Source organism: Lynx rufus, unplaced genomic scaffold (genome assembly GCF_022079265.1).
Source record: "Lynx rufus isolate CCGP_SWC_20201006 ecotype Redwood Valley unplaced genomic scaffold, mLynRuf1.p SCAF_18, whole genome shotgun sequence".
Lineage (NCBI taxonomy): Eukaryota > Metazoa > Chordata > Mammalia > Carnivora > Felidae > Lynx > Lynx rufus.
This window is the reverse complement of record NW_025814832.1, coordinates 23,710,527-23,776,672: the sequence shown is the minus strand read 5'-3', so window position 1 is coordinate 23,776,672 and position 66,146 is coordinate 23,710,527. Positions and strand designations below refer to the sequence as shown.

At 48.6% G+C, this 66,146-nt stretch overlaps 1 protein-coding gene across 7 annotated transcripts; it reads left to right on the top strand.

Annotated features, from left to right (window-relative positions):
• The first annotated feature begins 21,391 nt into the window (after positions 1-21,391).
• Positions 21,392-49,447, top strand: CALCOCO2 (calcium binding and coiled-coil domain 2). 7 transcript variants are annotated; one of them, XM_047081100.1, is made up of 15 exons: positions 21,392-21,453; positions 30,077-30,266; positions 35,011-35,113; positions 35,273-35,406; positions 37,346-37,471; positions 40,024-40,112; positions 40,456-40,525; positions 41,471-41,593; positions 41,875-41,964; positions 43,192-43,350; positions 43,661-43,723; positions 44,524-44,619; positions 46,670-46,805; positions 47,862-47,890; positions 48,422-49,447. In XM_047081100.1, exons 2-15 carry the CDS (start codon positions 30,087-30,089, stop codon positions 48,596-48,598), a joined length of 1,575 nt encoding a protein of 524 aa, XP_046937056.1. In that variant the 5' UTR covers positions 21,392-21,453; positions 30,077-30,086; the 3' UTR covers positions 48,599-49,447. The 7 variants fall into 7 exon arrangements, 5 of the variants coding, with proteins under 5 accessions (XP_046937056.1, XP_046937058.1, XP_046937055.1 ...); XM_047081099.1 differs by lacking the exon at positions 21,392-21,453 and adding an exon at positions 22,632-22,695; XM_047081101.1 differs by lacking the exon at positions 21,392-21,453 and adding an exon at positions 22,635-22,695 and having other exon boundaries at positions 43,192-43,260.
• Positions 49,448-66,146: the final 16,699 nt, after the last annotated feature.

Sequence of the window (66,146 nt, the reverse complement as noted above, 5' to 3'; positions counted from 1 at the left end):
CTCTGTCCCTGTTAGCATTTGGAACTGGGAGCTCACTCCAATGCAAACACAAAAAAAAAGGCCTGGAAAGGAAGAAGTGCCTACAAGTGACCAGGAAAGACAGGACCAGGCTGAAACTTATTCAAACTCGGAATTATATAATGACAAAAACACTTCTCTATAGTCCAATGTGGGTCTGTAGGCTGCCAGTCTCTAACTTCTGCTCTAACAAGGACCAACCCCTGCCTTTTCTACAGATTCCCAAAGAACCCTACATCAGAACTACAGAGAACTGAAGTATGGCACCACCATGGTCAAAACCCACGTTTTCTTGGAGTGAGATTCCCTTCCTCGAATAGTTAATTGAGCTGGGTGAAGGAAACGTGAGGATTTGGAGACACCCCCTTTTCAGCCCCAAGAAGACACAAGTGACCCTTCCCAACTCTTTGGGGGCAATCCACTGGGTCCTCATTGTGGATCCCTCGAATGCAGGCGCTCACCGCTCTCGTATCGGCAGGTGGAGAGATTGATCACCAATCATCTGGAAAAGAGAAGAAGGAAAGCAGCAAGACAGAGACAGACACACTTGCCAGGACACGTAGCCGCACCCAGAAGCATCCCACCCCAGGCGGGTCCAAGCCTACTCAGTCGCACCCAGCCTGGTTTGACTACACCCCTACTGAAGACACGAATCCAAAGGATTGCAGAGAGGCAGAAAAAACACGGGCGCTACCATTACTCAGCCCACGAGGTCGAAATTCGGCATTGTGGTTGTAACGAATTCTTCTTTGGCTTCCTACGAACCTTGCCTCCTCAATCCTTTGACTCCAGCGGCCCATCAGGAGCAGGAAGTAAAAATCTTTTCGGCCAAATTACTTCATGGTCGCCCACCTCTTGCCTCCCCCCCTCCCCCGCCCCCACTAACGGAAGTTGTGAGTTAGAAAGTGGACAAGCTGTCACACATCAGTGAGTCTGAGGACTGATCCATTTTCCCCAAAAGAGGCGAAGCGTGACAGAATATTAAATGGGAACTAGAACACAGAAGCCACAGTCGGATCCCAGAAATCGGCATCAGTCTTGTTATTTTTAAAATGTACTGGGGCACCCGGGGGGCTCAGTCGGTTAAGTGTCCAACTTCAGCTCAGGTCATGATCTCGCGGTTTGTGGGTTCGAGCCCCGACAGCTCAGAGCCTGGAGCCTGCTTCCGATTCTGTGTCTCCCTCTGTCTCTGCCTCTCTCCCACTCGTGCTCTGTCTCTCCCTCTCTCTCAAAAATAAATACACCTTAAAATTTTCTTTAAATGTACCAAGTTCCCAAGGCAATAAGCACTTCCTTAACACAAGGAAACTGTCTCTCTCCGCACAATTAAAAAAAAAAAAAAAAAAAAGAAGGCATGCTAAACAACAATTAGAATGAAGATTGGGACAAAGTGTGGTTAAGATTACAAACACCATCGTTTGGTTCTATGAAACAGGTCGTCAAGTGGATCCTTTCCATCTGAACCAAAAGGGGTGTGATTTTGACAGCCTCTTTTACCCTCTCATTAGCGGCCAAGGCCCCCTTCCCTCCGGGTCCCCTCTGCTCCCAACAACACGGACCCCCATTCCCCATCTTTTGGTCCTAACCTTTTTTTCTTCCTCTTCTTGCCTTGCTGCGGGGCATTCTGAAGCCTCTCTTGTACCCCAGCGTTCTCGCTCATGAAAACCAGGGTGACGATTTCTTTCGACTCTTCTGGGGAGCTGTCCTCCTGCTCTTCTGAGTCTGCCCCTTCCTCGCCCTCCAAAGGCAGGCACTGGAGCATCTCCCCAGCCTGGGAGGAGGCTGGGGGCAAATCCCGGCCCACCCTGGAGAGAGGGCAGAAGGAGCGGCAGTTACTTGAATCCACCTGCAGGGGGACCCCCTCCCTTGCTCATGCGGGTGGGAGACCCACTCGGAGACCAGGGGACAGATTGCAGTTTATAAAATGCCACCCCACCTCCACGGTGGGTGCCAGCTCGGGGAGAGAGCCGATTCCACCTTTTGCCACTGACTCTGACCTTGGGGACTCGCTCAGCCAATCCTGGCTTTGGTTTTGCCCTCCTGGGATTTTTCAGGAGTAGGCTGAGAAGCTATGCATGGCACCTGGTAAACAATCTTATTAAAGTGAGCGAGTGCCTGGAGACAGCCTCGGAACCAAGGCCTAAGCCTTCCTAGCTGAGGGAGTTAGTCCCAGTGGGTGTAGATGAGGCGCTCTGAGGAGGTCCGTTAACTGGCTCCCCACGACGCTGAACGTCCCACGCCCAACCTGCTGCCTGACCATGAATGCAAAGGGAGCGGAGCACAGGGTCAATTTGTAGCTGACTGAGCACATACCAAGCTCAGGGCCAGAGGGAGCCCTTCCGAGATCCCAACCACAGAAAAGGCTACAGTGTCTCGCGCCCCCTGCGATTCAACGTAAAAACAAGACCAAACGGTAAAATATCACTAAGGAAGTCCAGCAGAGTTCTTGTCCCTCCTCCTATCCCCATGATGACTTCTTTGTTGTTTGCTGGGAATTTCAATATTTTTTAATTTTTTTTTAAATTATTTATTTTTGGGAGAGAGAGAGAGAGAGACACGGAGACAGAGCACAAGCAGGGGAGGGTCAGAGAGAGAGGGAGACACAGAATCTGAAGCAGCTCCAGGCTCTGAGCTGTCGGCACAGAGCCCGACGCAGGGCTCGAACTCACGAACTGCGAGATCATGACTTGGGCCGAAGTCGGACACTTAACTGACTGAGCTACCTAGGTGCCCCAAGGTTTTCAAATGATTTTTAATGCCTTTGTTTCAATAATCCTTAGGAATGTGCTTAGTTTGCTTGGGGTGACCCAGAACAGCCCAGATCCAATGAACTGATTCATCACCTTCACCTCCAAGATTTCTATGACCATAAAGCCAGTCTTCTGGGGCCCTTCCCCTCTTTAAAGAAAGTTTAGAAAAGGACACGGTAAGGTATATATCTGGAGCCAGGATTACTAGGTTAATATAGAAATTAGCTTCTAGTTTTATTTTATCTATCTATCTATCTATCTATCTATCATCTATCTACCTATCTATCTATCTTGCCATGTTGTTTCCCAGAGGGACTCCCAACAATTTGGCCTACCTCCAGCAATATACCATAACAGCTGTCTCACCAACTCACATAATCTCATGGGAATCACTTTCCCTCCATACCCAAACTTGCTAATTCTAGACAATTTTTTGTACCTGTCGCCACATTTTTAACATTACTGCATCCTTCCGTGTCTCTCTGCCCCTTTCCCACACCAAAATTGGGGAGTAGAGGGCTCTAACTTGGAGGCTACGTATGAATAACTCAGTAATAAAGCCGCCCTCCTGGGTGGCTCCGTCGGTTGAGTGTCGGACTTCGGCTCAAGTCATGATCTCGCGGTTTGTGGGTTCGAGCCCCGCGTCGGGCTCTGTGCTGATGGCTCAGAGCCTGGGGCCTGCTTCCGATTCTGTGTCTCCCTCTCTCTCTGCCTCTCCCCCACCCGTGCTCTGTCTCTCCCTCTCTCTCAAAAATAAATAAACGTTAAAAATTTTAAAAAAAAGCCTCCCTTATATGTGTGTACTTCTTTAGTGTTTTCAGAGAATTATCACACCCACCATCACACTGAAAGCTCACAGCCGTCGCCAAGAGGAAGGGCAGAATTATTAAGTCAGCCAGGGACTGCCCCTGGTTTCTCTCTTGCCGAAGGGGGGCTGTCACTTATTCCCAAGCCCAGTTATGGTGATACCTGAAAAGGGGAGACAGAGTTGTACTCGGCACAACCACCCGACGAAACCTGGGCCTTGTGAGCCCGTGTTGCCCAGTGGACAGGCACATTCTTGGCAAAGTCCAAGAGGACCGAGGTACGTGAAATATTGACCTGGGGCTGCTCCCTTGATTTCAGATAAACGGCCCTTTCCGCTCCCCTAGCCCTCTGCAACGGCTTCTGTTTACCAAGCCGTGGAGGAGTGGCTCCGTTTACCCAAAGGTTAATGTTAACTCGAGGAGACAAAACTGACCCTGAACGTGGCCTCTGGAGTCGCGAGTTGTCTCTGCTGTCTTTCGAGTCCTTGCCCAAGTGGTAAGAACAAGTCATGGCTGCTGCTGTCTGCCTGCCTCAAAGAGAAAAACACAACAACAACAACAAGATCAAATTCTGTTTACTCTTGTCCCAGAGGGCCTCAGGCACATGGACCAGGAAACCGAACCCTTGCACTTCTCAGGGAACTGATCGCCACCGCATTGGTTCCCACCTGCCTTTCCCCTGTATTCTAGGCTATCTATGACCCGAGAGCCAGTTGAATGGTGCTTGAGTCAGGTGCAAGGTGGCGGAGAGCAGTCGATGCCCCATGTGTCTATTTTTGCTTTGCCTTTGGTCTCCCAGCTTCCTCCTCCCCCAGCCCTCTCGTCCTGTTTCTTCCCCGAGGCTAAATCCCGCTGACTTCTCTCAAAGGTTCCTGATAGAGAATACGGTGCTCAAAGTTTGCCAGGGGGAGGAAGGGGGGGGCGGGGGGGGGGGTGCCTGGGGTCACATGCTGAATCCACCTGCAGAAATGTTTACTTGGCCCACCACAGTGTGTAGTTGTTATAGTTTTAAATAGAAGTAGGGGCGCCTGGGTGGCTCAATCGGTTAGGCGTCCGACTTCAACTCAGGTCACAATCTCGCGGTCCGTGAGTTCGAGCCCCGCGTCGGGCTCTGGGCTGATGGCTCAGAGCCTGGAGCCTGCTTCGGATTCTGTGTCTCCCTCTCTCTCTGCCCCTCCCCCGTTCATGCTCTGTCTCTCTGTGTCTCAAAAATAAATAAACGTTAAAAAAAAAATTTAAATAGAAGTCGTTGCTGGGGTGCCTGGTGACTCAGCCAGTTAGGCGTCCGGCTCTTGGTGTGTCGGCTCAGGTCCTGACGTCATGGTTCATGAACCCGACCGTGGCACCGGGCTCTGCCCTAACAACCTGACAGAGCGGAGCCTGCTTGGGATTCTCTCTCCCTCTCTCTCTCTCTCTGCCCCTCCCCTGCAGGCGCGCATGCGCGCGCTCTCAAAACAAATAAGTAAAACTTAGCAAGAACGGATACATAAAGGAGTTGCCAATACGTAGGAAATGTGGATTTCTCCGAAAAATCCAGATTTCTGTCGCTTTTGGAAAAGTAGGTCCCCAGTGCTTCATGCCAGAAATCTGCCAGAGCCAAATAATGCCTCCCTCATTAGCTATTTTTCAACCTGCCCCAGTCCCGTCCCTGTGGTCTCCGTGACACCAGAGTCACAAAACAGCTGTGCCTGTGCTGTTATTTTTCTCACAGTAGCATGAAGAGAGAGGAAACATTTTCGTACGTCCAGATCATTTCTCTCCGGGCCGCAAGCCGGGCGCCCTTGACATCTGGATTTGCCTGCCCTCTTCTGACATCTCTCTGGCCAAGCAGCTGTGAGTTAGAACAGAAGCTGCTTCCTCCAGAGAGTCTCAGGTCTTACTGGACTCTACCAGTCTCCTCTTACCCAGTGCCAGCAGCCAGTCCCTTCTCTCCCGCCCAACAATTCGGGTGTCAAAAGTAGTCTTGCAGTCTTGTGGAACTAGAGAAGGAGAGGCAGCAAATTCGAAGGACGGGGCTAAGGAGAATAGAAAAGGGTGAAGGGGGGCTCCCGGCATCCCGAGATATACGTACATCCTGGCGTGAAGGCCGCTGCAGTGAGAGACGTGACTTTAAGTCACCTGCTAAGAGAAGTCGCTGAGAACTCAGATTCTGGAGCCTGTCTGCCTGGATTGAAATCCCGGCTCTGCCACGTTCTAGTCGCGTGACCTCGGGCAACGTATTTCATTGCCCCTGCTGCCTTAGTTTCCCCATCTGTAAAATGGTTTGCCCCAGCCAGTTACGGAAATTAAAAGGAGTGAATACAATACAAAGTGCTTAGGACAGTGCCAGGCGCAGAGTAAGTGCTCATTAAAGGCTACCTGTCAGCACCAGCTATGTGGCCCTGGACTGTGACCTCCCTGATGGAAAAGACAGTGTCTGTGAATGCTCAGCTCCTACTACCGGGTCTGGCAGATACCAGAGGGTTATAAGCTTCCCGAATGATCAGACTGGAAGAATGAATAGATTCACGGACCCATTTAGCTTACCGTTTGTTTTCCTCATCTATATAATAGAAGCGCTGTTGTGAGCATTAGATAAATAGCAATTTTTCAAGCACTGGCCTTGGGTTGAAGAGGGCACTTACAACACTTCGTGTCACTCATGTGTAACCGTAGCTACTTTTACAACCTACTTACCACGTAACTAAGCATTTACATTGTACTGAAGCATTTTATATCCATGTGTACTGTCTCAGCAGACCATCAGGTCATAGATATTCTCTTGCCTCCATTACAGATGAGAAGATTGAGGCACAGAGGGGCAAAGGCAGGAGACATAGCTGGGGTTCCACAGCCTATCTCTCTTCTACACGCCGCACGCCGCCTTTCCCTCTCAGCTGATCACTCATAAACGGTGTGACCGGAAAGTGAAGCGACTGGTCTCCCAGCTCCCAGAAGCGGTTTTGGTGACCTCAGTCCCTTAACAATCAGTCGTTCCCATTTTCCTTAAAGCCAACTGCTTCCAAATTCCCACCTCCATTAAGGGCCTGGATCTCCCCAGATTTGCCATAACCTGGGAACAAGTCTACTGTTTCGAGTTTGTATTTATTTTCTCTGTTTCCTGCCCTTCTCGTCACCAAAGTCCACGTTGTACGTGGGCTCTTATTTGGGCTGTAATTAGAACTTTTTTTTTTTTTTAAGTAGGCCTCACACCCAGCGCAGAGCCCGACACAGGGCTTGAACTCGTGACGCTGAGATCAAGACCTGAGCTGAGATCAAGAGCCAGATGCTTCACCAAAAAAATAAAATAAAATAAAATAAAATAAAATAAAATAAAATAAGCAGCTCTTCCCGTCCATGGGTCCTGTCCCCATGCTTTAATAAAATCACCTTTTTTTTTAGGGACGCCTGGGTGGCTCAGTCGGTTAAGCGTCCGACTTCAGCTCAGGTCACCATCTCACGGTCCGTGAGTTCAAGCCCCGCGTCGGGCTCTGGGCTGATGATGGCCCAGAGCCTGGAGCCTGCTTCTGATTCTGTGTCTCCCTCTCTCTCTGACCCTCCCCCGTTCATGCTCTGCCTCTCTCTGTCTCAAAAATAAATAAACATTAAAAAAAAATTAAAAAAAAAATCACCTTGCACCAAAAAAAAAAAAAAAAAAAAGAGTCAGACACTTCTCTCGACAATAGCCAAAGTATGGAAAGAGCCCAAATGTGCATTGGCAGATGAATGGATAAAGAAGATGTGGTATATATAGACAATGGAGTATTGCTCAGCAATCAAAAAGAATGAAATCTCGCCATTTGCAACTGTGTGGATGGAACTGGAGGTCGTGAGGCTAAGCGAAATCAGTCAGTCAGAGAAAGACAAATATCATATGACTTCACTCGTATGAGGAATTTAAGATACCAAACAGATGAATATAATGGAAGGGAAGCAAAAATAATATAAAAAGAGGGAGGGAGACAAAACGGAAGAGACTCATAAATATGGTGAACAAACAGAGGTTTGTGGAGAGGTTGTGGGAGGGGAGATGGGCTAAATGGATAAGGGGCATTAAGGAATCTACTCCTGAAATCATTGTTGCATCATATGCTAACTAACTTGGATGTAAATTAATTAAATAAATAAGCAAAAAAAAAAAAAAAAAGAGTCAGACGCTTAACAGACTGAGCCACCCAGGCACCCCTGGAACACTTTCTCAGCTCTTACTGAATTCCTCAATATTACAGCTGGGAGGGACCATGAGAATACCTAGTTGAAACTGTTTGCTTTTTAGAAGTTTTGAAATGCCCCTGCCAGCTAGAGGAGGGGACTTGCACAAAGCCAGAGAGCGAGTCAGAAGGGCCAGGACCAAAGCCCTGGCTACTGAACCCTCTGCTCATCTTTCCATTACGCAGGTGAATGGACAGGCAATGCGGACTAAGCGCTTTGGAGAACGTTTAAGGCAACTGACTTGTGCTAACGTAGCAAACAGAGTAAATACCATCTTCGGTTTTACATAATGACGCAAGAAACATTTAGTTCACCTTTCCAAAGAGGACAGTTAAGACCATTTACAAACAGTGATGTTTCCTCTCGTTTTAGTGTGGGGTTTGATCTTGGAGAAGCTTCCACGCCAGGCAAAGCCGACCAAATCTGGCTAGACAGCATGAAAATGCCCTTCATTGGCCACCAGGGGGAGGGAATGAGCCCTGGGATGGCTTCATGCAAACACATTGCAGATTATTTGGAAAAATCTCACAGCAAGGGAGCGTTTCCACTTCTGAAAGACTATACGTGCTGACTCCTCTTCTTCCCCCTAGAGGTGCACGGAAAATATCTAGCACTTTCTTTGGCAAGGCGGAATTAATACGGGTGTCAATACATTGGAGAAAAGAATTATTTGGTGGTTACGAACAGATCATGGAGCATGTTTAAAGTTGTAACTAAGTTTTTTCATCCCGACCTTCAGAGCCTGGACTTTTCTTTCAGTCTGTAGAATTACATATAGCACTGAAGGGCCATCCTACTGTGTCTGCCGGATGACTACCTTCTCTTCTCCCAAATAATATGTTTTCCCGCACCTCCTCCCTTTTACAACTTTGGGTCCTCATTCCTCTACCAGAAGCATCCCTCTGAAGGCTTCCAGTGGCTAGCTCTTGGAAAAGGTTCAAAGTAGATTGGGGAAGATGGGGAGGTTAGATCTCTGGATCTTGCTTTCAGCTTTGCCTCTTTGATTTTGTATGTCATAAGAAGCCAGGTAATATCGCCTCCCTCATTCCCTTTTTTTTTTTTTTTTTTTTTTTTAGTGTCATTGACACACAATGTTACATTGCTTTCAGGTTCACCTTCATTCCCTATCTTTTATTCCCTATCTTTTCTGTGATTACCGGACCACAGAAGATAAAAACTTCACATCTAGAAAAGTGCTTTGGGGTGCCTGGGTGGCGCAGTCAGTTAAGTATCCAAGTTCAGCTCAGGTCATGATCTCACGGTTTGTGGGTTCGAGCCCCGCGTCCAACTCTGTGCTGACAGCTGAGAGCCTGGAGCCTGCTTTGGATTCTGTGTCTCCCTCTCTCTCTGCCCTTCCCCCACTCACACTCTCTCTCTCAAAGATAAATAAATATATATTTTAAAAAGAAAAGTGCGGGCCGCCTGGGTGGCTGAGTCAGTTGAGCGCCTATTTCAGCTCAGATCATGATCTCATGGTTTGTGAGTTTGAGACCCTCCTCGGGCTCTGTGCTGACAGCTCAGAGCCTGGAGCCTGCTTCGGATTCTGTGTCTCCCTCTCTCTCTGCCCCTCTCCTGCTTGTGCTCTGTCTCTCTCTTTCTCAAAAATAAAATAAACATTAAAAACAATTTTTAAGTGCTTTGAGCTTTGATGCAGGCAGAATAAATTGAGATGCTTTTTATGAACTTTTGCCTTCTCATTCTAGCCACCCTTGGAATTTCAGCCCAGGGACTAAATGGGTTCTTAGTAAGATGTGGATTAACAAGGGAGGGATGGGGGCACTCAACTGCGTAAGGGCTGTGCCAGTAAGAAGTGCTGAGAGTGACCAGCCATATTCTCTGGAAACACTCAGAATCTTGCTGACTCAGATTCCATTTTTTGCTCTGCCAGAAACGGAGGGGAAGATGCATTGTTCAGGGCAGGCTCACGCCCAGCCATTTTCTGCACAATACTCTGCAACACCAGCAAAGACAGATAGATCTGGATCCAGATTCCAGCTCTACTTCCTAGTGGGTGACTGTGGGTGAGAAACTGAGTTTCTTTGTACCTCAGTTTCCTCGTGAGGAGAATGAGGAAAATAATATCTATCTTGGGGCATTATTTAAAGACGAAATGAGTAGGGGCGCCTGGGTGGCGCAGTCGGTTAAGCGTCCGACTTCAGCCAGGTCACGATCTCGCGGTCCGGGAGTTCGAGCCCCGCGTCGGGCTCTGGGCTGATGGCTCGGAGCCTGGAGCCTGTTTCCGATTCTGTGTCTCCCTCTCTCTCTCTGCCCCTCCCCCGTTCATGCTCTGTCTCTCTCTGTCCCAAAAATAAATAAACGTTGAAAAAAAAAATTAAAAAAAAGACGAAATGAGTTAACATTTATAATGCTCTTAAAGCAGTGCTTGGCTTAAAATAAAAGCTATGTAAAATGAAAATATAACAGCAGGATTGGTGTATCTATTAAATAACTTACTGAATGAAGAGCCTGGCACATACCGGTGCTTAGTAAAGGTTAGCTCCCTTCCCATCTCATTCCCAAATGTGAGTTACATCTTTCCTAGGGTTCAAATCCCAAAGGAGAACATTCCTCAAGCCTAGAAGAATTCTCCCTCAGGAGGTGAGAAATAGGAACTGGAAAGGGGGGGAGCTGAAAAGGAGGGGTAGGGGCATTTGTTGAGGGCTGTGCTGGCTATCCAAAACAGAAGTGTCTTTCTGGAAGGTTTCTCCAGGCAAAGGAGGAAAGGTGATCAGGAGAAAGGCCCAGCGATGGGGAAGGAGGAGGCAGAGAAAGTTTGGCGATTCCCAGGTATCTCCGGTATCTAAGGGACAGCTCCCTGGGCGGGGTTTGGGAAATCCAGGGCAGGAAGTGAGGGTGCCCCAGCTTCGGGTGAGAAGCGGGGACAGGAGGGGGTATGGAGCTAGAAAAGGAAGAGAGTGAGGGCAAGGTCCTGGCATCGGGGTCTTGAGGATGAGAAAGGGAGCGAGGGTATTTCCGGGGTGAACGCCAGTACGGGGCTGGGAAGAGATGAGCTGCGGCGCCAAGAGGGAGCAGGGACTGGGAGGGCGAGTGGCGTTGGCCATAGAGAGCCACCAGGGAGGACAGAGGGAGTAACCCTGGTGAACTGGGCACCGAGGAGGACTTCGGGAGTATGAAGAACCAGGTTTTCCGTGGGGAGACACTAGGAGGCCGCGATCTAGGGCCAGCATCGGGTTTGGGGGGGCTCTTACCCGCAATTCCTATCTCCCCGTCTTGCCCCCGCTCTGCTGCGCGTATCGCTCGCAGCCACACTTTCGGGCCCCCTCCTCAAAAGACTTAAGGAGACAAGGTCCCATTGGCTGCCCCACAACCCTTAAGCCCAACCCGCGCTCCTCCTAACTTGGGGTGCGCCCAGCCCACATATATTTGCATATAGGGCTTTCCAGGTCTTCGATTGGCCCCAGCGGCAGGCGGCCGTGCCCCCCCCCCCCCATCCAATTAACCGCCCCTTTGCTCTGAGAGGCCAGCGCCCGAGGTCGTCCCGGGAGACGCGGAGGACGCTTGGGCCGCGCTCCTCGCGCTCGGGGCGGCTCCAAGGCTAGCCCTGCACGGGTCCCCGCCCTCCCCCGCCCGCGCCGTCGGGGCGTCGGGGCGTCGTGCGCAGGCGCAGCTGGAGCCTCGGGGCCGAGCGGATCCGAACTGTCTGCCTCGGAAGCTCCAGCTGCCCGGAAGGGGGAGGGGGAGGGGGGGAGGGGGAGGGGAGGGGGAGGGGGGCGAGTGGGGTGCACCGAGGGGGGCGGTCTCGTCCTCTGGCGCTCTGGGGAGGGTGAATAGCCGAAGCCGGGACCAGAGGGGAGCCGCGCAGACAGCATTGGATTGAGACCCAAGTCAAGATCTCAGGCATGTGTAATCACGGGCAGTTGACATCATCTCTCCGGGTTTAGCTTCTCCAACAGTAGAGTAGATACCGCAAACCTGCAAGGAACCGCTCTGGCTTACTGAATCATGACATCTCAGAGAGTGGGGGGGTCGTGGCCCCTCTACCGAACGAGCCCCTGGCCGAGAGAGGCGGCCGCGCAGGGCTCTGGGGTCTGGGCTTCGCGCAGCGACATTCTGACTGTCGTCTGGCAGGCGGGGGAATCAGAGTAATGACTGGATTCACATGATCGTGGTTTCCTTCCGTTTCCGCCTGTGTCAGCCCAGACTCTTGCGGGCCTGCAAAGGGTTGGCGGCCAGTAGAGCTGTTTCTACCTGGGTTCGTTCAGGATTGGGGAAAGACCAAAGGATCGATTTAAAACTCCTGAAGGGGGCGGGGGGGGGGCGGGGGGTCAGTTGGTCGGCTCAGGTCATGACCTCACGGGCGGTGAGTTCGAGCCCCAAATGGGGCTCTCCGCTGTCAGCATGGAGCCCGCCTGGGATTCTCTCTCTCCCTCTTTCTCTCTGCCCCCCCCCCCGCTTGCTCTCTCTCGTGCGCGCTCTCTCTCGACATGAATGAATAAACTTTAAAAAGCACTTTAAAAAAAATAAATAAAATTCCTGAACCACAGTGTTCTTAGGAAACTCCCTTATGGATGGCGCCGGGTGGCCTATATCCATTGTTCTTCATTCCGCAGATTTCCAGATGCTTGAATTGATGTCCCTGAAATGTAGCTGCTCCTGCCGGAAAGGATTGTTCAGTCCCAAGGAGTAAGACTTAGGTAAGACTCTGCAACATTAACTCTCACGCTGAGGATAGAGTTCTCTTCCCTCGGTTGAGGGGAGACAGAGGAGACACAGGCCCTTCCCAGAGAAGCCGTAATCAAAAGGACTAGTGGAAGAGGCAAGATCCTTGCTGATGTGGAGGATATGGAGTTAGTCCCGGAGAGTTTCCGAGAGGATGAAGGTTTTAGCAGATTCATTGGGAACATTGTGTCCAATCCATGTGCCTGAGACTTCGTGCTGGCCTCTGATCCCTTATCTGAATAAAGCAGAGCTTTACACCAGTCCGCTGCCCCTCTCCCTGACACACCCTCTATGTCCCCAGGGAGGCTCTGTTCCTGGACACTTGGACATTCCAAAAATTGTGTAAACAAGTCTCATCAGAAGCCCATTTTGAAGCCCCAGTCACACCCCCAACCCTTCCCCCCCTTATAAAACTGATACATAATAAACCTTTATGCCTAGCTGTTTGTACAGTTACTCAGGACTGAGTGCTCTCATATGCCTGTAAATAAACTGTTAACCTTTTGACCTAAGTTGCTCGAGGAAGTTTTCCTCCCGGCATAGGACCGTGTCCCTTTACCAGCTGATCTGCCCAGGCAGGAGCCTAGAGGCAAAGGCATGGCTTAGCCCCAAGTGGACAATGAAAGCCTGGTTAGTGATGCTTAAATTCACGCCGGAGGGCCTGAGGTGAAACCAGGGGCCCATCTGCTGCTCTTCCAGAAACCTCCCTGCCATCCTATCCTCTACCTCTTCCCTCGGTCCCCCTTCCCTCCAGGTGGCCCTAGGCTATCGCGCCCCTCCCCACCTCCAGGGCCCTGGAGGCCCAGGTGACCTGTCATCAACTGGCCAGGAGCAGATGCTTCCCTAAGACCAACCGTCCCGGCTCTGTTCCCCTCCTCCTTCCGGCCTCTTTCTTTCCCCCAGTGTCCCACCAATCTACTCTGCCAAGCTCAGGCTTTGGTCTGAGGTCCCTCTGGAGTGATATTGTGATGGAAATGAGGGAAAGGATGCGGGAGGGAGAGGCAAAGATTTACAACTTCCAGAGGGTTTCCATTAAAATCCCTGACAACTGGTTATTTACGAGAGGGTTGGCCACAGTGGGAGCTAATAGGCCAGAGCCTGGCACCCCTGTCCTTTCAGGGGTGCTGACAAGGGGGTGAAACAGTAGAAGTGCCCCCACTGTAGAGCAAAGCATCCCCTCCAGGGCCGGAGGGACGGCCAGGAAATCAGAAAGCATCCGTGATTTGTGCCAGGCAAACCCCAAACAGAAAGATCCCTGAGGCAAACACCGAGGGTTTTTCTGGGCCTGGGTGTGAAAGGTTGAAGCAGCGTGTTGAGCCTCCTTCAGTCGTCAGAAAAGTTGGATCGCGTCCCCTCCCCCGAAACTCAAACTCAGAGGCAAAAGTGCGCAAGGGAGAGACTGCAGGCACAGGTATGAAATTTGTTTTCACGGTTTTTTGTTCCCAAGGCACCCACCTGACTAAATAGTAAGACAGTTTCCCCTCAAAATGGTGTCTGCTCTCCAGTTGACACACAGGCTCCTTCTCAGTTTGGGACTCTTCCTCTCAGTAGTTGATGGGGGAACAAAGAAAGTCCTGCTTCTGCCTGTACCAGTCAAAGGAAGTCTTGGTATGGGACACCTGGGGGGCTCAGTCGGTGAAGCGACCGACTTCGGCCCAGGTCATGCATGATCTCACAGTTTGTGAGTTCGAGCCCCGCGTCCGGCTCTGTGCCGACAGCCCAGAGCCTGGAGCCTGCTCCAGATTCTGTCTCCCCCTCCCTCTCTGCCCCTCCCCCGCTCACTCTTTCTCTCAACAGAGCAAAACAAACAAAATAAAAAACTTAAAAAAAAACCACACACACACACACAACCACAAAGCAAGTCTTGGTATCTGTACCAGGGATGATGGCGTCGGGAGTGGAAATGAGACAAAGATTCTTAGAAGACCTTTTTTTTTTCTCAAACCCCAGGTTTTGGTTTTGGTTCTGTTTTGTTTTTTTGCTTTAAGTCTGCAAGGTCTGAGAGTCACAGAATCAGTTCTTTTTCAATCAGAAGAGATCTTACAGGCCACCCGGTATTTCTCTTGTGTTTAGAAGACGAAATTGAAAGGCGCCCGGGGGTGGGGGGGGCTCAGTCCGTTAAGCATCTGACTCTTGGTTTCGGCTCAGGTCACGATCTCATGGTTCATGAGATTGAGCCCCGCGTCGGGCTCTGTGCTGGCAGTGCAGAGCCTGCTTAGGATTCTCTCTCTCCCTTTCTCTGCCCCTCCTCTGCTTGCTCTCTCTCTCAAAATAAATAAAATACACTTAAAAAAAAAAAAAAAGAATTAGAAGAGGAAATCGAGGCCCAGAAAAACGTAGTGGGACTTACAAGCAGTTATGGTCACACAGAATCTTTGCTTTTTATTTATTTTTTAATTAAAAAAATTGTTTTTAATGTGTATTTATTTTTGAGACACACACACACACACACACACACACACACACACACAGAGCATGAGCAAGGGAGGGGCAGCGAGAGAGGGGGACACAGAATCCGAAGCAGGCTCCAGGCTCCGAGGCGTCAGCACAGAGCCTGACGCGGGGCTCAAACTCACGGACCAGGAGAACGTGACCTGACACTTAACCGACTTAATTTAAATTATGTTTATATTATATTTAACCGACCTACTTAAATTATGGTAGAATCACTTATTACAACAAAAAGGAAACCAATAATCATATGGTTTATAGCAATATAAAACGGTGTTTGGGGGCGCCTGGGTGGCTCAGTCGGTTGAACATCTGACTTCAGCTCGGATCATGATCTCTCACGGCTTGTGAGTTCGAGCCCCACGTTGGGCTCTGTGCTGACAGCTCGGAGCCTGGAGCCTGCCTCTGATTCTGTATCTCCCTCTCTCTCTGCCCCTCCCCTGCTCACACTCTGTCTCTCTCTCCCTCGAAAATAAATAAACATTAAAAAAAATTTTTTTTTAAATGGTGTTTAACCCAACAGTAGTAAGCAACAACAACAAAAAATTGCAAAGGCTATGACTATAATCGTGTCAAACGTGCATTTGTATGCATAAAAAACTGAAAGAAATGTTAAGAGAATTTTCTAAGGAAAGGAAAAGCATGACTCTCCTACAGATATAAAAATGAACGCGTGTTAAAGATTTTATGTCACTCAGTAGGGAGCCAGTCAGTCAGACGATTCAGCTGGTTCCAAAAAAGCGGCACTATTTGTCTGATAAAAAAGAACGTTGTGGGGCGCCTGGGTGGCACAGTCAGTTAAGCGTCCGACTTCAGCCAGGTCACGATCTCGCGTCCGGGAGTTCGAGCCCCGCGTCAGGCTCTGGGCTGATGGCTCAGAGCCTGGAGCCTGTTTCCGATTCTGTGTCTCCCTCTCTCTCTTCCCCTCCCCCGTTCATGCTCTGTCTCTCTCTGTCCCAAAAATAAATAAACATTGAAAAAAAAAATTAAAAAAAAAAAGAACGTTGAAAGAAATTGCAAATGGACGCAAAACTGCTTTTTCTTCCACAAGGAAAGGAGGCAAAATAGTCCAACCTCTATCAGATCAGACAGAAATTCCTTGCCAATCAGTTACCTACAATTTACGGAGTTGTAAAATACTTCCCATAGAATCAGTTCAAATTGGCTAATTCAGGGAAGGGTGTCCAACAGAGAGATTTTTCTCTACAGACAACAGTCTTGAAAATATGTGTAGGATTATGAAATGTCTCTTTCTTTTTAGTTTATTTAATGTAACTTTTTAAAACAAAGATATGCCTCCCAAATTCTTACAGGGACCATATAATATCCCCTGAAATGTTCAATAGGTGATTTGGTTTGCCCACACATTCTAGAAACACAGGGTTCATGTGAGGCATACCTGGCTCCTGTTTCTCCAAAAGTTTATAAAACAGCACACCCGGGGTGCCTGGGTGGCTCAGTCGGTTGAGCGTCCAACTTCGGCTCAGGTCATCATCTCGCAGTTCGTGAGTTCGAGCCCCGCATCGGGCTCTGCGCTGACAGCTTGGAGCCCGGAGCCTGCTTCGGATTCTGTGTCTCCCTCTCTCTCTGCCCCTTCCTCGCTCATGCTCTCTCTCTGTCTCTCAAAAATGAATAAACGTTAAAAAAAAAATTAAAAAAAAAAAAAAACAAAGCAGCACACCCAACCTGCATTCCTTGAAAGCCTAATGGTATCCCAACCTAATTAGTAGTCTCCTTCTTGCCATTGGTTATTCAATTCTTCTCTTTCTCAAAGCTGGGCGTAGAAACTCTCTGTCCTTGGGAATGCAAGCTGGTGCAGCCACTCTGGAAAACAGTATGGAGGTTCCTCAAAAAACTAAAAAGAGAACTACCCTACGACCCAGCAATTGCACTACTAGGCATTTATCCATGGGATACAGGTGCTGTTTCGAAGGGACACATGCACCCCCATGTTTATAGCAGCACTATCAACGATAGCCAAAGTATGGAAAGAGCCCAAATGTCCATCGATGGATGAATGGATAAAGAAGATGTGGTATATCTATACAATGGAGTATTACTCGGCAACCAAAAAGAATGAAATCTTGCCATTTGCAACTATGTGGATGGAACTGGAGGGTATTATGCTAAGTGAAATTAGTCAGAGAAAGACAAATATATGACTTCACTCATATGAGGACTTTAAGAGACAAAACAGATGAACATAAGGGAAGGGAAGCAAAAATAATATAAAAACAGGGAGGGGGACAAAACAGAAGAGACTCATAAATATGGAGAATAAACTGAGGGTTGCTGGAGGGGTTGTGGGAGGGGGGATGGGCTAAATGGGGAAGGGGCACTAAGGAATCTACTCCTGAAATCATTGTTGCACTGTATGCTGACTAATTTGGATGTAAATTTTAAAAAATAAAGTTAAAATTAAAAAAGAAACTCTCTGTACTCTGCAAGGCATCCAATTGCAGAGTCTTAGGTGGTTACAGAGACGGCGAGCTCCAAGGGATAAAATTCCCCTCACTGTCTTTTTCCAGGGAGTGGAGAGTCTAAACGCCAGAGTCATTGCCACGGGATAGAGCTGGGCAGGGCTGGAGCGAGCGCAGGGGTAAAAGTGAGCCGCTGCTTGGACATCTTGTAGGCTGCCTCCTGCCTCTCCTTCCCATAGTCCACACCCCTGTCGCCCAGATACTGTAGCTTTGCACCAGCCAGGACAGTGCTGACACATATCTATTTAAATTTCAATTTGATAGGGAATTTCCATGTCTGTGTGGGTTCCCCATACATACCTGCATATGCTATTACATTTGATTTTCTCCAAATAAATAAGTAAATACTCCATATAAAACCCAGTTCCCCGGTGCACTAGCCACATTTTAAGTGCTCGACAGCTACATGCGGTCAGCACAGTTACTGAGCGCTGCCTTCGTTGCGGAGAATCCTACTGGAGAGCACTACTGGGGAGGGCTATTCCCTTCCTCCACGTCGTTTCTCCTCCATCCCTTTTCCTGTGGGCCAAGCTTGTTATTCAAAATAAATCAAATGTCACCTTTGACCAGGACTCTTTGACCAAACTTTGGTTGGGCTCCTCTGAGCCCTCTTGACTCGGCTTCAACCTTGGGCTTCTACGTCTGCCTTTGCCAAGTCCACAGCTGGGGTGCAGGGGTGCCAGGGCACCTGGCTCTGGGTGAGGGGGTGAGGGGGTGGGGGGGGCAAACAGACCAGGTTCAGCCACTCACCGCTGACAAAATGCAAAGACAGGTGGCGGAACAAGGAAGGAATTTATTTCAGGGAAGGGCAACACCGGGAAGACAGTGGACCCTCTGAAATACAATCTCCAAAGTGCCGAAAATACTCCTGGGTTTTGTAAGGAAAATGTGGGACAGAGGTCAGAGAGTACTGCAGGTGGAAAGCGAAGGTCAGGTCATTGTTGTCTTGAGGTCACGTGGGGTCTTGCTGGCTCAGGGCAGTCGTTGTTGCTTGAGGGGGTAGTTTTGGTTCCCATCACGATGATTTGCCTGCGGGTTCTTTTGCCTGAACTAAGAGATAAGCAGGAAAAAGAAAACTTTAATTAGAAAGTACAGACTGAGGTCAAAATGGAGGTAGTTGAGGTCCTATTTCAAGTCCCGTTTCAGCAAAAATCTTAAATCAGCTTAGAGAGAATCCTTACTCTTCCTATCTGATCAATCCCTAGCCTGCCTTCAGCAAGAATCCTATTAAATCAGTTTAGCAAGAACCCCCCGTTCTTGATGTCTTCTCCTCTTAGTAATTTTCCACCACTGACTCCCTCATTCTGCTTGATTGGCTATACATCCCCACTTGTCCTTACTGTTTTTGGAACTGGGTATAATCTCTCTCTGTTTGTAATGCTCCTATTACAACCGTCCCAAATAAAGTTTTCCTTTCTGTTTTAATAGGCCTCAGAATAATTTTTTCTTTACCACTTTTTCTATGAAACCTTCTTTCTTGCCCCTAGGAAAAATGAATTCTATGCTACCTTAGCACTATGTAAATTCCTCTTCTAAAGCCACTACCATGGGGTATCATACTCATTTATGCATTTGTCTTCCCTTATGGATTACTGAACTCTCATGAAGAATAAATATGGTGAGAGTCATGATTAAGAGCACAGTCATTTATTTGAGTCAGAATGCTCAGTTCAAAGTCTCCTGATGGCACTTACTATCTGGGTGAGCTTGCACAAGTAACTTTACGTCTCGAAGCCTCAACTGTCTCATCTGTGAAAAGGGTATAATAAAAAGTGCTTCCCTTGTAAGGATTCAATGAGAAAACCCACTGTGTCAGGCAGAGTAACTACCCCATCCCCAGTCTTCGTCTCCACTCCTAACACTTGAAGATAGGAGAGGAGGATTTTCTCTGTAGGTCTGAATATTGATTCCCATTCCTTCAATATCCAGTTATAAAGGGTTCCACTTGCAGCCTTCCCTTTGACACTTCTATTGGAAATAAATCACAAACTAGTCAATGTTTTTTATTCCACGCTATCGAACTTAGCTTCCCAAAATGTCAACAAAACAACCTGTTGATAAGACAAAACTGAGATCATTCTTACCTTACTGAGGAAGAAGACAGTCTTTTTTTTTTTTCTTTTAAGTAGGCTTTTTGCCCAGCACAGGGTCCTACATGGGGCTTGAACTCACAACCCTGAGCTCAAGACCTCAGCGGAATCAAGAGTCAGTCGCTTAACTGACTGAGCCACTCAGGCACCCCACAAGGATACTTTCTTGCCAAAGTTGTAGCCGCAGCACAGAGGCAGAAGGACAAAATAGTGGTGTTTATTGAGACTCTGAAGTTGGTTTGGGGAGAGGGTGGGTGGATTTCTCAATGCAAAGATAGAGGCAAAAGTTGATTAGGGTAGGGTAAGGGTCATGATATAATAGTTTAGTATGGGTGGACACAGCCAAGCAAGGATTTTGAGGCCAAGGGCTCTTAGAGTCTATCATCATGTGATGCTTTCTCTTAAAGAATTAGTAGTTCTTTTAGGCAGTTCCTAAAATGCACAATGGATTCATTTGCATTTTTAACCTCCCCACAAGAGTGTCATGAAATAGTTGTGTTAATATAGACATTAAGGTATGTAGGGGTAGGAGATTTCAGTTCCAAGGGCTTTTTAGAAAGCCACTAAGTAAAATTAAGGGAGATGTAGCCAGGATACTGAGGGCACTTATCCCTGTAGGCAGAGTTTAAAATGGAAAAGCAGGGGCGCCTGGGTGGCTCAGTCGGTTGAGCGCCGACTTCGGCTCAGGCCACGATCTCGCGGTCCGTGAGTTCGAGCCCCGCATCGGGCCCCTGTGCTGACAGCTCAGAGCCCGGAGCCTGCTTCCGATTCTGTGTCTCCTTCTCGCTGACCCTCCCCCGTTCATGCTCTGTCTCTCTCTGTCTCAAAAATAAATAAACGTTTAAAAAATTAAAAAAAAAATGGAAAAGCATAATTTTGGTCACTCAGAAGGTGATTTGAACTTTCAAAAGAAGCCCCAGTCCCTGATTTACTCATTATTCCCCACCATGCATTCATCTCGGTTGAATGCCACCAGTCTTGAGAGAAGACAGAATAAGGAATGCTCATGCCCCTACCTGACATGTAAAGTGGCTTCAGGGGCATAAATCCCCCCGCGTTAGACTACACAGAAAAGTTTCTGTCCAGATTTAGATGGATGCTACTCCTTACAGAAGAGGCACTTCTCAATTTACCTGTCCATAGAAAAGTATGTGCAGTGTTAAAGAAATAATTATTCTGACATTTGTTAAACCCGTAAGAGAGACATTATCCAGGACTATTGCCACAGGGACCGTTACAATAGAGGAGACATATGGTGCTCAATTCCAAACACGATAAGGACAAGTGCATGAAAAATTACTAAAGGGAGACATCAAGGGTGGGAGGGGATTCCTGTTGAAGTGCCTTAGCAGAATTCTTGCTGAAGGCAGGCCGTCGCTCAGCTATCAAGGGTGAGAATTTCCAAGTTGACTTTGCAGGATTCTGAGTTTATGCTTAGTAAGAACTCCCCTGACAGAGTTAACACTAAAAAATAATTTCATTATAGAAAGGGAATGATGAGACACAGGAAGTGGGGCACATAGGGAGATTGCTGGATCTCCTTTATTTAGGGGCAGGCGGGAGGCATGATTAAATGCCAAAGGGGGTCTCATCTATAAGACTCTTAGGGAAGTGGGATGTGGGGGCAGGAGAAAAATGAAGATGACCTCTAGATGGCCCTTTCTCGTTCAGGACTGGAAGAAGTAAAGTTTTGGGCTTTTTTTTTAAAGGTAAGTAAACAGCTCATTCTAAGGGAAAAATAGGCTCCTTGGGGTGAGAATGCTGTTTGGGATGGGCGAAAAGCACAAAGAGCCGCAGAGCGCCCCTGGGGCTCAGTCACCTAAGCACTACAAGTCCCAGCAAACATCGCGGCGAGGGAGGAGCTTGGTAGCCGTTGTGACGTGGTGGGCGGGATCAGACGGGATCTGCGGTCCCAGGAGTTTTTAGCCCCGCCCCTGTCCCTTGCCCTGCCCTGTTGCTGTTGTGCCGACGCCGGCTGCTACCCCCGGTGAGTCCCTGGAGTGAAAGGAGGGCAATTAGGGGCAGTTGGGCCTTCGGGTTCCCCAAATTCAGACTTCCACTCCTGAGGAGGCACCTTGGGCAGGCAGAGATGTGGCTAGTTTCGGTTTTCACCAGCTTCCATCTTTCTAGGGTGACAGTAAGTGTGAGTGGCGTCATGGAGCCCCTGGAGCCCCTCCCGTGGCCTTGGAGGGTTGAGAGGCAGTTTTCTCCCGAGGGGGGCCGAGCTTCAGTGCTTGTGGCCGGGTGGCAGGCTCCTTGAGCAGAAGGGACCCCTCTGACGGCGAGTCAGGGTCTTGACGTCACAGCGTCATCTACCCCACCCCCCACCCCCCAGTGGGCTGAGGTCTTGGCAGTTCCTTAATCCCTATCCTTGACGACATCAGCATCGCTGTTTGCTTCGAGGCCGCGGCGGCGCTCTGCCCGGTCACCCTAGGCAAGTTACTTTCTCTTTAGGCCTCAGTTTCCCTGTCCGTGATCCCCAAAGCCCCTTTCCTTCAGATGAGGCCTTCTGTAATTGGAGATATTCTAGGCAGCCGAGAAGAAAGAGCGTAGTGACCTGCTTTTTTACGGTTGATCTCCTGTAGCCCCTCCTCACCGCTACCTTCACCCCAATTCAGTGTAGGTGCTAATGTTCCCCGTTAGGAATTCAACCCCTCCCAGGCGTGTTAACTTTTCCGGATCACTTGGATTCTTTGTTCCTGATGCAAGCCAACAAGTGGCCTTTGCTGGAGCTGAGTAGAATAACACAGATGCTATGTATTATAATTTAACTTCCCCTGTTGGCAAAAACCGTTTCAAACAAAAGACTTTTAATGCAGTCGGTCTTTGTAGATTAGGGAGAGTACATGACTAGAAACTATCCAGGTGACTCACTTTCACGGGTATTTTCAAAGGGCCTCTACCTGAAACTCGACCCTTGAGCAGGTATGACAGCTGTGGAGTGGAAAGGACCCCGAGAGAGACAGTGAGAGTTACTTAGTGTCGACAAGCTGTATTATCTTTCAAGTCAGGTGGTACATCCAGGGCTCTTTAAAAACTTTGTGCTTGTTGATATCATAGCATGGTTCCTTCTTTCCTTGGATGACAAGAGAGGCCATGTAGATGACCTCTTTCGCTTTCTTTTTCTTTCACTTAGGATCACCATGATCGCTGGAAAGTTTCTTAGAGATTTTCTAGCCTGATCCATGCGTTTTACTGATGAGGATCCTGAGGCCTAAAAGGAGGGAGTGTGTGTTGGTTAAGATCGCAGAGCAGGGGCGCCTGGGTGGCGCAGTCGGTTAAGCGTCCGACTTCAGCCAGGTCACGATCTCGCGGTCCGGGAGTTCGGGCTCTGCGTCGGGCTCTGGGCTGATGGCTCAGAGCCTGGAGCCTGTTTCCAATTCTGTGTCTCCCTCTCTCTCTCTGTCCCTCCCCCGTTCATGCTCTGTCTCTCTCTGTCCCAAAAATAAATAAACGTTGAAAAAAAAAAAATTTAAAGATCGCAGAGCTAGGACAGGAACCCAGGCCCCTTGGCTCCTAGCCTCGCTCCCTTCCCACTACACTTGAAACGCTGTCCCCACCCATGTCATTTCAGGGGTCAGCACGGTCACCCCTTTCAAGGAAAAAGTGTACCATCTCGTTAAGTTAGAGGTGGAGGACACGGCTTTGAGCCTCTCAAACCGTTTCTTCTGGTTGCCTCCATCTCCTGTCCCAGAACGGTTTTTCTTTTCTTCCCTGGTACCGTTGCCTCTGCTGGTGTGGGGTGTGGCGGAGGGCCTGCTTAGCACAAGCTGGGCAGCTAATCCCAACCGTTGTTAATGAGGAATATTAAAAGCCTCCTGGAGGTCCACAAGTTTTCTAAGGTACTCTGAAAGATTTTAGGTAAAGAACTAGAATGAGGGGCGCCTGGGTGGCTCAGTCGGTTAAGCGCCCGCCTCTTGATCTCGGCTCAGGTCTTGATCTCAGGGTTCATGAGCGCGAGCCCCGAATAGGGCTCCGTGCTGCTGGCCGGGAGCCTGCTTGGGATTCTGTCTCTCCTTTCCGCCCCTCCCCTGCTGGTGCACACATGTGTGTGTGCTCTCTTTCTCTTTCTCTCTCTCTCAAAATAAACGAACTTTAAAAAAAAAAAAGAACTAGAATGATCTTGGAAATTTTGTTTTGTTTTTTTTAATAGTCTTTTTTTTTTAAGTTTGTTTATTTTGAGAGAGAGGGAGTGCAAGCGGTCAGGGGGCAGAGAGAGACAGACAGATCCGAAGCAGGCTCCGTGCTGTCAGCGCAGAGCCTGACATGGGGCTCAAACTCAGGAACCCCATGAGATCATGACCTGAGCCGAAGTCAGGAGTCAGATGCTTAACCAGTGGAGCCACCCAGGTGCCCCTGAACTTGGAAATTTTGGATTCCAACAAGTGGCTCAATAGTTTGAAGACCAGTGACTGTGTGTCTTTGCTTTTGCTCATGGCCATCCTTACACCCAGAGTGGCCACTGTCCATGTTCTCTAAGGGTAGCTTTGAGTACGTATCTCTTCTTGGGCCTGGGAGGAGTGGGATTCAAATCCGTTCATGCATTTTGCTAATTGCTACTAGTTTAGAAAGTTGCATAAGCAGAGTGAAGGAATTAGAGTAAATGTGGTTTGGTTTTTTTGCTTATCTTTGTTTTTACTGTTCCCAAATGAAGAATTGGTTTGCATTTCTCTCTTCGCTGTGGAAACATTTGGTTTCCTTCTGGGCACTAATCCAGAGACACTACTGATAGTCTTTATTTCTCTAAACATGTGCCCACTGGTATGAAAGGCTGATGCAAAAATGTTGGGCATACTCTATGACAGAACTTCGGTTATTTTTTTTTTTTTTTTTAGTTATTTTTATTTTTAAGATTATTTCTTCTTCCTGGTTAGGCATACACGGGGAGAATCTTTAGAAAAACTGGTGAGTTGATTTGGTTGAGTATTTGCATTGTTAGAATCTGAACCAGGAAGCTTTGCAGTATTTTTAGATTTTTCTGCTAAAAAGCATATCCGTGTCCTTTATGAATTCACTCAGAGAGAGCCGAAGTAGAATTAGCTGTTCCTTTTCAGGAGAGCATAACAGAATCTATGCCCTCATGGAACGGTCCTGGGAGTAGTAGATTAGGCTTGAAAAGCTCATTAGATGAAAATGTGTCAGGTTTTCTTAGAAGCCAGAAGCCAGTTCAGGGGACTCATTTGAAAATACATTGCCTGTTATTGCATACATCCTCTGAGAACCCTAATCCTTTCGGAAACTGAGCTGAAAAATCACAGTCCAAGTAAAGTGCCTCTGACGGTTTGTTGAATGTCTGCGTTATCTTCCCATACTCGACCGTTTGCTTGTAGACATCCCTTCTTGGCCTTGGTCACTCCTTATGTGGCTAGTCTTTGGTGTGAGGGTAGGAAGAAGGAGTTAAGTGGAATACCAGCCCGTGATTTCTAGGGGACCTAATTTCGTCCCACTGCTTTTTCATGACTCAGTAGCTCTCCAGGCTTCTACATTTTTGTTTGTTTATTTGTTTACTTTGACAGAGAACGAGCTGGGGAAGGTCAGACAGAGAGGGAGAGACAGAGAATCCCAAGTAGGTTTCTCGCTGTCACCCCAGAGCCTGATGGGGGTGGGGCTCGAACTCAAAAACCACAAGAGCACAACCTGAGCTGAAATCCAGAGTTGGATGTTTAACCATCTGAGCCACCCAGGCGCCCCCAGGCTTCTACGTTTAACTTTTACGTTTTTTTTTTGTTTTTTCTCCTTCCCTCCCTGGATATGATCAGAATTAGAAATGATGGTGGATATCGTTAGACATGATGATGGTTCTATGGGGGAAGAGTGGTTAAGGAAGGGGAAGTCGGGGGCGCCTGGGTGGCTCAGTCGGTTGAGCGTCCGACTTCGGCTCAGGTCATGATCTCACAGTTCATGAGTTTGAGCCCCGTGTTGGGTTCTGTGCTGACAGCTCAGAGCCCGGAGCCTGCTTCAGATTCTGTGTCTCCCTCTCTCTCTGCCCCTCCTCCACTCACACCCTGTCTTTCTCTCTCTCTCTCTCTCTCTCTCTCAAAATAAATAAACTTAAAAAAAATTTTTTTAATAAAAAAAAAGAAGGGGAAGTTGATGCTTAAATCCTTCCACTTTTCCTTCCGTTGCTTAAATCATTCTACTTTTCCTTCCATATCCTCTCTGCCCCTTCTATAAACAGTCATTTCCGGACTACTTTGTCAGAAAGGTAATTTCCCCAGCCATTATCAGAGCCCATTTCTCCCAGGGAACTTAATCCCGGGAGCGGGGGGGGGGAGGACCTGGAGGAAGGGTTCAAGGATCACTGACTTTGGGGCCCCTGGGTGGCTCAGTTGATTGAGCATCCAACTCTTGGTTTCTGCTCAGGTCATGATCTCATGGTTCGTGGGTTCGACCCCGGCATCAGGCTCTGTGCTGACACTGCAGAGCCTGCTTGAGATTCTCTCTTTCCCTCTCTCTGCCCCTCCCCTGCTTGCACTGTCTCTGTCTCTCTCAAAATAAACTTAAAAAAAAAAAAGAATCACTGACCTTAAAAATTAGTGGTAGATACCTTCCTTCCAGGAAAAATTCAATGAGCGACCTCTTTACTGACCCAGTTCAGATTGGCATGGTTATGCTCTAGATTTACCCATGGCCTTTTCTGTCCTCAGCTTTGGCCTCAACAGAGCCATTGCTGTTCTCCAGTCTGCCTGCCTCCTCAACCCCTTTCTCCGTCTCGGTGGAGGAGAGTTTTCTGTTTCGAGACCAACTGAGTTCCAAATGCCTAGAGAGCCATAGGTCCCCTCTGAGTCATCTTGGGAAGGTGATGAGATCTCTGAAATGGGAAACTTCACGGGGTCTTACATTTTTGATAAGCAAGGAGCCAAGACTGTTGGACTTTTCCAGGCAGATGATTAGATGTTCAGATGAATGTTAAGAGAGAGTTTCCACCGGCTGTACACTCAAGCCTCAGAACATGAGCTCGTGTGTGTGTGTGTGTGTGTGTGTGTGTGTGTGTGCGCGCGCGCGCGCGCACTGTCCTTTCTTCAGTGTTCTGTTCACGAGCTCATTGATTGATTGTTTTCTCGAGTAAGGAAAGAGATCGCATGAAGCCCTCTTACCCTTGGCTGGTCTTGCCTTTCAGAGTAACATCCATTTGCAAAACAGCTTGCCAGAGTTTGAGTGTGTAGAAGGTGGGTAATGGAGTGTGAATTTTATGGGTCCTGAAGGAAATCAAATCTGTGCCTTTTGTTTTTTTGGCTCTTGAACCAGCTAGGCCAGCTGAACCAGCCATACCGAGAATTGACATAGCACTTGGAGATAATCATCTCTTCACCCTGTTTCAGAAAAGGGAAAGCTGAGAAACAGCAGCCTCTCTAAGGGTCTCCAACAAAATAAAGAGCAGGGCCTCAAAAAAATGAGCCGCATCGTCATTCACACCATTGTTTGCCTACAAAGCGCCTTCCTTTCATTTTTTGATGAATCTCATGCATTTCATTTATTCAGTGAATACTTAATCAGCAATTGCTATGGGCTAGGCATTATGTGATGTACATTGGGGTGATAGTGTTAGGAAGTAAAAGAAGAGGGAGTTGGGTACTCAGGTTAATTGAGAGACAGGCCCTGAAGCCACAGATTAGGTCGTTTTACAAGCTCAGATAAACGTTCCAGGCCGAGGACAGAGGGAATATGCTGACCTCAGTATGACTCGAGACCCCTAGGAAAGAGAGAGGTCCGCGAGCAGAGAAGCCCTCCGTGGCCACCCTCCCGTAGCACCCAAGAGATCACACAGGCAGCCGCTTATCGTAAAGGAACCAGTTCTGACCTAGACGGGGACGTGACCTCCCCCTTCCTCAGAAAAACTGATCTGAGGTTTGAGGTTGCGGATGTGGCTAAACTGTGTCACAAACCAGAAAGCCAATACATGTCTCAGTTCCTTAGCTCAATCCCAAGACTAGGCAGTTCAGTGCCATCGAAGTCCTCTCGCCTTCTCTGTGAAAAATTGCCTACTGGAGGAGTTGAAAGAAGGGGCCTCGTTGCTTAGAGTCCAGAATAAAACCAGGAAATAAATAGGGTCAGGCAGGGCTAGAAGAGCTATGTTTTTTTGGTTATTTCACTTATTTTTACAAATTGTGCGTATATGGGGCGGCCTGGGTGGCTCAGTCAGTTCACCATCCGACTTCGGCTCAGGTCGTGATCTCATGGTCTGTGAGTTCAAGCCCCGCGTCAGGCTCTGTGCTGACCTCTCAGAGCCTGGAGCCTGCTTTGGTTTCTGTCTCTCTGTCTCTGTCTCTCTCTCTCTCTCTCTGCCCCTCCCCTGCACGTGCGCGCTCTCTCTCTTTCTCTCTCAAGAACAAACACTAAAATAAATAAATAGAAGTTGAGTGTATACAATCTTCCAGCATGTTCCAGCAGCCAAATTTGTAAGGTATTGCATTCCCGTGGATTCAGCTCTCCTTCATGTGCTGTGTACAGCTGAATATGTTTCCATCGCCCAGTGAAACCCTGGGTTGAGGACCATGGATAGACTCACTAAATGTTAGACCAGGGTGGCATTTAGAAGAAAGAGCAGGTGACTTTTGAGAGGCAGGAAATAGCCGGTCTCAACAATTCAAAAGACTCTTGGGGCGCCTGGGTGGCTCAGTCGGTTAAGCGTCCGACTTCGGCTCAGGTCACGATCTCACGGTCCGTGGGTTTGAGCCCCGCGTTGGGCTCTGGGCTGATGATGACCCAGAGCCTGGAGCCTGCTTCCGATTCTGTGTCTCCCTCTCTCTCTGACCCTCCCCCGTTCATTCTCTGTCTCTGTCTCAAAAATAAATAAATGTTAAAAAAAAAATTAAAAAAAAAAAAGACTCTGTTTCTTTTATATACTGTTTTACTTCCCAAATACTTTCTACTCTTTGAGTACATCTTTATCTGTACTGTGACCTGCGAAGGTGATATACAGGTTTTATCCCCAATTTTATAGATAGGGATCCAACTCGCTTGCCGTCCTCCAAGCAGGGGCAGCATTTCTCTGTTTCGTTGCTTTTATGCGTGCCATTTCACTTACCTGGAGTTTTCTCACCCCCAAACCCGCTTGTCAAAACGTTCGTCTTCCTTGAGGGATCATCCAGGACTCTACTCACTCCTCAAAGCCTTTCTTTTTCTCTCTAACCATTGGCATCTCTCCCTCTTGTTTTGTTGTTGTTGTTGTTGTTGTTGTTGTTTTAAGATAACTTGGGTGGGGTTTTGTTTTGTTTTTGTTTTTTTTTGAGTTTATTTATTTTGAGATAGAGAGTGTGCACGCGTAGGAGGAAGAGAATCCCAAGCAGGCCCCACACTGTCAGCACAGAGCCTGATGCGGGGCTTGATCTCACGAACCATGAGATCGTGACCTGAGCCGATCGTGATCGAGAGTCAGATGTTTCACCAACTGAGCCACCCAGGCACCCCGTCCCCTTTTTTTTTTTTTTTTTTTTTTTTAAGTTTATTTATCTCCTGGGGAATCTGGGTGGCTCAGTTGGTTAAGTGTCCGACTTCAGCTCAGGTCGTGATCTCATTCACAAGTTTGAGTCTTGCGTCGGGCTCTGTGCTGACAGCTCAGAGCCTGGAGCCTGCTTCTGATTCTGACTCCCCCCCCCGCCCCTCCCCCACTCATTCTCTCTCCCCCCTTCTCAAAAATAAATAAACATTAAACAAAAATGTTAAGTTTATTTATCTCCCTCTTTTGAACCCAAGAGCATTTTGCACGGATTCTGTCCATTTGGCAGTGAGATAGATGTTATTAGCCCCATTTTACAGGTGAGGAAACAGGCCTAGGGCCCAGCTGATGAAGTGAATTGCTCAAGCTCACGCATTTAATCGGTGGCGAGGCTGGAATTTGAACTTCATTTCAGAACCCATGCTTGTCCCCTTGCATGTCAAATAACCCCCTGCTCTCAACCCTATCTTTCTTCCTGCACCTCTGCCCAGCTCCTAGCAGAGTGAATACATGCAAAGACTCACTAATTATAGGATAAATGCAACTGAATGGAGAAGCTGACAGCTTGAGAAACCGACATTCTGGAAGTCACGGGACTTGCTGCGATGAAAAAATCTAAACTCTAGGTCTTATAGTTCCCAGCTCAGGTTATTTTCCTCTAGGCTGCCTTACTTATTTAAGGCATTTAGAAGTAGAACAAGCTAGGGGCACCTGGGTGGCTCAGTCGGCTGAGCATCTGACTTCGGCTCGGGTCATGATCTCGTAGTTTGGGGGTTCAAGCCCCGCATCGGGCTCTGTGCTACCAGCTCAGCGCCTCGAGCCTGCTTCACATTCTGTGTCGCTCCCTCCCTCTGTCTCTCCACTGCTCATGCTCTCTGTCACTCAAAAATAAGTAAAAATTAAAAAAAAAAAAAGTAGAACAAGCTAGCTATGAGCGGAGAATAAAGGTATGTGAGGGTGGTGGAGATCAAAGACATTCATATGAAGTTCTAGCATAGGAAGCTCTGAATGCAAAATGGCTCAAAGTGAAACAGAAAATAAGTTGTATGATCTCAATCCTTGTCAGGCTTTTGCTTTTCCTGACTTGCCTCGAATGGAATGTTCCTAGAAATCTCTCACAAATTTCAGACAGCCGTTTCTGAGCCGTATTCTATCCCCTGTCTCATAACAGGACGCCCACCATGGAAGAAACCGTAGAAGATCCCCCCACATCCGCTGTCTTGCTGGATCATTGTCATTTCTCTCAGGTCATCTTTAACAGCGTGGAGAAGTTCTACGTCCCTGGAGGGGACGTCACATGCTATTATACACTCACCCAACAGTTCATTCCCCGTCGAAAGGATTGGATTGGCATCTTTAGAGTAAGTGCTCAAAAACCAAATGTAAATGTTTTATTGATTTATTTTTATTTATTTTTAATTTTTTTTTAGCGTTTTTATTTATTTTTGAGACAGAGAGAGACAGAGCATGAACGGGGGAAGGGCAGAGAGAGAGAGGGAGACACAGAATCGGAAGCAGGCTCCAGGCTCTGAGCCATCAGCCCAGAGCCCGACGCGGGGCTCGAACTCACGGACTGCGAGATCGTGACCTGAGCCGAAGTCGGACGCTTAACCGACTGAGCCACCCAGGCGCCCCTTGATTTATTTTCAAATGTTTATTTGTTTTTGAGAGAGAGAGAGAGAGGGACAGAGAGAGAGAGGGACAGAAAAGGATTTGTGCTGACAGCTCAGAGCCCAACGCGGGGCTCAAAGTCATGGATCGTGAGATCATGACCCGAGCCGAAGTCTGACGCTTAACCGACTGACCAACCCAGGCGCCCCAAATGTAAATGTTTTAAACTTAATCCTATTTTGAAATGTCCACCTGTGAGTTGACTGGGATGAGTGGCCCCTTACGTAATTTCCGTGACCTTAAATATTGCTTTCCAACTTAGTAGAGTGTTTTAATATGAGTATTACAGATCTGAAAAGGATGTTGAGAAGTTACCCGGTTTGACATCCTGCACCCGAGAAGTTTGTTCCTGAATAAATACGTCTTGCTTCTTTGTAAAGATTTCCAGGGAGAGGAATTTTTCTGAGGTCCCTCAGGGACCTCTTCTAGTGTCTAATTACCCTGCGGGTTCAGGTACAGAAGTGGTACTTTTTTATTATAGTCCACTCACTCTCTGCCTCCCATTCTCCCCACCCCCATCTGTATCTCTGTCTCTCACATCACACACACACACACACACACACACACACACACACACATCATAATGACAGATCTTCCTATTATATCCAGAGACAGGAGCTAAAGGTCAAATTTTAAGTAATTTACACCGCTGAGTTCCAACGTCAGTGACCTTTGTTTTGACATCTCAGTATGTCATGTGCTTGTTTGCCAATGTTCGTCCTGAAATCAGACATCCTGCTCGACAACACAGGGAAGGAGCTGGCGCTTGTTCGCATCCCGCGTGGGGCCACTTTTCCTTAATTGTTTGGAATTCCAAGCTAACTGATGGGGCCATGGAAGCTGCTGTTTAGAGGCAGGGATAGTAGACAACCAGAGAGACCCTGGCAAGTATCATGGCGCCTCCTGAGACCGAAGGATATTGAGCTGTTAGACTCAAGGATGTTCTGGGGGTGCCTGCGTGGCTTAGTTGGTTGAACGTCCGACTCTTGACTTGAGCTCAGGTCATGATCTCACGGTTTGTGAGTTTGAGCCCCAAGTCGGGCTCCACACTGAAAGTGCAGGGCCTGCTTGGGAGTCTCTCTCTCTCTCTCTCTCTCTCTCTCTCTCTTTCTCCTTCCCCTGTGCTCGCTCTCTCTCTCTCTCGAAATAAATAAATAAACTTCAAAAAAAAAATACAGGATGTTCAGAAAACTGACACATCAGAGTGTTTCCCATTTTGAAAAGAAGTTAGTAGTTGTTTTTCTCTTCCCTGTATGTAGCAAAGCTGGCCAGTAGAACTTTCTACAAGGGAGCTATACCTTCAGCTACACGTTCACCGTCTAGGACAATGACCTTTAGCCCCATGTGGCTGTCAAGCACTTAAGATGTGACTAGTGAATTCATTAAAAGTTAATTAATTGAAATTTGAATGGCCTCCTGTGGCTAGTGGCTATCGTACTGAACAATGCAGACATCGGCAATAAAAAAAATTAGCCTTTGAAATGCGATCTGTAACTTTTTTTGCAACAGGGTCATACTTCTGTTTTGCTTAGATTGATTATATTTCCCAAGCACTTAGCAACTTCCAGTGAGGACTTAACCATAAGCCAAGTGAAAATCTTATGCTTTTTTAAAAACGAATGTTTAAAGGCATATTTTTAATGCATCTATATTTGGAATGCTTCATGCATCTCAGAGGTATTGCCATGACCCCATGAAGAAAGCATGGTTAATCAAAGAATGGCTTCTAATATTCATTGTTCATAAAGCTGTTGATTTGAACAGCTACCCAGGAGCCTGAAAGGTTTTTTTTTATTATTACTGAGAGGGAGCAGGAATGCAAGTGAACGAGGGCAGAGAGAGAGAAAGAGAGAGAGAATCCCATGAGGGGCAGAGAGAGAAGTGGAGCTCACCCGATGCGGGACTCGAACTCACAGACCATGAGATCACGGCCTGAGCTGAAGTCAGATGCTTAACCAACTGAGCCACCCAGGCGCCCCTGGAAAGACAGCTGTAAGGCTCATAAGGAGAACACAAATTTCTTGAGAACATACAGTGTGCTATGTCTCTGATGAGGTTTTTTTGTTTTTACGTTTATTTTTGAGAGAGAGGGAGCACACAAGCGGGGGGAGGGGGAAGGGTAGAGAGAGAGGGAGACACAGAATCCGAAGCAGGCTCCAGGCTCTGAGTTGTCAGCCCAGAGCCCAACGTGGGGCTCAAAGCCACAGACTTCGAGATCATGACCTGAGCTGAAGTTGGGCGCTACACCGGCCCCTGATGAGGTCTCGTGCATGGGGGCACATGCGTGTGCATGCGTGTGCGTGTGCTCTTTGATCCTGACAGCACAGCTGCACCCTCAGGTGGGCATGTTCCCTCTTGTGCACAGGTGAATAAAATGAATAGACTCAAGACCCTGACCTTCCTGAGGTCTCCCAGTGAGTGAGTGGGGAGCAAGTGTGTTGGACGCCTAAACCTTTGCGCTATTCTGCTGAGTTCACACGAACAGCAGAAGGTATATCAGAGAGCGAAGAGCTGCCTATAGAGTGTCATCTCTCACCTCTCCCTCGGAAAGCCCTCCCGGTGTTTGTTCTTGCAACGAGGTCTTTCTGAAGGAAACCCCACGCCGCATGGGCTCAGACTCACAACCTCAGGGTCAAGAGTCGCATGTTCCACCGACTGAGCCTTCTTGCGGCATAGTCTCGACCATAGTCCTCAGCTCCTCCCCAGCCCTGACCCTGGGCCTTCCTGGCACGGCGCGGGCGCTCGCGAACTGGTTTTCAGCGTCCACTATGCTTCGTCTTCTCAATAAAGCAAAAGCTGCCCGCACCGATAGAGCCTCAAGCAGGTGGTAGCTTTCCTGCCTTCAGCGCGTAGCCCTGTGCTCCGGGCTGTCCTTTACCTGGGCGTTTACGTGTGCCCAGGGTCTCCGAGAGGGGACAGGTCCGAGAAGCGCGCCCGGACCAGCGCGACTCAGGTGGGGGACCCAAGGCCAGAAATCACAGGCAGCCAGAAGTTGTCTCCTGGTTCCAAGACCGCAGTAATTCTTAGGCCTTCCCAGATATTTTGGTCACAGTGCATTAAGAAACTCCAGGATGTGAATGAAGACTCCATAAAATTCCTGCTTCCTGTACCAACCACAGGCCGCGCTGGCTCCGGGCTGCTTCCAGCGATGGGGTGCGTATTAATGAGACACTAAAACATGCCCTGGTACGTTCTGATGAGCGTTCAGTGTCGCCTTTTCAACCCTGCACTGATTCCTTCATATATAAAAATGGAATTTTATTTTTAGTTCTTCTTCTTCCCACTGGGCTCAGGCAGGGTCAAAATACGGCAATAGATGTAATTTTGCTTCTCATTTGCTGAGTGTTCTCCCCTTGAAGACACAATGGCTCCCTTTCTATTCTCCGGTGTGCCCTTACCGTCTCGATATGATTTGAGCCATCTTTTACCCTCCTTCGACTTTACTGAGAATATTTTCCACTTAACCGGCTTCCTGCTCTGAGGCATATTTTACAGTATCCGTATATCATGACTTAATGCTTTCAATACCTGGAAGGGGCCCTTATGACTACCAGAAGCACCAAAAGGCCTTCCTTAAGCACGTGTTAAGAAAAACACTGAAGAAAGAAAATTCTATAGACTGGGCTCAGTTTCCTGGGGCCTCATCATCTCAGAACCCTTTGGCCCCTCTACTCCGCAACATGCACATTATTCAAAAAGTGCATGTTAAAGATGTGCTAGTCTAACCAGGTCAGTATGGGTGACGGGACTGGACTGGACACAGGAGAGGACTGACCAGTGGAGAAGGCAGATCAGAAGGGCTTTCTGATGAAGAAGTTCTAAGAAGCGTTGTAAGAAGACAGCGGGATCAAGAGTCACAACCCCAGATTTTCCCCAGTCACTCACCATTCTCTGTCTGACTTGGTGTTAATAATTTTTGGAACTCTTGTCCTGGGTGTGGAACGGCCAGTTTACATTTCCTTCTGAGATAGGTATTCTGGACTGTGCGGGCGTGCAGGCCAGTTTCTAGTTGTATCAGACCTTGTACCACATATAGTTGTCATGAGTCAAAAAGCAAGATCTGGGGGCGCCTGGGTGGCCCAGTCGGTTAAGCGTCCGACTTTGGCTCAGGTCATGATCTCACGGTTCGTGGGTTCGAGCCCCGCGTCGGGCTTTGTGCCGACAGCTTGGAGCCTGGAGCCTGCTTCGGATTCTGTGTCTCCCTCTCTCTCTGCCCCTCCCCCCACTCGCACACTCTCTCTCTCTCAAAAATGAATATTAAAAAAACTTACTAATAAAAAGATCTGATCCAATGGTGGGTGGATCTTATCATACTGAATTCATTTTACTTTCAACATAAATCATAGGCAAGTGTATTTTGAGAAGACATAGCCCAAATCAGGACTCTCCCCTGAGCAGTTTGAGATGCTGAATGAGAACCTTTTGTCATTGCAGGTGGGTTGGAAGACGACCCGGGAGTATTACACCTTCATGTGGGTTTCTTTGCCCGTTGAGCTAAACAGCGACTCAGCCAAACAGCAGGAGGTCCAGTTCAAAGGTAAGGAAAATAAATAACGGATCAAAGGTGTTGAAGACCGCAGCCAACACGGATTCCCTTGAGCTTAATTAAGCTTTCTGGGGCAGATAAAAAGACTTCCAGATTTTCAGCTTTCTTACTAGACCTAATTTTGGATTAAAAATCATGTTGCGTCTTCAGCTTATTACCTGCCCAAGGATGATGAGTATTACCAGTTCTGCTATGTGGATCAGGACGGCGTGGTCCGGGGAGCAAGTATCCCTTTCCAGTTCCGTCCGGAAAATGAAGAGGACATCCTGGTTGTTACCACTCAGGTCTGTAAACATCTCACCTCGAGCCCTTCCCGCCATTAAGAGTAGCGATTTCACAGGACACCTGGCTGGCTCAGCTGGTGGAGCATGTGACTCTTTTTTTTTTTTTTTTAATGTTTTATTTATTTTTGAGATAGAGTGTGAGCAGGGGAGGGGCAGAGAGAGAGAGCGAGGCACAGAATCCGAAGCAGGCTCCAGGCTCCGAGCGGTCAGCAGCACAGAGCCCGACGCGGGGCTCGAACTCACAAACAGTGAGATCGTGACCTGAGCCGAAGTCGGAGGCTTAACCGACTGAGCCACCCAGGAGCCCCTGGAGCATGTGACTCTTGATCTCAGGGTCAGGAGTTCAAGCCCCACGTTGAGCGTGGAGCCTACTTTAATTAAAAAAAAAAAAAAAAAAATCGTAATTTCAGGATAGGGTAGAATTTGAATCAAAAAAAAAGGCCTTTACTGAATGCCTTAACAGATGCTGTTGGGAGAAATGTTTCCTGTACCCACTCAAACCTACTCAGGAATGACGTAGAAACATTGAACAGAATCACAAGAAGTGATTTCTCCTTTCTCTAAAACTTCTGTAACTCCGTTGGCGTTCAGTTACTCCCTTCACTTTTCCAATCGCTTAATTTTTGTCATTACATCTTAGCACCACAGTAAATGTATCTGCTCCTCTGAGGAGGCACACACCAAATATTCTTTGTGTCTCTTAGTTCTGGCCCAGGGCCAGGTACACATGAGTATTAGATTCATTTACTCACCCAGTTATTTCATAGGATGCCCTCTTTCCATCCAGCCCCGTGGCGGGCAGGGAAGAATGGATTAAATCACTTACTGTCCCGAAGCTCGTCCAATAGGAAAAACAACGATACTAAGCATTTGCGAGAAGAATCCACATTCTTCTGTCATTCCCCCTTTTAACGTTTTTTTTTTTTTAAGTAGAAATATATTTTGGGGTTCATAAAAAAATATTTTCAAAAGTCATTACAGTGAATCGCTTCTCACTTAAAAATAAACTCTTGAAACGTATTTAACTTGTTTTCTTACTGAAGCCTTAACCACTTTCCAACCCCATGTACCTTGGTTATAATCCTAAACTTTCTTGAGCAGTTTCTTGGGCAAGCACCTTACAGTCCATGTACCTTTCCTAATAGATCTAGTCCAGACTTTTAATAATTCTGGGGAGACCTCTCCAAATCCTTGTGTTGGTCTCCATATCTCTTAGTCCAGTGACGTCACATTGCATGGGCTGGGACACACTCAGGCGGAGGAGCGGTCAAGCGTATCTTCACCCATGGGGTCAGCGGAACGTAAACATAAACCAGTTACTGAGATGGCATCTTTACTGATACACCACTTGGTCAAAACTGGATTCTTCACACCCCATATCCTGTCCCAGCCTTGAGGCAGATTCACACGTGTTGTTAGTGGGTCTTGACATCTGTTTGTTTAATCTCCCTTTCTCTGGGCTTCCTGACTGGGTCCCCAGTCCCTGCTGGGTCACTGCCATTATTCCCTCGTCCCCTCACACATTCCCAAGGAGCCCACCAAGGGAAGCCCAGCCTGTCACCTTTGCCGAGTGGCCACGGAGAGCAGTGATGGCAGTGGGAAAGGCACGCAGAGACAAACACGGGGATGCGGTCGGAGCCAACCCTCCACCCCAGAAAGATGAGCCATTTTTTCGCTTTTTATGGTCTTCATTTTGTTTGCCTGCCTTTCTTGGTAACGGCGGGCTCCGTGTTGCAATTATCCAGACATGCCTACACGGCCCCCTTCCCCTCCCAACTGAGGAGGTGTTCCCATTCGAGGTTCACAGATGTCCTAATAGTGAGTGGGAAGCCAGCAGACCCTCAGCATCCCAGCCTGTGGGAACGTTCCGCCAGAGGCACTTGACTATCCGTCGAGCTACAAAAGGTCGAATACGAATTGATGGAATGCTCTTTCGTAGGGTGAGGTGGAGGAAATCGAGCAGCGCAATAAGGAGCTTTGCAAAGAAAACCAGGAGCTGAAGGACACCTGTGTCAGCCTCCAGAAGCAGAACTCAGACACGCAGGCTGAGCTCCACAAGACGCAGGTATGGCCGCTGGTTCACCATGAACCTGCACACCAACTCAACAAACAAGCAAAACGTGTAATGAACCTGGAGTACAGAGGTCAGAAGCGGGTGGTGTCTCTTCTCCAGCACCACTTTCTCTCTGGCCTGTGATCTCACTCCCTCACACTCATATTTTTGAATAGGCACAGCGTTGAAAGTTTTCTGTGGATGACTTTATTGCAACTCTGGAATAGGTACTGTTATTACCCCGAGTTTACAGATGAGTAACCTGAGGCCTGAAGGGCAAGTGCTCCCTTCTACAGCTAATCAGTGATGGTGGAGCCAGGATTCAAACTCAGGCGGTGTGACGTCTTCCTAGTTCGTACGTATCATATAAAGTATTTTCTCTGATTAGCTAGATCCGGACATCGAGGGAGAAGAGAGGATGAAGGCAAGGTTGCAAGTTCTCCTAAGTCCTTGCTGCTTCTCTTTTGAAACATCCTTCAAAACAGCAGGTGGTAAATGCGAGTTGAGCATGCAAGGAGCTAAAGAGGAGAATCTTCTCTAAAGACTATAAACTAATTACCCTGAGGTCATGCCTTAGAAGTTTCCAGAACACGCAGACGTTGGCAGTCACCATCTGTAGAGCCCTTGATCTACAGGTGAGGAACCCGAGGCCCAAAGGAGAGAGGAAGAGGTCAATTTAGTGATCCCACTGGGTTAGGACCCACTTCTCTTCGTTCCCAGACAGACTCTTCTTTATACCTTGCTGTCACACAAGTGCCCATGATGTCCTCGCCCCTGGGCTGGTATAGAAGTATGGATGACAGGTCCAAGATACAGATCTGGCCAATCATAGGCAGTGAGGTAACAGGGGTGGCGTAGGTATATAATTCACAAGCTCTCTGTTGACCATCAGTGGCCAGGAGCTCACCTGCCAGGTTCTAGCCAAGGAATCAGAAGGTCTGGGTTCTTGGGTTAGCTCGCCTACCTACTTGCTACTAGTTGTAATGATAACACAAGCCAATATTCAGCACCTACCGTGTGCCACTGTAATTAAGCCTATCGCTTCACTTACTCCTTAAAATGACCCAGCAGCTCAGGGGCGTGTGAGTGTGGATCAGTCAGTTAAGCGTCCAGCCCTTGATTTCGGCTCAGGTCATGATCTCACAGTTCGTGAGATCAAGCCCTGCACTGGGCTCTGTGCTGTTAGGAGAGTCTCTGCTTGGGATTCTTCTCTCTCTCTCTCTCTCTTTCTTTCTTTCTCTGCCCCTCCCCCACTTGCATGCACTCACGCTCTCTCAAAATAAGTGAATAAAACATTAAAAAAAAATGGGGCGCCTGGGTGGCTCAGTCAGTTAAGTGTCCGACTTCAGCTCAGGTCATGATCTCCGTTCATGGGTTCAAGCCCCGTGTCGGGCTCTGTGCTGACAGCTCGGAGCCTGGAACCTGCTTCAGATTCAGTGTCGTCCTCTCTCGCTGCCCCTCCCCTGCTCCTGCTCTGTCTGCCTCTCTTTCTCAAAAATAGATAATAAACATAAATTATTTTTTATTTTTATTTATTTTTATTTTTTTCTTTTTTTTTCAAGACATAAATTATTTTTTAAAAGACTATGCATTTGTAAGTCTTGGAGCTAAAAGCAGCGAGTCAAAAACTTAATTAAAAAAATAAAAGCAGGGGCGCCTGGGTGGCGCAGTCGGTTAAGCGTCCGACTTCAGCCAGGTCACGATCTCGCGGTCCGTGAGTTCGAGCCCCGCGTCGGGCTCTGGGCTGATGGCTCAGAGCCTGGAGCCTGTTTCCGATTCTGTGTCTCCCTCTCTCTCTGCCCCTCCCCCGTTCATGCTCTGTCTCTCTCTGTCCCAAAAATAAATTAAAAAAAATAATAATAAAAAAATAAAAGCAGCGAGTTATTATTGATACGCTGGCTTGGCTTCAGTGCAAAATGAAGTTGGGGAAGAAAAAACAAATGTCTGGGACCAGTACGGTGGCCACTAGCCACAGGTGGCTATTGAACCCTTGAAACAGGGCATATTGTGATACTCCGGCAGCATAAAGTATATAACAGATTTTGAAGGCTCCGTATGAAAAAAAAAGTAAAATATTTCCTTTTTATTTACATATTGAAACAATATTTTAGACCTGTTGGGTTAAATATGCCGTTAATAAAATTAATTGTATCTGTTTCTTTTTACTTTTTTGAATGTGGCTACTTGACTTTTAATTACGTGCGCAGCATTCACGAATGTATTGGATAGCACCTTTCAAAGAGAAAAGCCACTTTATTTCACCCACTGCTGTGTCCGCAGTGCAGGAACAGTGCTTCCTAGGCAGTCACTGAACATTTGCTTAATGAATTAATGGACAGATACAAGCTCCAGGGGAAGAGAAGTTAAGGTGCGTACGTTTTGGGGAAAGAACAGATTGAGAACATGTTAATACGGAAATCCCCTTACTCGGACGTTTCATTCACTGTTGTGTCATGACACACAGCAAGTGCCTAACACGTAGTAAGTGTTCTGTGAATATTTGTTGGATGCCTGAGATACTAAAAAATGGCTTAGAAATGGTCGGTTCCTTTGACGTTCTGCAGGAGGAGCTAGAAATTCTAAAGAGCACCGCTCAGAAGCTGGAACAGGAAGCGAAGGCACAGAAGGACAGCTGGGAGACGGAGCTGCTTCAGTAAGTGTGGTTCCCGGCCGGGAGGAACTGCGTGTTGTAGACACCCTTGGCCGGGCTCTGATCAGTTCTCCAGAACTCCCTAGAAAACAGTCCTGCTATCAGGACAGTGATAGGAATGATTCTAGGTTAGACAGTTAGGATCTGAATGGTAAGGAGACACGACCTGAAGTCCAGTATTAACGTCAAGTTGTCGAATGCAGGCAGTTGGAGGTCAGGAAGCCGAAACGGAATGGAAGAGGAGTGGATTTTAAACTCACTCCGCGGCCCTAGGGCCAAGGCGGCCTTAAATCATTGAAGGCCTGGGGGATCTGACCCGCAATCAGCGTGTTTTTCACCTCCGCAGACTGAAAGAACAAAACCAGAAGATGTCCTCAGAAAACGAGAAGATGGGAGTCAGGGTGGAACAGCTCCAGGTAGGTAATGCCGGACCTTTGCCAGAGTGCGTTGTCCTCCCCTTGCCACCATGCCTGCCTGGTGGCCCAGAGAGAGAAAGCTACGTTGCACCGTAGTGAGTGCCCGAAGCATGCCTTTCAAAACATCAGACTAGGGGCGCCTGGACAGCTCAGTTGGTTAAGCGTCCAGCTTCAGCTCAGGTCATGATCTCACAGTTCGTGGGTTCGAGCCCCGCTTCGGCCTCTGTGCTGACAGCTCAGAGCCTGGAGCCTGCTTCAGATTCTGTGTCTCCCTCTCTTTCTGCCCCTCCCCTGCTCACATGTGCGCTCTCTCTCTCTCTCTCTCTCTGTCTCAAAAATAAACGTTAAAAAAAAAACTGGGGGGTGCCTGGGTGGCTTAGTCGGTTAAGCATCCAACTTCGGCTCGGGTCATGATCTCACAGTTTGTGGGTTCGAGCCCCGCGTCGGGCTCTGTGCTGACAGCTCGGAGCCTGGAGCCTGCTTCGGATCCTGTGTCTCCTTCTCTCTCTGCCCCTTCCCCTCTTGTGCTCTGTCTTTCCGTCTCTCAAAAATAAACAAATGTAAAAAAAAAAAAAAAATCTTTTTTTAAAGATGGGGGACTGTCAGCTCTCCCAGTGGTTTCCAGACTTTTTTCTTTTAGCTATAAAATCCTTGCAAGCCAAGTCTTTCTCAAAAGCCTAGAACATAAAGCAGATAGCAGCTGAATCACTCTTGTTTTGAGGAAGCTGTACCTTAAAGAGCGGCTGGTTGAATTGTCCTCATTCGAGTCTCGGCTACTGAGGGTGTAAGGCAGAGCTGAAGAGAAAACGTTCCAGGGGTGTCTGGCTGGCAGTTGGGAGTTGCTACGGAACACACACCCCTTTGTGTTAGCGTTCATTAGAAAGCACTGTCTCCCTCTTCGGTGGTCCCTTCGTATCTTGGTTATATTCACTCATCTTGCTTTAGGCCCAGCTGTCAACTCGAGAGAAGGAAATGGAGAAGCTCGTTCAGGGAGATCAAGATAAGACAGAGCAGTTGGAGCGACTGAACAAGGAAAACAGCCAGCTTCTTCTCACTCTAACCCAGCAGGTAGAGTCACGGACGAAACTAACATTTTTAGGCCCTTGCGGGAAAGCGTATGTTGTTCTTTCTTTACTCTGTCGTGTACCTGGGTTATCGCCGGCTCCGGGAAAGGCCTCAGAGGAAGCCACCTGAAATGAGGGGCCTCGTGGCTGTTCTCAGAAGCCAGCAAGGGCAGACTCACCTCTGTCTCTGCATCCCGGCTCGCTCATCAGCTCAGCGGGGCCCTTCCCCAGTGCGCGTGTGCCCGTGTTTCCGCAGCGGCGGAGCTGAAATCTATTTCCGTGCAGAAGGAGCGCCAGAAGAAGCTGGAGCAGACAGTAGAGGAGATGCTGAAGCAGGAAGAAACAACCACCCTGAAGAAACAGCAAGCGTTAAAGGCACGTCTGTCTTCGGATGGCTTTTGGGGGAGGGAGCCTACGGGAAGGAAGGGGAAGGGTCTGTTTTCAGGTGACGGAAAGGATAAAAAAGACAGATGGGGACAGCGTTCCCCTCCGGACGTTTTGCTCTCGACCCAGAAGAGGACAGAGAATCTGTCGTTTACAAAACGTCTCAGAGAGGTGGCCGTTTCTGCCGTGTGGTGAATGGCAGAGCGATACCGAAAGTGAAACCACATGACAGGTTGTGGTAAACACAACCTTGGACTAGGTCACGACCCAGAGTAACCCGACTCCCTCCTTAAAGAGTTCTTATGGGGGCAGACAAATTAACAATTGTAGCGCTAAGCTGTACGGTTAGAGAATATGGCAGCAGTCAAAACAGATTTTGTTGTAACCATAATATTAGCAATTAGCATTCTAAATTATTCTGAGCTATAATAATATAGTAATGAAAGCCTAACCGTCTGATCTTTTCCTATAATAGAATAGAATGTTGGAAAAGAGGCCTCGTGGTGATGACAGGTACCAAGAAGCCCCATTTTCTGAATTGATAGAAGGGCATGAGAAACCCTGATGTCTGGAGGGTATCCAGCTGCTGGGTTTATAAATCCTATCACACAGGCATCATGCATTCACTCAGTCATTACTCGGTCAACTATGGAGTCCCAGTATATATGAGAGACCATATATTTTCGCATGCTAAGGAGGAAAACAAAGTTCTCTGAACTCTGTTCCCGAACCAAATCGGCCGCCCAGAGAAATGTTTTATTTGGCCACACTGATGTTTTTCAGAAATTGAATTGGTGACCAACCACTAAACATGGGACTATTTCCCACTTAAAAAAAATTTTTTTAACGTTTATTTATTATTGAGAGACAGAGAGAGAGACAGAGCATGAGCATGGGAGGGGCAGAGAGAGGAGGAGACACAGAATATAAAGCAGGCTCCAGGCTCCGAGCACAGAGCTCGACGCGGGGCTCGAACTCACGAACCGCGAGATCATGACCTGAGCCGAAGTCGGACGCCCAACCGACTGAGCCACCCAGGCACCCCAGGAACGCTCGTTTAAACGACCTGTGGCCATTCAGGGGTCTGAACGTCCTTGTGGCGGGTGTGGGTTCCCTGGGTTTTCGTGGAGTGTTTTCCAAGACCCAGGCGCCCCATTCTTCATTCCCCACCTATCCCAAGGAACCCTAACTATGAGGACCGTGTATCTTATGCTTCAGGAGCCTAGGAACAAGACAACGGCAGTGGAGGAGCAGTTAGTACAAGAGGTGGAGCGCCTCCAGGCAAAGGTAGAGGCCGGGAAAGCCTGTTTCTTAGAGAAGTACAAAGAGTGTCAACGACTCCACAAACAGATCAGGCAACTCAGGGCTGCTGCGCTGGTAGGTGACGGAAATAAGGGGCCCAGGCAGCAAGGGGTGTGAAGGTTTGTGGTGCTTAGACCAAGCCCAGAGGACTGTCCACCCTTGTTCAGGAGAGACATTTCTAAAAAAAAAAAAAAAAAAAAAAAAAAAAAAAAATCTCCTGCTAAAAAGAGGCGGGATGGCGTGGACAGCCAGAAACCAGTCTGGGCCCCCCCCCCCCGAAATCTCGGCCCCCAGCTCCGCCACAGATCTCAGGGAAGGATTTTGTAACCACCGAGCAGGTGTCTGCGTAGACTCAGATAGTCCTTTCTTATTTCTGCCTTTTGAGGAAGTGAAGCAGGACCGGAAGAGCCAGCAAGAGCCCATGGGGATGGGGAGCCAGGAGCCAGCAGTGAGCACTGTCGTCGGGTAGTCCCTCCCGCATTACTACCTCAGGGCCGGCTAGAAGCACACGGCAGTCCGGGCACCAGCATTCAAATAAAAAAATCTTGGAAAAACAGAAACAAAAACAAAAACAAAATGCAACTGATAGGACTAGCTTAAGTGTCTTTGTGAGGCGTGTGCATGTGTGTGTGTGTGTGTGTGTGTGTGTGTGGAGGCAGGAGGTGGGAGCAAGCCTACCCGTTGTGGGGTGTTTGAACATAGGTCATCATCCTGGGAAGCCCAGGACCTCAGCCTGGGTTCCCGGTGGCCGCGGAGGAATGCCTTCCAGGGTTCCTTCGTCCTCCGTGTTACTTGAGCCCAGAGGCCCGTCCTCCCTGGGAGGGGGTCGCGCCAGCCTAAGCGCCCCGCGCCGCCTTGAGTGAGATGTTCATTGGAGACAGAGATGCTCATTTCCGTGGCTGGGTGCGGTCAAACAAGGTTCCATTTAGCCCTAATCCTGATAAGTCCGTCTGGAGGCTCTTCCCAAGCTTATCACCCTTTCCATCTTTGGTCGCTTACACTGCCACTAACCCAAAAGAAATCGGCATCTCGATGCCGGCCCAGGCCTCCCAGCATCTTGTTAAGTCACTTCTCTGTAAGTCGACACGGCCTGCGTCTCCTCCTCTGCGCCCCAGCTCCCTTGGCCCCCCACCCCCGAGTCCCACCAGTTTGGGAAAGCAGGTCCTCTACAGGCCCCTCGCTTTCCCCCACTTGGGATCCAGATGACAGTATGTGATCCTAACCCTAATTGTTTTTTATTATCGATAGGACGAGAACGCTGGCCTGTCAAGAAAACTGAGTGAGAACAAGATTATGTATGATGCTCTGCAGAAAGAGAAAGAGAGATTGGAAAGAGAAAATGATGTGAGTGTGTACGGAGGGCGAAGACCTCAAGGTTTTAAGGGGAGGGAGCAGGGTGACCCGGAGATGTGGTGACCAAGAGGTAAATAAAAGAGCCCTTTCTGGGACAGTGGGTGAGACCATTGCTCCTGAGAGCAAATTTAATCTGGTTTCCTCACCTCCCATGAACTCTCTCTTGGTTCCCCAACCGAAACTTGCTTGGTGTGGCAGGAATCAACAAGAAAGGAACAGCCTTGATCAAGATCTAAATTAATTTTACTCTTAACTTCATACCTATTGTAGGTATTGTCTTTGGGGAATCATATCCTGCGTCCTTTTTGTGCTAGTTGAGGGACCCCTTTCCTTCAGCACAACTTTCTCCTTTTTTTCTGCCACTAAACCAGGGCAGAAGATGGTCTACTATCGCTGGACCCTTGGTGGGCCCTTAAGAAAATGCTGTGCATTTATTCGTGCCCTCATTCATTCATTCATTCATTCAACCAACATTTATTTTCTGCTGTGGGTTAAACACAAGTTATTGTTGATTGAGGATGATGGCCCTAAATAAAGAAACTGCACTTGGGGGCGCTTGGATGTCTCAGTCGGAGGAGCATGGGACTCGTGATCTCGGGGTTGTGAGTTCGAGCCCCGCCTTAGGTGGAGAGATTATTAAACACAGTAAGTTAAAACTTTTTTTTATTTAAAAAAAAATTTTTTTAATGTTTATTTTTGACAGAGAGAGAGAGAGACAGAGCATGAGCGGGGGAGGGGCAGGGAGAGAGGGAGACACAGAATCCGAAACAGGCTCCAGGCTCTGAGCCATCAGCACAGAGCCCGACACGGGGCTCGAACTCACGGACCGCGAGATCGTGACCTGAGCCGAAGTCGGACGCTCAACCGACTGAGCCACCCAGGCGCCCCAAAACTTTTTTTTTTAAAAGAAGCTGCACACAAAGGCACTTTCCTGCTCTTGCATCAAAGGTGTCTGTGCATTCTGGCTTCTACTCCTGGATCCATACCTCCCGTGGTTCTCCATCTTTCCCCTCTCCGAAACCCTCCCGGGCTGTGCCTCCAAGTGATCTTTTCTGGCTTTGATTACGCCATTTATGCCCCTTTCAGTACTGTAGGGACCTTTGGAGTCTGTTTCCGGTCTTGTTATTCTCATCCTCTTGATTTAGATGAATACACCTTGACTTTGCAGTCTCTGTTTTCCCATGTAGGCTCATGGGAAGAAGGGAGGACACACGATTTGCAACAGGGAAAAAGATCTGATTTTTTTTTTCTTTTGAGTTTTTTTTTTTTGTAAGTAATCTCTTCCCCCATTGTGGGGCTCGAACCCACAACCCTGAGATCAAGAGTCCCGTGCTCTTCCAACTGAGCCAGCCAGGCACCCCAAGATCTGATATTTGAAAGTTTTGTTAAGAACCGATAGTAAAGCCCTTTTAAGATGTCAAGGGGAAGTTTACTAATTATAAGAGCTTTAAACGCTGTCTGTCCTCCTCGTAGCTGCTTCTCTCTCATTCTTCCCGTTATTCCCTCCCTCCCTTCCTTCTTTCTCTCTCTCTCTATTGGTGTATCCATCTGAAAGGATAAAACATGAAGACGGGAAAGTCATATCAGATGAGTATTCACACTGTGTGTAAGAAAATCGTTCTGGGAAGGTGGGACGGAGACCAAAAGAACCATTTTACCCTCAATAGCATCCAACAGCTCCAACCTTAATATAGCTCCTGCCACCCTCCTGTAGGCACCCAACTTTTGTACCCCACCTCAGCTGGTATGTAATTTAGAGGCTTAAAATTCTCTTTTTGAGTTCATCTAAACAAAATGCAGTGTATATTTCAATTCAGGTCTAAAGAACTGAGATCTTTGGTGTGTTGAGGCCGCTGCTTTCTCTGGAGAAGAATTACAAATGATCATTTCCCGGGACCCCCCAGTGCCCCGCTGTTCATCGAGAGCTACCTCTTTCCCACCTTCTCGCCTTGCCAAGCGGGCAATCCCCTCTCCACTTGCTCGTGGCCATTCTTTGTCGTCGTCTTTCAATATGTCTCTCTATCCAACGTTCTGTCCCTAGCTTTTGAAGAGGGAGAACAGCAGACTCCTGAGTTACATGGGTCTGGATTTTGACTCCTTGCCATACCAAGTGCCAACTTCAGATCAAGGAGGTGCAGGACAAAACCCGGCCCTTGTCTATGGAAACCCCTATTCCGGTAAGAGACAACTACCGTTTGAGCCCGAAGGCCCCTGCCCGCATCCTTTTCCCCCCACTAAAATTCTTTTTGGCCTGCGATGCTAATTAAGACCAGTCTCATTGTTAAGACTTGCTGGGCAGAAGCTGAGGACCCAATAGAAGGATTGCCAGGCGAGAAGTGTTAATTGAGAAATAAATCTGAATCTAGAAGACGCAAATCAGATCATTCGCCTAGAGGCAGCAGACACAAATTGAGTCCCGTGGCTATATTCCAAATATATAAATCAGAGAAATGTCTCTGTGTAGAAGATATACACACACAAAGCTGAGGAAGCTAATTAAGGTTTGGAAATGGAAGCACACGAGGTGGGGTATGCCACCCAGGAATGGGCAGTTATAGCGGCCACCTCGATGGCCTGACCGAGGGTAACAGGAACGTGCACCACAGAGACCCCGGGGTGGTTTGGAGGACAGAAGTGGGGGTGAAAACCAGTCTTGTCACTCAAGGACTGAGGGGTCAGAGTGCCCTTGCCAGGCACGAGGGAACAGGGAACTTCTCCTCCTTTGTCTCCAAAAGCAATAGAAGACCTCATTGCCTTTTCTTGGGCAGTTTAAAGCAGGCGTGTTCTCTTAAGAGCCCCAGTCAAATCTTTACAGCAGGCAGGGGTATACCTTTGTTTTCCTCTTTAAAAACTGTTCTCAAAGCCTTTCCTTTAAAAATACCTGTTTGCACGGATTCAGTCTTCAAATCCATTCTCAAGTTGTTTCCTTACTAAATCGTGGCTGTTTTTATTAAAATCTCGTGTTTCCCATACTGAGGTTTATTTGTTTTTTCTGACTGTATAGCAATATGCATGGCTATCCCAAATGCCACTTCATTATTTTTTCCTCTTTTCCCTTTATCATCGACCTAGATCCCCTCTGTCAGAAGTTAATGGTACACGGGCGAGAGAAAGAGACGCAGTGGGGAGAAAGGGGAGCAAAGAGAGTTACAGAAAACAGCTGCTGCATCACGGTTGGAGAACCTGGGGATGGTATTTCTTTCACTGAATGAAATCTTTGTTGTTATCCTCAGGTATCCAGGAAAGTTCTGCCCCAAGCCTGGTAAGTACGTGAATCATGAGAGTGCCCACATCAAATCCTTGAGAAATGTCCCTTCCTGCTCAAGTTCATGGGAGAAGCGTAGGGAGCCTGGTTCGTTTTGATAATTCCGGAAGTCAGCTGGATCGATTGGGTCAAAACCCGAAGCTGAGTGAGCCTGTCGAGGCAGGGAGAAGAAAGCCCGGTTCGTCCGCCAGCTTTCTGGCGGGTAGATCTCCACCCGTGAGCGGAGGTACCAGAACTAGGGAGGAGATGCGAACAAGGCAGCCGGTGCAACAGGGCATGTCCCGTGTCCCTTCTGGGCTGGAAGCTCTTTGACCGCTTTAGCACTAGTGGGTCCTTTCAAAACCCCTGGGGTAGAGAAAGCCCCAGGGAGGGCCTCCAAACGTGAATCGGTTCGTTCCTCGTCCGTTTCCTGAGCACCTGCCGTGGGCCAAGCATTATGCTCCGTGCTGAGAATCTAGTAGAACACGGGACGTGGCCCCTGTTACCTAGAGCTTGCCTCTGTGCTGACCTCTTTGCCCTTCCTCCCAGCTCGCCGTCAAGAAGTGCCCCACCTGCAAATCCGACTTCGCTGGCGACATTCTTGATTTCACCTCAGAGCAGCAACGCCCACAGCCCCTCTGTTTGAGTTGTCCGATTTGTGACAAGACCTTCCCAGCAAAAGAGAAGCAGATCTTCGAAGACCATGTGTTCTGCCACAGTCTCTAAGTGTTCCGGCCTCTTGGATCTATACCGTACATAGATTTTGATAGAGTAGAACCTATAGCTTCTACTTGGAGTTATGACCCAAGACCCTGCCTAACGTGAAATTACTAGGGATTTACTCAGTCCTGCTGCCCTAAGGGTGGAGTCATGCTGATTATGTGGTGAGGGCTGTTACTTCCATCCTTGTGGGTTACTACTACCTTTTAAATCCCATAACTAGCCGTGGCCTGCTCTCCCCTCTGGTGCCCAGCCTTCCGAGGGTCTCCAGCACAAGGGCCCTGGGACGGAACTGACCGGCTTGACTCGAGTGCTAAGTGATTCATTTTCCGAGTTGTCCCAGCGCCCTTCAAGGTCAGGCCTCGAGTGGTTTTGCACTCAGTTCTGAGTCTTAAGCCTGCGGCTGGTGATTGAGCAGAGGTTGAGAATTTCTTCCTCCTCCTCCTCCTCCTCCTCCTCCTCAGGTCCCTTCCTCCCACTGACGGCATTAAACTGGGCAAAAATGTCACTGCAGAGAACTCGGTCATCCAATTTGGAGACCAAAGGTTTCACAGCTCCCAGCAGAAGCATCTTATTCCTGAACCCTGGACACAAAATATTATTTCAATCACAGGCCTTCTTTCTCTCTGGATACCTCTGTTTGGCATTTTCTACTCTTCGATCTTTCCTATGCACGTTAACTTTTATTGTTGTAAGTCCTTTCGTGATGATTAGTAGGACCTGTTAGAAACTGGGTTTGCAACTTTCTGAGCAGGTGAGTTTTGAATATGGAGAAGTCAGAATAATGAGAGCTATTAATCTCTTTAATACTAAAAATAAACTAGTCCTCTGTTTCAGGGACGTGGGTAACTTCAATTTGGTAATTTGAGTTTGCGGTCTTTTATTTCTAAGCTTAGGAGAAAAGGGTGACCAAGAGGCCTGTGGGACTTGTAGGCCCCAGCAGTGATTTCCCTTCATTTGTCTGAACTAGTCAACAAAAGTGTCCCGGCCCTTGTCTTGAGACGGAGAGCAAGGTGACGGAGCATTAGTTTGAGAAATCTAGGGCTCTGACTTCTTGTTCCAGCTTTCCGTGCACTTTTTGAAAGGGAACAGTGTGGACTCGGGCACTCTTTGCGAACCAGGTTCTAGTCCCTCCATCCAGATTTGCCTAATTGAACTACAAGAAAGCAATTCCATTTTCTCTCCCCCTCCAGGGACGGAACAAACGGAAAGGACTCTCAGGCAGGCCACCAGCGGGTCACCATAGAGACTTGTACAAAAACCTCAGAATGATGTAAGACATGATGTCACGAGTAAGGTTGAGCCAGCCTCCTTCCGGGGTTTTCCCTACGTGATTGGAGTTCGGCCCTAGACCAGCTATATTGCCCCGGTCACCGCTCCTTGTCTTTATTTCTCCTTTGATAAAACGAACATGAAACTGTACTCCTGCTTCTCCTCCTCCCCTATCAGCATTTCAACGAGCTGTCTCTTGGACGCCCAGCCTTTCGCCCCTTAAGGTTCCAATGTGACATTAAGAGGAACTCTGGCAGAGAGACGTAACGGGGAGGTGGTAACACCGTTTTCCTGGCAGATCCCTTTCCTCGCTGCAGAAATTCTGCCGCTCCCCAGATAGTTCCAGCGGAGAGCTGCAATTTCCTTTATTTTGCACTCATCAGCTCTTAATTAAGCACATGAATGGCGAAGAGCAGTGGTGCACATGATCCAAATCAGTGAATACCAAAAAAAAAAAAAAAAAAAAAAAAAAGGTGCTAATGATCCTTTTTGCTGGACGTAAAACAAAGCATCTTTAACCACTGTTCGTTATCCCCAGCTGCTCTTACCAAGGATTTGAAGGGGAAATTATGCTCCAGGCGGCTCCTGGTGAAAGGAAACAATCATTCTCCTATAACCCACTCCTTACCCCAGCCTTTCCCCTCTCACCTCCTTGCACCCACTCGTTTTAGAGCCGTAAAATACCCCGCCAAAAAATAGCAGGAAGTTACGGGGGCAAACGGTATTTAGAGCCTAACTGGGTTTTAGAATCGTCGTACCCATCATGGCAACCAGTTTCCCCTCCTAACTCAGTTGCTCTTGGTCTTAATACGAAGGTGTTTTTGCACTATTTAGCACACTTCCGGCACCCGGCACACGTGTGTGCGAGAGCGTGGTAAGAGAAAGCTAATGAAAATCCGGGACGTGAGTGTTGGCGAGACCGTCCGAGAGCCTGGGGCCCTAAGAACACCTGTAGCTTCAGCCCTGTGCCCTGGGATGAAATGAAACTGCCCGGATGTTTAAATATCATTCTGTGATCTCGGGTGGTTTTCTGCAGTGGCCGTGGGACTGCACCGAGCCGAGCCCGCTCTAAGCTGGTCTCCTAGCAACAAATGGCAATGCGATGAGCCGCCCTGGCTGAGGGATTGCAGTCCCCCACCTAGAAAAAAAAAGACGCAAAGTGGACTCTCCGTGGGGATCAAACCCAAAGAGACACTCACCTAATTCCCCTGAGGTGACCAACAAGGGGCCACACACTCGGGGAAGTCAGGCGAGCCCCAGCGCTCTCCTTAGTTGACCTCCTATAAATATTAATATAATTGTCTTTACCTGCATGTAGCGCTTTATCGTTTGGGCCGCGTTCGTATATTTCACGCATGCTTTCAGTAATCTCTGAAACGGCTCTGAAGTCCCGTTTTTGTAGAGGAAGAAGCTGAAACGTGGAGCAATAACTTGCCCAAGTGGAAACAACCCAAATGCCCATCGGTTGATGAGTGGGCGAATGAAATAACGGCCTATCTAGAGGAGGAGATATTATTTGGGAGCAAAAAGGAATTGAGGGGCACCTGGCTGGCTCAGTAGGTAAAGCACGCGATTCTGGATCTCGGGGTTGGAAGCTTGAGCCCCACATTGAGTATAGAGATTACTTAAAAATAAAATTTAAAGGGCGCCTGGGGGGGGGGGCTCAGGCGGTTGAGCGACCGACTTCGGCCCAGGTCGTCATCTCACAGTTCGTGAGTTCGAGCCCCACATCGGGCTCTGTGCTGACAGGCCTGGAGCCTGCTTCAGATTCTGTGTCTCCCTCTCTCTCTGACCCTCCCCCGTTCATGCTCTGTCTCTCTCTGTCTCAAACATAAAAATAAAACATTAAAATAAATTAATTAAAATAAAATAAAATTTAAGGGGCGCCTGGGTGGCTCAGTCAGTTGAGCGTCCCGCTGTTGATTTCAGCTCAGGTCATGATCCCAGCGTCACGAGATCAAGCCCCCACGTCGGGCTCTGTGCTGAGTGTGGAGCCTGCTTGGGATCCTTTCTCTCCCTCTCCTCCTGCCCGTCTCCCCTGCACTCTCTCCCTCTCTCTGAAATAATACAATTTATTGTGCAGATAGTGGCACAATTACATACTTTATTTTATTGAATTACTTTATTTTTTTTTAATGTTTATTTTTTAAGAGAGAGAGAAAGACAGAATGAGAGTAGGGGAGGGGCAGAGAGAGCGAGAGGGAGACCCAGAATCCGAAGCAGGCTCCAGGCTCCGAGCGGTCAGCCCAGAGCCCGACGCGGGGCCCGAACCCACGAACCGTGAGATCATGACCTGAGCCGAAGTCGGACGCTTCACCCACCGAGCCACCCAGGCGCCCCTGAATTACACACTCTAAATGGGTGAATGGTGTGCTCTACGAATTCTGTCTCAAGCTGTTGTATTCTTCAAAGGTTAAAAAGCTTGCGAAGGTCATCCGCGGGTTCACAGTAGAATACCTTGAGTACAGCTAGGGAGCTGGGTCCACATTATTGAACTTGGTTCGAAGTATGCTTATTTCGGTATCACCCGCTGCCACAACGGTATTGGGTTCTCCCCCCACCTTGGGCTGGAGGCAGGCGGCAGCTTTGGTGGTGATGGAATCAAGATGAACGGGGTCAGGGCATTTAATAGTAGCCCACCATTTGGCCGGCAGCATTAGTGGTCTCTGGGAATATCTATTCTGTGGAGATGAATGTCCCCAATAAAGTTGGGGGAGAGAGTCACCAGCCACAAATTTCAGATAATCATATTAAGGGATCCAGCCTGCTCTGCCTAATGTTATTACTTTCTCCCTGTGGAAAGAAAGCACATGGCACTCTGGGGACTCAGTCTATTGTTGACTCAGTCAATCAACATTTATTGAGCACCCACGGTGGGCAGAACTAGCACAGGGCCAGGATTTTAAAAAATAGAAAAGTTCTTCCCTTGAGGTATCTACGAGATTAATGAAGACATTCCCTCTGTCCTCGGGGAACCCTTTCAACTGCTGGCGGAGGGTCTCAGGTTTCGGGGGTCTCCTAATCTGACGGGGAAAAGAGACGGCCACCCCCGAAAGCAACTTCAGGACAGAAAAAAAGGGAAGCCATCGCCCCAACGTAAGGACGTAAGTAAGGACTGCGGGACCAGAGTGTTCATGAAGGGGTGATCGAAGCCTAAGTTAGTGATGTCTTCTAAGAGGTTGAGGGACAGAAGTGGCAGGCAAAAACCGGATTGTATTCTGAGGGTCTCTAAACAGGGCGGGGGAGAAGGGAAGTCAGAGAAGGGGCCCAGAATGCAAAGGACTCTGAACCAAAAGCACTAGAATATAAAAAGGGACCAGCCTCTGTCCCAGAAGACTGTAATCTAGGTGGATCATGTCTAACACGCTCATCGGAGCTCAGGAGGCAGGAGTGAGGGTAGACGGGAGCAAGGTGGGTATAGGAGTGTCTCAGAATCCCAGGCTTCGGGACTCCCAGCATCTGGGGCTGGAGCTCCAGGCGGCCCAGAACTAACTTCCCTTATCAGCTCATCCTGCCCCTCTGCCTCTGACTCCACACTTCTCGTTCATTCTAGAAGCTGACTCTGCCGCCCGGACCGCATAATGTAGAATGGTGGCTATCTGCAGGCCTGGGTTTTTCAGCTACTCTGTTATTTTTTTTTTTTTTTAATTTTTATTATCCTTTTTAATCTCTAGTTTTGAAGGAGACCACCCACCGCAGTGGTTCAAGAGAGCAGCCAAGGCCCGGACCAGATTGGAGATAGACATGGGAGGAAAAAAAAAAAAAAAAAAAAAGAACTATTTTTTTTTTTTAACGTTTTATTTATTTTTGAGACAGAGACACAGCACAAGCGGGGAGGGGCAGAGAAAGAGGGAGACACAGAATCGGAAGCAGGCTCCAGGCTCCGAGCTGTCCGCACCGAGCCCGACGCGGGGCTCGAACTCACAAACGGCGAGATCATGACCCGATATGAAATCAGATGCTTAACCCACTGAGCCACCCAGGCGCCCCCCAAACTAGAGCTACTTAAGGAGTTGAAACCAGCAGGATTTTTGTGACCCATTAGATGCCAAAGAATGAGGGCCTATTAATTTGCTAGGGCCGCCGTAACAAATGAACGCGAATCGGGTGCCTTCAAGCAACAGAAAGTTATTCTCTCACAGTTCAGGTTCTGGAAGCCCTCAGATGTGCAAACCCAAGGTGGTGTGGGCAGGGCCGCGCTCCTCCCAGAGGCTGTAGGAGACAGTCCGTTCTTTCAGTGGCTGTTGGCATTCCTCGACTTGTGGCTTCACTCCAATCTCTGCCTCCGTGGTCACAATACCTCCTCAGTGTGTGTTCTCTGCCCGTCTCTTAAGGACACTTGTCACTGGATTTAGGGGGCACCTGGATAATCCAAGGTAAAAGATAATCACATCTTTTGTCATATAAGGTGGTGCTCTCTAGCTATATAAGGTAACGGTCACAGGTTCTGGGCCATGGACGTCTCTTTTCGGGGGAGGGGGCACCATTCAACCCACTCCCGGAAGGTAGGGAAGGATAAGTACTAGGGTTCTGACCCAGGCCACCAAGGTAGACAACACAGAAGAAAGAGGGGCTTGCGGGGAGGGAATTTCAGCTTTAAGCATGCTGACTCTGAGGGACTCGTGGGGACAGTCAGTAGGCAGTGGGAGAAATGTGTCGGCAAAGGGCTGGGCCGGAGACGAAAGTCATTGTTGACATAGGGCGGTCTCGCTGAAACCGCACGGCGAGGGCACCAGCCTGGGCAGGGGAGATGGAAACGGTGGGGACAGACCCCGAAAAACATCAACCGTAGGGGGTGGGCAGTCATCCAAGACGGGAAGAAAAGCCAGGAGAGAAGTGGCAGGCTGAAAGGCCAGCGAGAAAACAGCTTCAGAAAAGGAATTCACCCAATAGGGTCAAATACTAGGAGGGTAGGGCTGGAAAGACACCTTTGACTGGGAATTGAACAGACATGCAAACACATCTGCTTTCTCCCGTTTAAAAAACCCACATGTGGGGCGCCTGGGTGGCGCAGTCGGTTGAGCGTCCGACTTCAGCCGGGTCACGATCTCGCGGTCCGTGAGTTCGAGCCCCGCGTCAGGCTCTGGGCTGATGGCTCGGAGCCTGGAGCCTGTTTCCGATTCTGTGTCTCCCTCTCTCTCTGCCCCTCCCCCGTTCATGCTCTGTCTCTCTCTGTCCCAAAAATAAATAAACGTTGAAAAAAAAATTAAAAAAATAAAAAAAAATAAAAAACCCACATATGCTCTGGGCCGCCTGGGTGGCTCAGTCGGTTGAGCGTCTGACTTCGGCTCAGGGCATGATCCCCCAGTTCATGGGTTCGAGCCCCGCGTCGGGCTCTGTGCTGACCGCTCGGAGCCTGGAGCCTGCTTCCGACTCTGTGTCTCCCTCTCTCTCTGCCCCTCCCCGGCTCGCACTCTGTCTCCCTCTCAAAAATAAAATAAACATTAAAAAAAAATTTTTTTAATAAATAAACATTAAAAAACAAATCACATTTTAAGAAGTTCAAGTATAGTTCTATGAAGCAAACACAATCACTCACATTTCCATCCGGTTTTTTCCATGAGCTTAAAAAAAAAAAAAAAAAAAGACCATTCACATGTGTGTCCACATGGATACGTGTAGGCACCTGCCTTGATTCCCGTCGTAAGCATCCTTCTCCCAGTCCTCCCTGAGGGCCTGTCCCCAGCTGGGGGGCCTGAGTTCCGGACCTCGGTGAGGCTACCACCCCCCCCCCCTGCCGCCCCCTGCAAGCCTGTGGGAGTGTGACCCTCCTGACCAGGGACACTTTTCCTCACCTCCTCCCACGGAAGCTGCTGCACCTGTTTGACCTGAACAAACACCAGGCGCTTTTCCCCGGGTCAATATTTCACATCCGTTGTCATCCATCCTCAACATCTGCTCCGGGAGGGAGGTGTTGTCTCTGGCCTCCCACTTCGGACCGCCTCATGGTCTCCCCCCCAACCCATGCCCCCCCCCCAAAGAGGCTCTCTACAAGCCCCAGGGCAGAGGCGCTTCCTCCTCAATGCTGCTCAGCATGTATCCTCTTTTCCTTTTTAAACCCTCTAGCTTCTGCCTGAGCTAATAAACTCTCTTAAATTACAAGGAGAACCGCCTCCATCTGGAAGCCTTCCTGGATTGCTGAACACTCGGGTACCCGGTCAACGCTGGCCGCCTCGTGTTGAATTCAGTGATCCTGCCCAGGCTTCAGCCGGCACAATCCAATCCCTGCGGGTCCCTCTGTGCTTTTGGATGTAAATGGTCAATTCCCCCGGTATCCGCCAGTGGGCCCAGAGTCTAGCCAAATGTCTGGCTTGCCCCCCTCTGCTTCCCGACTAGCTGCTTCCCACCGTCACCATGAAGGAGCCCTGGGAGACACATCTTCATCTGAACAGCATCTCAAAATAGACGAGGAAGAGAAAAACCAATGCAGAAATGTGACGAAATACAGTGCAAAGCCTAACTAGGAATCGTTCCCAATATTTGTGTTTTTGCTCCCCACATTGGCTGGCAAAGGCATTTTCCAATTGCTCTAATCAGCTTCCAAGAACAGGGACAGACTCTGCCAGTCTGTTCTCTCCCCTCTGTGCTAATCAGTGACCCCAGGACGCCTCGTTTATTATTATGACATTATTTAAAACCGACACACATTGAGTGTTTCCTGTAAGTCAGTCCTGTAAGCCCTTTTTATCTTATTTTAGAGTTTATTTATTTTGAGAGGGGGGAAGGGGAGGGGCAGAGAGAGAGAGAGGGCGCAAGAGAATCCCAAGCAGGCTCTGTGCGGTCAGCGCAGAACCAGACGCTGGGCTCGAACTCGTGACCCTGGGATCACGACCTGAGCGGAAATCAGGAGTCTGAACGCTCAACCGACAGCTGCCCAGATGCCTCTATCTATCCCTTTTTATAGCGGAGGGAGCCAAGGCTTAATGAGGATGAGGATTGGGGGGGGGGGAGGTGACACAGCGGGGGGGCTGAGGGCGGGGCTGGAACCAGGGTTTAGGTTTGTAACACTATCCTGTTTGGGGAAACAGCAAATCCCCGCTGTGGGAGAGGGGGAGGGCTGGGTGTGGAGCTGAGCCTAACTTCCTCTCACCAGCCATTCCGTCCTCTCTGCAATAAAAGTTCATAGTCCAGGAAATTCCCTGCAAATGACAATGACCCTGAAACTTTCCCAAAGATAAGAACTGCTTGGCCGGTGGGGGGGAGGGGGCTCCCCTCACCACGTCTCTCCCCCCCACCCTCCCCGCCCCGTAACTCTTTCTTTGCCAGGCTTTCCAGCCTACCTTCAAGTCGGGACAAATCCTCCTACAGCCGCCCAGATCCGGGTCCGCCAGCCATCCCCATCGGGGGGACCTGTCCTGCCGTCCCACCCAACCCCACCTCTCCCTTCCTTCCCATCTGCCTTCTGGGAGTTTTTGCAGCTCACAGCCTACACTCGGCCCCAGAAAATCAACTGTTGCTGTTAAGCAGTGGGGAGACTTAGGCAGGGCGGCAAAGAGTACTTGTAAAACAGAAACGTACTCGGGTCTAGGAAACTGCTATAAATGGGCATCTTGGCAAGGCCAGCGCTCCCTCTCCTGCGTGTAAACCCCGGGTGATTGCCAAACGGAGCGTCTGTTTATCAACTGCCGCGGATTCAGGAAGCGCCCGTCACCAGGGCAACCCCTCCAGTCCCCTGCCTCCAGAAGTGACCACCCCTGAGATGAAAAATCGCCCTTGGGAAGAAACTAAGGAGCTTTTACTGTTTGCTCGGGGCTTCACATCCTTTGTTGTCGGGAAATTCCTCCTGTAGCCGACATCCGTCTCTGTTAATACATCCTGCACAATGGGGCTGTTTTTGTTGTTGTTCCCCATCTACCGCATAATATTTCCTTTTGATTTGAGCAAAATCGTGGGCTTCGAATGCGTGTATGGTAAGCACTGTGTTGAGCACTTTGTATTTGGTCGTTTCAATCCCCACAACAAACCATGAATCATTAACGTATGAACAATTAATGATTAAAGAGATCATTAATGTACCCATTTTACAGACGGGACATCCAGGCTGAGAGAGGTTGAGTCAATTGCCCAAGGTCATACAGCAACGGAGTTGGGATCTGAGTTCAGACAGTCCAACTTGAGAGCCCCCATGCTTAATTATTAACGCTTTGCGTCTCCCTGCAGTTTTCACCTCCACAACCCGCCTTTATTCCCCTTTGACCCAGGAAACCTACAACGGGTCCCAAAGAACCCAAACACGTATTTTAGAGCCAGAGCCAAGGAAGGTTTCCTTCCCATCACACAATTCAATCTCTGACCGCGTCCACACCAGCCACTGCCCCTGGACAGCACTGCCCTGCTCTCGTCCCTCTCAACAAAGAGGTTTCTTAACCGGAACTGGGGGACCGTGAGAGCCATTCAGGAAAGCTCCAGAGAACCAGCAGCCCTGGTCACAAGGGAAAAAGGAGCCCCTGTTTCGGACGAGATCTGGCACGTTTAGGGTGGTGTGGCCCTAGACAAAGGAGCCCCTATTTCAACGTGGCTGTATTTGCTAATTAAAAACAAAACGCCTTTGTTTATTTTTATTTATTTATTTTTTTTTGAGAGCGAGAGAGAGAGCAGGGGAGAGGGGCAGAAAGAGAGGGAGACAGAGGGTCCCAAGCAGGCTGCACGCCATCACCACAGAGCCTGACGCGGGGCTCGAGCCCACGAACCTCGAGATCGTGACCTGAGCGGAAAGGAGAAGTCAGACATTCGACGGACGGACAGAGCCACCCAGGTGCCCCAGCAAAAGACCTTTTAAGGAAGAGTTATTTGGGGGGAATTATGCATTCAGTAGTGTTGATGGGAACTCAGCGTTGAATTCCTAGTGAGCAAACCGCAGAGGAAAACACCTCATGTCTCCTGTGGTCGGTCTGTCCTTCCGCTCCTACCTCCCCTCCCTGCCTCCCACACGGCCACATCTGTCCCGCCCCTTCTCTACCCCACGGGGTCTGTCACTGGCCCTGAGTTTTGACAACCCTATACCTGTGTCTCCAGAGAGCACTCAGGCCAGCAGAGCTTCGTGGTCCAGAGCCCAGACCCTGGAACCAGACCTCCCGGCCACAGTCTTAGGCAAGTTACCTTGGTGTCCCCCTTTGGCAATGGTCGTGACAGTCTTTGCTTCAGCTCAATGAGTTGACATGTGTAAAGCATTTAGAACATAAAGAGCATGGGTCTGAAGTCAGCCTTGAATCCTGACTTTCAGCAACTTCCTTAACCTCTCTGAACTTCAGTTTCCCTGTCTGTAAAACGAATCTAATAACATCTCCCTCTCATTAGGGTTCTTGAGAGGATTAAATGAGACAATATGGGTAAGGGACTTAGCACAGGGTGTCATTGGAGGTGAACGCTCAGTAAGTGGCCCTTGTGGGGGCACCTGGGTGGCTCAGTCAGTTACGCATCCCACTTGGGCTCAGGTCATGATCTTGCGGTTCACGAGTTCAAGCCTCACGTCGGGCTCTGTGCTGACAGCCCAGAGCCTGGACGCTGCTTCGGATTCCGTGTCTCCCTCCCTCTCTGCCCCTCCCCTGCCACCCTGCTATCACTCTCTCTGTCAAAAATACACGAAGTCCCCTCATGTATAAATTGGAGACCAAAACACCGCAGGAATTCTGTAAGGCCCGAAGGACATGCCTTGGGGTTTCCCTTTCCCTCCGTCCTGCTCCATCCCACCTACTGCCTGTGGGATGCTGACTCGGCCGGCAAGGCCCACTCAAAATGCTGCCTCTTCCCAGAAGCCTACCTGTGTCCCCTACCCGACGCCGACCGGTTCGGACTCGAATTCCTAGACCCTCAGTTCTGTTCTTGTCTCCTGTCCCTTCTGCCCCTTGAAGGCTGAAGGGACAGCACCTCTTCCTGTTTGGCATCTCCCCAGCGGAGGAACTTTTAAGTGCAGGAAATACCACCCCTCTTAAATCTTACCTCAAGACCAAGCAAGATGGGAGTGGGGGGCAGCCGTTGTTCCTGACCCTTACCTTCCGGGGCTTGGCGGTAGAGCCCTCGCAGGAAGAGGGGACCCCCGGCCCGGCAGGCCACTCGGCGGCTGAGCTCACGAGCAGCCCCCGGAGCCCTCTGGCGGGCAGTCTGGGCCTCCGCAGAACACTCCGTTGGGTTTACTCCCTCCCCGGGGCCTTTTCGAGGGCATGGAGGAAGGGCCCTTGACACTTCAGGAGCGCCTCCCTCATGTCAAGAATATTAAGATGCCCTCACACATCCCACGTGAGATGTGTTTATCTCCACACTCTGTACAAGTGGGGTTGCAGTTGATCGGTTGGTGTTCTGTGGCCATTTGTTTGGCAGCCATTTACTTAACTATTTATGAGTTTCCGTTTTGCAATTTCCTCTTTTCATTTTGAAATCAATCGCATTTTCCCGTGCTTTACCCCTAGTCGCTCGGCCTAAGCCAAGCCTAAGGGATGGGCGGCCGTGTCTCCAGTGCCTAAACCGGGTTGGTTAGATCCTGGGTCCCAGAGCTTGTCAACTCCAGAGCCCATTTGGACCACATGCGTCTTATCGGTCTTTCCACCTATCATCTATCTATCTATCTATCTATGTGTCTATTTATCTATCATCTATGTATCTATCATCTATCTATCTATCTATCATCTATTTATCTATCTACCTATCTATCTATCTATCATCTATCTGTTTACCTATTATCTATCTATCATCTATCTATCTATTATCTATCATCTATCTGTCTATTATCTATCATCTATCATCTATCTGTCTATCTATCATCTATCTATCTATCTATCTGTCATCTATCTATCTACAGGTTTCTCCCCACTATCCAAAAGTGGAACGATCCTATGAAACCTTCTGTAAGCCAAAATGGCATAAAGGGAAGACGCCCTTAGCAGTAATTTATACGGAGAATTTCCGCCTTTCTGGTACCTTAGGGCACTTCTTGCAAATGGAGGCACAAAACAAATGGAGATAAAGCGCAGATGCCCACAGTCAGGGCAGAGCTCTGGAGGCTTGGTGTTGGGACGCTGAGGGTGGTTGGGAGGGACCGGGGAGCTTGGCGGGGCCACTCTGCTGCTGGGGGTGCTCGCTGCCTCGACAGACTTCTCAGCTCACTGCAAAACTAACGCTGGGCGAGTGCTGTTTTCACTTGTTTTCATAAAAGCAAAGATACCCTTTGGGTTTCTCTCAGTGAGTGAAAACAGGTACTTATAAAGGTCTTTTGTAAGAGCAAAGTGGCCTGATGGCTTTGGACAAGCGGTGGGTACCTGCGCCTGTCCAGTTGCCAAGGATGGGAAGGCAGCCATTGGGCAGGAGCTGGAGAAGCGGCGCGTGGTGTGAGACTGCCCTCTAGAGGTTGTGCCCGGTAGGTGCAGGTGGGGAGGCCCCTGCCTGGGCGATTAGCCACCCACCGCTCCTTCACTGGCATTGACTGAGCCCCCACCTGTCCCAGACACCATGCACACGCTCTCGGAACAAAGGGTGACACAAAGAGGGTACAAATGGGCAACCCCCATTTTGGAGCGGCTGCTGCACACACATAACGCGCAATTACAGCTGGGGGCAATGACTACCCTAATAGCTGTGCGTACCGAGTTCTGTGGGAGCACAGGGGGAACGGGAAGAAGTCTGGAACCACAGGGGAAGGCATCACAGGTGAGGTGACATTTACCTTGAGCCTTGAAGGGTGAGCAAGAGGTTTCCAGGCAGCACTGGGAGGAAAGGGATTCTGGGGCGCATGAGCAAAGGGCGAACAGCCCAAGACCCTTCTGGAGAGGCAGGTGGGGCAGATGGCGAAGAAACTCCCATTCGAAAAACAAAAATGTGATGCTCTGGCCAAACCAGAGGGAGGCCTGACCCAGCCGCACAAACGGCCCCAACGTCCGGGGGAGTCAGACATACCCAGGACCATGAGATCAGATACTTAGACACAGCAGCTGTGTCTCAAAGGGACAGCGCTGATCCAATGGAAGGGGCGAGGTCCGGGGGAGCAGGGGTGAGACCAGGAAAGCAGAGCCCCTCTGTCCTCTGGGCACCTCCCACCTAAGTGTAATTTGTGTGTAAACTACGTACAAACGGACTGGCAGGTGATTGGTTCTGCCACCAGGTTGTTTCGAGACTTCGAGCAAGTCACTTAATGAGGCAGAACCCGTGTGCTCATCCTGAAAAGGGGACTATGATAATAACAACCGTATCAGGGTATGATTAATACCACATATCAGAACAATACCACCTACTGGGGTTGTTTGAGGATTAAAGGAGATGAAGGCATAAAAAGGACGTCCTTAACTTGGTGCCTGGCACCCGGCAGAAACTCAGTAAAGGTCAGCGAGTTCCCACAATTCCACCCTTTTTTTAAAGTGCATTTATTTATTTTGAGAGAGAAAGAGACAACAAGGAGGGGAAGGGCAGAGAGAGAATCCCAAGCAGACTCCCAGGCTCAGAGCTCAACCCAGCACTCGAGCTCACGAACTGTGCGATCACGACCTGAGCCAACATCAAGAGTTGGATTCTTAACTGACTGAGACACTCAATTGCCCCTCCCACAATTCCATTCTTGACCGACTTTTCTTCTTCTTCTTCTTCTTCTTCTTTCTTCTTCTTCTTCTTCTTCTTCTTCTTCTTCTTCTTTTCAGGAATAGAATTTACTGATTCATCACTTACTTATAACACCCAGTGGTCATCCCAACAAAGGCCCTCCTGTCGCCAATGGCCCATTTAGCGCATTCCCCCCCCCAACAACCCTCAACTTGTGCTCTGTATTTCAGAGTCTCTTAGGTATGGTTTGTCTCCCTCTCTCTCTTTTTTTTTAAATTAATTTTGCTTCCCTTCCCTTATGTTCATCTGTTGTGTACCTTGAGTTCCGCATATGAGTGAAGTCACACGATATTTGTTTTTCTCTGACTTATTTCGCTTAGCATAACATACTCTAGTTCCATCCACGTGTGGCAAACGGCAAGATTTCATTCTTTTTCACTGCCAAGTAGTATTCCATTGTGTATATATACCACATCTTCTTTATCTATTCATCCACCGATGGACATTTGGGCTCTTTCCATACTTTGGCTGTCGTTGATAGTGCTGCTATAAACATGGGGGTGCATGTGTCCCTTCGAAACAGCATACCTGTATCCCGTGGATAAATGCCTACTAGTGCAATTGCTGGGTCGTAGGGTAGTTCTATTTTTAGTTTTTTGAGGAGCCTCCATACTGTTTTCCAGAGCGGCTGCACCAGCTTGCATTCCCACCAACGATGCAAAAGAGATCCTCTTTCTCTGCATCCTCGCCAACATCTGTTGTTGCCTGAGTTGTTAATGTGAGCCATTCTGACGGGTGCGAGGTGGTATCTCATTGTGGTTTTGATTTGTATTTTCCCTGATGATGAGTGATGTTGAACATCTTTTCATGTGTCTGTTAGTCATCTGGATGTCTTCTTTGGAGAAGTGTCTGTTCATGCCTTTTGCCCATTTCTCCACCGGATTATTTGTTTTTTGGGTGTTGAGTTTGATAAGTTCTTTATAGATTTTGGATACTAACCCTTACCTGATATGTCATTTGCACATATCTTCTCCCATTCCTTTGGTTGCCTTTTAGTTCGGCTGATCGTTTCCTTTGCTGTGCAGAAGCTTTTTATTTTGTTTTTTTTTTTAATTTTTTTTAACGTTTATTTATTTTTGAGACAGAGAGAGAGAGCATGAATGGGGGAGCGTCAGAGAGAGGGAGACACAGAATCGGAAACAGGCTCCAGGCTCTGAGCTGTCAGCACAGAGCCCAACGTGGGGCTCGAACTCACGGACCGCGAAATCATGACCTGAGCCGAAGTCGGCCACTTAACCGACTGAGCCACCCAGGCGCCCCAGAAGCTTTTTATTTTGATGAGGTCCCAAGAGTTCACTTTTTTCTTTTTTTAATGTTTATTTATTTATTTTGAGAGAGAGAGAGAGAGAGAGCAAGTGCACACGTGTGAGCTGAGGAGGGGCAGAGAGAGAGAATCTCAAGCAGCCTTCATGCTGTCACCTGACTTGGGGCTCGATCCCATGAACCGCGAGATCATGACCTGAACCGAAACCAAGACTCAGACGCTTAACCGGCTGAACCGCCGACTAAGCCACCCTCGCGCCCCTCCTACAATTCCATTCTTGACCCTCTCAACTTCCACATTAACTCCCACTTCTTAGTCGTGGCTCTCCCCCATGCCCCATGGCTCCCAAATCTGCCTCTAGACCTCTCTCGTCTGAGCTTCACAAGCTTACACACAGCTGCCCAGGAGACACCTGCACCCAGAGGTGCTTCAGGAGCCTAAATCCAGCACCCCAAAAAGAATGTCTTCTCTGCTCCACCCTGGCATCCCTTATCTCTAATTTGACTGATGACACCATCCAACCCACCCAGGAAACCCGAAGGCCACCCTAGACTTCTCTCCACTTCCTTGTGACCTGTCACTTCCCAAATTCCCAAACATCCCTAGAATCTGCTGCCTCTTCCCACTCTTAAGGTCTCGCATGGGCCTCCTTATTTCTCCTCTCCTCCGCCTGCTACCTAAGGATGCTTCTAAGTCACGGGGCTGCTCCTGGCTTCCCCCAGCCCAGATCACTTCATGGCACATCAACATGCACGAGACAAAGGCCAGACCCCCAGCCTCACACACAAGGAGGCGAGCTCTGGATCTTGCAAGTATCGAGGACCTGAGCCACACTGAAGTTATTTGGGTAGTGGGGATTATTACAAGGACGCACAGGGAAGGGAGGAGGACAGGAGTCTCAGCCACCAAACAGCCAGGCCGTGTGGGAACTGGAAGGTGACTGAGTGGTCCATAAGACAGCGCCTCTGCGGGAAGGCAGTCCTTTACTGGGAAACATGACAACATTTCCGCAAAAGTGTATGAGCGTCCTATGTCTGAAAGTTGAAAAACAGATTTATGTGGTAGAGGAAAGGCAATTCTGGTCTCAGGAAGCAAAACAAGATCTCGAAATACCTAAACATGATCCAGAAAGCAGAATAAAATAGCGACTTAAGAGTATTGCTCAGAAACAGGCTGCCCTGGCTCCCTCATTATTGCCTGGGAGATTCCAGACAAATTAACTGACTGCTCTCTACCCCAGTTTCCTTTCTATAATAATAGCATACTAGTCATTTCCTATATCAGGGGGCAGATTAAGAAGGAGAGAGAGAGAAAGAAATGATCTTGGTCTGACCACACTGCTATGCTGTGGGCCTCTTTGTTAAAGCAGCTGAGCGTGTACCTTTAACAAAGACAGCGTCTTTTTTTTTTTTTATTACTGTAATTTATTGTCAAATTGGCTTCCATACAACACCCAGTGTTCATCCCAACAAGTGCCCTCCTCAATGCCCATCACCCACTTTCCTTTCTCTCCCCCATCCCCATCAACCCTCAGTTGGTTCTCTGTATTTAAGAGTCTCTTATGGTTTGCCTCCCTCCCTCTCTCTTTGTAACTATTTTTTTCCCCTTCCCTCCCCCCATGGTCTTCTGTTAAGTTTCTCAAGATCCACATATGATATCTGTCCTTCTCTGACTGACGTATTTCACTTAGCATAATACCCTCCAGTTTCATCCACGTTGCTACACGTGGCCGGATTTCATTCTTTCTCATTGCCAAGTAGTATTCCATTGTGTATATAAACCACATTTTCTTTCTCCATTCATCACTTGATGGACATTTAAGGCTCTTTCCATAATTTGGCTATTGTTAAAAGCGCTGCTATAAACATTAGGGTACATGGGCCCCTAGACAGCATCTTTTTCTGCCACGATCCTTCCCTGTTAGAAAAGCGCACTGGGAATGCAAGCTGGTGCAGCCACTCTGGAAAACAGTACGGGGGTGCCTCAAAGAACTAAAAATAGAACTACCCTACGACCCAGCAATAGCACTACTAGGCACTTATCCAAGGGATACAGGTGTGCTGTTTCGAAGGGACACATGCACCCCCATGTTTGTAGCAGCACTATCAACAATAGCCAAAGTATGCAAAGAGCCCAAATGTCCATCGATGGATGAATGGATAAAGAAGGTGTATATATATATATATACAATGGAGTATTACTCAGCAATCAAAAAGAATGAAATCTTGCCATGTGCAACTGCGTGGATGGAACCAGAGGGTATTATGCTGAGTGAAATTAGTCAGAGAAAGACAAAAATCATATGACTTCGCTCGTATGCAGACTTTAAGAGACAAAACAGAGGAACATAAGGGAAGGGAAACAAAAATCATATAAAAACAGGGAGGGGGACAAAACAGAAGAGACTCATAAATATGGAGAACAGACAGAGGGTTC

What these genes read in the sequence shown, in the direction of transcription:
- CALCOCO2 (XM_047081100.1), top strand. Translation starts at nt 30,087, where the DNA reads ATGGAAGAAACCGTAGAAGATCCCCCCACATCCGCTGTCTTGCTGGAT. An exon ending in GATTGGAAAGAGAAAATGAT is followed by an intron (nt 44,620 to 46,669) that starts GTGAGTGTGTAC and finishes TTCTGTCCCTAG; the next exon opens with CTTTTGAAGAGGGAGAACAG. An exon ending in CTATGGAAACCCCTATTCCG is followed by an intron (nt 46,806 to 47,861) that starts GTAAGAGACAAC and finishes TGTTATCCTCAG; the next exon opens with GTATCCAGGAAAGTTCTGCC.